Source organism: Electrophorus electricus, chromosome 2 (genome assembly GCF_041902795.1).
Source record: "Electrophorus electricus isolate QZ-2024a chromosome 2, ASM4190279v1, whole genome shotgun sequence".
Taxonomy (NCBI): Eukaryota; Metazoa; Chordata; class Actinopteri; order Gymnotiformes; family Gymnotidae; genus Electrophorus; species Electrophorus electricus.
Window position 1 is genome coordinate 31323716 of NC_137498.1, and position 71804 is coordinate 31395519.

General features: G+C 40.7%; 3 protein-coding genes and 1 long non-coding RNA gene across 8 annotated transcripts in view; 2 read left to right on the plus strand and 2 right to left on the minus strand.

Moving 5' to 3' along the window:
- Positions 1-4858: 4858 nt before the first annotated feature.
- On the plus strand, positions 4859-14845 carry kctd5a (potassium channel tetramerization domain containing 5a). Of its 2 annotated transcripts, XR_003410414.3 has the most exons (7): positions 4859-5232; positions 6737-6845; positions 7008-7099; positions 7457-7552; positions 8478-8603; positions 9028-9143; positions 14723-14845. XR_003410414.3 is itself a non-coding variant. In XM_027006839.3 (6 exons), exons 1-6 carry the CDS (start codon positions 5011-5013, stop codon positions 9055-9057), a joined length of 675 nt encoding a protein of 224 aa, XP_026862640.1. In that variant the 5' UTR covers positions 4859-5010; the 3' UTR covers positions 9058-11168. The 2 variants fall into 2 exon arrangements, 1 of the variants encoding a protein (XP_026862640.1); XM_027006839.3 differs by lacking the exon at positions 14723-14845 and having other exon boundaries at positions 9028-11168.
- Positions 14846-17127: 2282 nt separating this feature from the next.
- On the plus strand, positions 17128-35134 carry usp31 (ubiquitin specific peptidase 31). 4 transcript variants are annotated; one of them, XM_026997844.3, is made up of 16 exons: positions 17130-19042; positions 19413-19544; positions 20494-20588; positions 20713-20805; positions 22604-22739; positions 25036-25183; positions 25349-25523; positions 25739-25847; positions 26026-26120; positions 26319-26396; positions 26606-26735; positions 27333-27452; positions 27729-27954; positions 28281-28439; positions 28758-28910; positions 30078-35134. In XM_026997844.3, exons 1-16 carry the CDS (start codon positions 18512-18514, stop codon positions 31577-31579), a joined length of 3882 nt encoding a protein of 1293 aa, XP_026853645.2. In that variant the 5' UTR covers positions 17130-18511; the 3' UTR covers positions 31580-35134. The 4 variants fall into 4 exon arrangements, with proteins under 4 accessions (XP_081555083.1, XP_026853645.2, XP_026853568.2 ...); XM_026997767.3 differs by having other exon boundaries at positions 17131-19042; positions 30075-35134; XM_081698961.1 differs by having other exon boundaries at positions 18929-19066; positions 30075-35134.
- A 5574-nt stretch (positions 35135-40708) lies between these two features.
- On the minus strand, positions 40709-45450 carry LOC113575606 (uncharacterized). Its single transcript, XR_003410435.3, has 3 exons — positions 45065-45450; positions 43255-43297; positions 40709-43172 (listed from the first exon to the last, which is right to left on the minus strand). It is a non-coding gene; the product is annotated as an uncharacterized LOC113575606 (long non-coding RNA).
- Positions 45451-69321: 23871 nt separating this feature from the next.
- The window catches only part of hs3st2 (heparan sulfate (glucosamine) 3-O-sulfotransferase 2), an 18726-nt gene continuing 16243 nt past the window's right edge, over positions 69322-71804 (minus strand). Inside the window, exon 2 of the mRNA XM_027007114.3 lies at positions 69322-70272. Coding sequence (XP_026862915.2) covers positions 69654-70272 — 619 coding nt within the window. The 3' untranslated portion in view covers positions 69322-69653. The remainder of the gene's footprint in view (positions 70273-71804) is intronic.

Here is a 71804-nt window from a genome sequence, read left to right on the forward strand (position 1 = left end):
TGATACCATGCACCACATCTTTCTGAACTCCTGTCCATGCTATGACAGAAGGCTGCCAAACACACCCAGTGGATAGCGCTAACTGCCCTTCATCAGCAAGCACAAACACACAGATGTCCACGATTGGCTGGTGCTGCAGTGAATGGCAGGGGTCAGAGCAAGGCCAACTGTCCCACCAACACAGCAGTGCCAGGGCACAGGTGGCATTTTGTAGTTCAAAGTTCAAAATTTATTTGTCACATACATCGTCATAAATAGTATAACTGGCAGTGAAATGCTTTTTGTAACAGCTCTGTCCGTGGCCGAGGAGAGATACAGGGAAATGGATGTGGATTAATGAATAAATAAATATGTTACGATGAATAACAATTTACAGTTTTTACAGTTTTTTATGATGTTATTGTGGACATCATACACAGAGTAGTCCCATCAGTTCCATCAGTTGCCCTGATTCAGAGCCCAAATGGTCTGCGGGAAGAAGTTTCTCTTCAGCCTCTCTGTGTTGGTCTTCAGGGAGTAAGAGCGCTTCCCTGACCTCAACAGGGAGAAGAGCCTATTGTTGGGATGGGTGTGGTCCTTCACAATCTTCCTAGCCTTGGTCTGGCACCACTTGAAATATATGGTCTGCAGGTCAGGAAGTTCTGCATGAGTGATGCGCTCTGCTGAATGCACCACCCCCTGGAGTGCTTGTCTGTCCTGCTTGGTGCAGTTCCCAAACCAGACTGTGATGTTCCTCATGAGGATGCTCTTGATAGTGCAGGTGTAGACATTCCGCAGTACCTTGGAGGGCAGTCTGAAGTCTCTTAAGCGTCTGAGGTGGTAAAGATGCTGACGAGCATTCTTTGCCAGGGAGTTGGTGTGGTGGGACTAGGACAGGTCCTGCTAGATGTGAACTCCAAGGTACCTGAAGCTGTCTACTCTCTCCACCATGGTTCCATTCATCCTAACAGGTTGGTAGTGCCGCTACTGCTTCTTGCTGCAGTCCACAATCAGCTCCTTTGTCTTGCTAATGTTTAGCATTATTTTGTAGCATTTAAACAAGTGAATTCCTGATGATGGGAATTCCCATGACTTTTCTGTTGCATACTTGTGAGACTGAATCTAAAGGAAAACTGTAAAAATGAAGAGCAAAGGTTATTCAAAGGAAATAAGAGATTGTTTAAAAAAGCATTTAATCATACAGGTGGACACATCATCACTCACATCCTGTGACTACTGGTCCTGTAGTTTATACTTATTGTTATTTGTTATTTGTGTTCTTTTGTGTTACGACATTATTTAATTTCACTGCATACTTATATGCAACTGGAATAACAATAAAAAACCTCGACTTGGCTGATAGGTTTATTGGAAAATGCAAATGTATTCATTCTGTGATGTTAGTTTCCCATCTGTCATTAATCAGAGGAGGATGGGTTACATTAATATTAAATATGCACAAGTTCAGTCCTGCAGATCTATTATACTGCAGAGTTTAATTCCAACATATCTGGTTTTAATATACAAATGTTCCCAAAGGTTTTAATAAACTAAATTAGGTGTGTTGGGCTACGTTCATACTGTAGGTAAAAGTGGTCTAAATCAGATCTTGCCCTCTATATGTGACACAGATTTGTCATTTGACAGTGTGAAAAACAAAAACCACATGGAATATGACATTTTAAAAATTTTGATTTGAACCATTTTCATTCTTGATAATGAAATCTAATATTTATCCAGTTCATGACATGGAACCACTGTCTTTCCAGTCAGGTCAGATTTTATATCAATCCAGTTGCATAATTTTCCACTGACAGGAAGATCTAATGGATGACAGCAGATGCATCCAGATATTCCTCTCCAGTGAGGTTGCTGCCATGACTCCACAGAGAACCATCATTAAAATCTTCACCTTCTTTTGCCTTCTCACCCTCCTTATAGTTTGTTGCAAATTTGGCAGCCAATCTCATTAATTTGAACATTACATTAGTTGTTTGTATGGTTGGCTGATTCTTTAAGTTACATCAAGATGAATGCATCATGTGAAGCACTATTCTTTTGCATATGTGGGTTCTCCCGAGAACGCAACAACTCTGGATGTTGTCCTCTGCTTTTACATTTCTCCACAGTGGCTTGGCAGGGGTGCTGGTGCAGTGTTGCTGTTGTCTTGAGAGTAGTGTTTTAGCCTATTTCTCTGCTCTTCTCTGCTATTTCTTCTTTTGAGTTTCATGCTGTTACAATGTCATTCCCCGCTAAATGTTACATGATTGTTATCTACTGCACACCAGGTCACCTAGGTAGCTTCGTCATTGAGCTTGACCCTCTCCTGAGTCAATTCCCCATCTACGGAAACCCACTGACTCTCCTCTGTGAGTTCAGCATTTCATCAGACAAACTGCAGTCAACCTGCCTCAGCCTGCAGTTGTTATTTGACATCACCCACAACCAGTCTCATCTTACTCACAGAGTGGGCAACAATCTGGACCTGATATTGAGCCAGCCCACCCTAGCACTGGACATTCCTGTCACCCCCGTCCACCTCTCAGATCACTTACAATCCCTCTCTCTCTGTCTCCCTACTTTCCCCATTCATGCCTCTCTCATTTGTTTTTCCTCTGTCTGCCGCAACCTGTGCCCCATCCTTCCCTCCTCCCTTGCTTCTCCTATCTTATCTACCCTTCCTCACCCTGACCCTTTTTCTTCCTTCTCCCCAGATACAGTTACTAATTCTTCCCTCTCTACATTCTCCTCATCTCCTCAATTAATCTTATGTGCCCTCTTTCCTCCAGACCTGCAAGATCTCCCCTGCCTGCTACATGGCTAGCAGTGGGACTATGTTGCAACAGTATAGAACTAAAAACTGTGGAGTGATGGTAGAGGAAATCTCACCTAGATTCAGATCTCCACTCATACCAAGTTCTCCTTTCCAAGTTCTCACTGGAAAAAAACCATCTGTAAAATCATCCTACTACAGAGGAAAAATAGGATCATCAGCATCGTATCTATGCAAGCTCTGCACAATTTACTCTTCTCTCCTTAACCCTCCCCCTCCCCCTCCTCCCTCCTCTTTTACCTTAGAGGATTTCATCAGCTTCTTTGAGGAGAAGGTCACTATAATCTGCCAGTCCTTTTTCTTTGTTCCCATTCCTCCCATCAGTATTCATACCTCTACGTATAGCTCTCTGGTTTGTTTTCTCCTCACTCCACAGGCAACATTGTTCAACTGTTGACATCCAATGATCCAACTACATGCCCGCTGGCGCCCATTCTTTCCACTCTGTTCCACGCAATTTTGAGAGATCGGTTTCCATTCATCACTACCATCATCAACAACTCCTTATCCTTACTACGTGCTTACTGCATTCAAGACTGTTAGGTTGATACCTATAGTAAAGAAGGCCACACTTAACAGCACTGACATATGCAGTTACAGATTGGTATCACTCCTCTCTTTCCTCTCAAGTTCTTGAACCAGTAGTCTATGATCAACATAATAATCAACTGCCCACTTCAGCTTCATGTAGACCCTACACTTGTGTCCCTCAGTGCTCAGTGCTAGGTCCTCTTCTTTTGTCTCTTTACACTCATGTTATTGGTGTTGTATTATCTTCTAATGGTTTCTCCTACCACTGCTATGCTGATGACACTCAACTTATACTTTCCATCCCACCTTCTGACACTTAGGTTCCCAGTCATATCTCAGCATGCATGGCTGACATTACTTTAGGGATGGCTGCTCACCACTTGAAGCTCAACCCCAAGTAAGACTGAGCTTCTGTCCATCTAAGGAACTCCCAAACCCCACCATGACCTAATTGGTCATGACATCTGAAGCTGCATGCAGCCTTGGTATAACTTTGGATGACCAGTTATCATTCTCAATTCATGTTTCAAACATGACCTGGTCATGCAGGTTTCTACTTTGTAACTTTCTAAGGATTTGACCCCTTCTTTCTCAGGAATCTACCCATGTGCTTGCTTACTTTCTTGTCATCTCTAGGCTTCACTACTGCAAATCGCTACTTGCTGGTCTTCCTATATGGGCCATCAGGCCACTACCATTAATCCAGAATGTAGCAGCATGGCTACATTGCACTACTATAGATTAATTTAACCCTTTTAGCACTTACGCTCATTTGGTAATTCTTTCTAGATATTGGCATTGACTCCTGTATCTACCAGTATTCTAGTTCAACAGTATCTTGGACTCTAACCTATTGTACTGGTTAGGATGCATTCTATGAGTAGATAAAGTACTTTTGTAAGTTGCTCTACATAAGAGTGTCTACTAAATACCTGTATGTGTAAGAAAGAAAGAAAAGTTATGTCTATTGTATCTATTAAATGTTTTGAGAGCAGGGTGACTAATCCTCATTCATAGGGATCAGTTTATATGCAGTTTAGCTCCAATCCAATTCTAGCATAGCATGCTTTCTTGTAATATTCAGATGCTTCTGTATAATTGTTAGTAACCAGATTTGCTGGTGTTAAAGCAGGAGCACTGTTTTAAGAAATGTGCAGCATCTCCAGCTGCAGTTGCACCATGTGCTAGGGCTTGTAGAGGACAAATGTTTGGATGTTTGTTTGTCAGTGATCTGAGGAGCTCGCTGTGAGACAAAGACCTACTAAAGAATTCCCATATATTGTCTACACTTTTTAAATCACTGTTCTATAGGGGTTGTTGACGTTGTATGAAGTTAGCAACATCAAGGAAACGCATATGTGCCTACCAAGTGAACGCAGAGATTTTCAAGAATACCCTTAAAAAGAGCAACACCCCAGTGCCTAGCGGTGCTGTAAAAAGCACAATCCATGCAGTTCGTTTCCGGTGTGGGCACATCCGCATTGTATAACTGATGTTTTCCTGGTGTAACACACCTGATTTACACTCACAAAATAGTTGCTACATTAATTCCACCTGAATCCGACAATAGTTCATATGCGCTGGGTGGGTGTGTCATATAGAATGTGAAACTGAGTATTTCCTGCTATGCGCTCAGTTCCTTTTAGACTAGACAGAGTATAGGAGGGATGGCGGAGAAGGGGCTTGACTCAAATGGCTCAGTTGGTCGGAGGTGTCCCGCCCTGTCTCCTGGAGAGAGAATGCAGTCATCTGGAACCGGGTCGTCAAAATGGGTTCGCCTTAACGTCGGCGGCACATACTTTCTTACGACGAGACAAACGTTGTGCAGAGATCCAAAATCTTTTCTTTACCGACTGTGCCAGGCCGACCCCGACCTCGACTCTGACAAGGTAAAATTAGCTAGCTAGATGGCTTACTAGATAGCTAGTATATCGCTGGCTACAGTAGTCAGTTCGGTTGGCTGGATCGGTTTGCTTGGATAACCTAGCATTAGCCATCCAGTTTGGAATGGAAATGTATAGTGGTAACACTTAGCTTTCTTATTTAAGAGATGGTTCTTCCTTTTGCAGTCTGATGATGAGGTTAGCTGGGTTAGTTAAAATAGCTGGTTATCTTAGTACTTCTGTCATTTATTCTTAACGTAAACAACGGACTTGTTTGAGTACTGATGTCTGCTACGATAGGCTAATGTTCTCGAGAATGACAGAATAGCTCTCTAGCTAGTAAACGCTAGCTGGGTTAACTGCTAGCTATTAACCAGTCAGATAGCTACTATCTAACAATTTAGCTACATATTGATGGCGAATTTATGGCTACTTGTGAGACGTAGTAGCATCTTGTTACTGATGACAACAGTCGAATAATATGTTTTGTGGACGTTTTTATACATAGCTATATAATAGCTAGCTAGTTAGTTAACTCGATAGCACCGGTTAATTCTTTGCGTGAATGAAAACTGGCAGTTAAATGGCTAGCTAGCAAATACGCGCCCAAAAACAATAACAGAAATGACCAGAAGAATGAAAGATTGGCGCTCTTTCATCAAGTGACAGTAGTTATCCTAGCTGACTAAGGTATCTTAGCTAACCTGTTGGCAAAATGCTTGCAAGATAGTTTTTGTTCATACTAATGATTCATTTAGGCATTCAGTAACCTGAGCTGGTTGAGTAACGCTAACCTAGGTAGATTTTCATATCTAGATTAGGTAGGATAGCTTTTTAAGAAAAGTGGTCAACTTTTGCTCATTCCTTAGTCAAGTCATTTTTTTGCTGACATTACACATAGGTAGAAATTACTAAGAAATGGTATTGATTTAAGCGACATGTTTAGTACTTTAAGTACTGTTGACTTAAAATCTATTTACATGAAGATAAACTATTTCTTAACTTATTCAAACCATATCCGTAATATACACGATAAAAGTGGTATTTTTTAGTCCAGGAAAAAAATCACAAATCAATTTAATAAACCCCATATAACGAACTAGACCCTCTGATTTCGCCATTGACTGACCCCACCCAAGATTAAGTATGTAAAAATTGAACTGGTATGTGGTGAATATTTTAAACTTAAATTTTTTCTGTAGTGTTTTAAAGGGACCAACATGGGACAATGTTTAGCGAGTGGTTTTGCATCAGTCCAAAACCCCATTTTCCTTAAGATAAGCATTTATACTCCAATATAAGCTCATTTGCATTTGAATGACTTTGTTAAATTGATTTGCATGTACAGCAAGCAAATCTGTAAAGCAAGTATTTGTGTGTGTTGTTTTTTTTTTCTTAGTCTTTAGGTTGTGTTCTGTGATGTATCACCAGCAAATTCAGTAAAATTATTGAATTCTTTAGGAAACTGCTTGTCCTTATTTTGCTTTGTCCTATCCATCCCAAAACCCAGGATGAAATGGGAGCCTATTTAATAGACCGAGACCCAGCCTACTTTGGTCCAGTACTGAATTACCTGAGGCATGGAAAGCTAGTGCTCAACAGAGGCCTTGCAGAAGAAGGTATGATGAGAACACTATCATGTTGGGGCTTGGCCATATTTGTTTGGTTCTTTCCTGGGATGTGAGTCATGTTATGGTAACCCTCTTGTTACCTCCTGAATATGTGATCTTTATTTGAAGGTTCATTGTTATTTGAAGGTTCACTCTACTATTACCTGTCAGGTATTCTGGAAGAGGCGGAGTTCTACAACATCACTTCGTTGATAAAATTAGTCAAAGACAAAATCAGGGAGAGGGACTGCAAAACGGCTCAGGTAAATACAAAATAGAAAATCTGTTGTTAAACCATATTTCTTGGTTTATCCCTAAAATGACTGTTCTTAATTCCTTAAATTCTTTCTACAAGAAGTGTGCCTTGGCTGGAATACTCATACATTTTGAGGTCACTGATTACAACAGGCTGGCCACCCAATTCAGGATCCAATAGTAGGGAAAGTGTAATATATATGAGATGGAAGGAACTGTTTCACATGAGTTGTTCACATGAACAAAGCAAGAACAATCAAGGATCCTGGAGTACTGATGTCTATCATTTCAGGATGTATGATTTATACTTAGACAGGTCTTTAGAATGGATACAAGGGCATAATGCCCCCTTCACCTGTTCCCAGATCCCTGTGAAACATGTGTACAGAGTCTTGCAGTGCCAAGAGGAGGAACTAACACAGATGGTCTCCACAATGTCTGATGGGTGGAAGTTTGAACAGGTAGGTGACTGATGTTTGAACGGGTGGGGATGACAGTGGCCTGCTTTAGCAGTACTGCCTGCTGGACCAGAGTTTTTGGTTACTAAAATGTGCAAATATGATAAACATAAAAGGTAGAGATTGAAATGATGGCATTTAAAAACTCTTATAAAGAAATATGAAGTATGGAATAACACTACCTGGCATATCAGTTCTTAATACTAGTTGAATCCTGCAAAATCAGACTTTATGAAGCCATGCTACTTTTTAAATTGGAATGTTGTTTTTAGTTTCAAGTAGCAAAATAGTTTCCATATTGCTGTTTTCTTTTTGGTGCGATATTTCTTGTGGAAGTGTGAAATGTCTGAGAGGGAAGTGAACCAGAGACAGGAAATGCCTTTGTGGAGTGTTATGGGCTGAGCTGGGCTGTGTGTTTGTAAGGCCCATCCGGTCAGATAAGAGAAATATACCTGCACTTTTGTCTATCTGTGCTAAGGCCTAAAGTGTCTTCATCTTCAGAAGTTGCTCTTCTAGTCTTGATATTTTTGTTACCTGCACCCTCTCCAATTTATCAGGAGCAACCAAAAAATGTCATATATTGACACTGACTTTTTTTTTTTTCCCTTTTCCAAATATTTCTTGTATCTTGTGAACAACAGCATTTATTTATTCACACTGAAATGTTAATGAAGATCAACTGTGATGCAGGTCATTGAATTGTTTATCTGTCAAGGCTGCTGGACTTGTAGTATAATTGTACTACAAGTCCTATAAACATACCACTAGACCACACAAAATAGATAAATCTTTGTTTTTAAAGTTAAACACAGAATTTTCTTTTCCACCCTTAATATGCCGATATTTTGTTTATAATGTCTTGTAGTTAAATAAAAATGAGTTGTAGAAAATTCAGCTGCCATTCACCTTGTGCTTTTCCCTTCTCCAGCTGGTCAGTATCGGCTCATCATATAACTACGGGAACGAGGACCAGGCAGAGTTCCTCTGTGTTGTCTCCAAGGAGCTGCATAATCAGTCGTATGGAACAAGCAGCGAGCCGAGCGAAAAGGCCAAGGTGAGTCCCTCCCCTTGACCTAGTCTTCTGTCTGCCATTATCTGCTGATGCAAGGCTGAGTTAATGATGAAAATCTCCCTCAATATTTATAGACCCCATGCCCCCCGGCCCTTTTTGCAGTTTTCATGTTGCAAGAAATGTTGCTCTCCTAAAAAGCACTCCTTGTTTCCATCTTGAGTTCACTTCTGCATTCTGGCTCATGTAATCCTTGATTTATGGTTAATATTATGGCAGCCTTGCATGCTGTCCTGCAGCACATGAAATATGCAGTTTTATCTTTTAAGCTCTTTGGAGCTCCATCAGAAGTTCCAATCAGAAAAGCTTATGTTGATAATTGTGGTGAGCTAGTGTTTGGTTTTGTTTTTTACTTTTATGATTTGTCCTGTGAAACTACTTCAAATTTGATATTGTTTTGGTTTTACAGATCCTTCAGGAACAAGGCTCTCGAATGTGAATCAACTGTGATTTTAGGTGGTTCAGAACTACCAGTGCATCACATGCTTGAGATCACAATAGAAAGAAAATTTGCAAAGATTGAAGGTAAATAATTTGTAATGGACATTTTTTTTCCCCCCCTTTCTTTCTTTTTGGGTCACTGACATTTTGTTTGAGCCTGCACAGCAAAACGACTATTTCTATGTTTTTGTTTCATGTTTATGGAAGGGGCACGTGAGTAATTTTGGTCATCTGAATGGTTGTAATATGCATGTCATTACTTATAAGATGCGCTAAAAAGGCCTTCATATCTGGGCCACAATTTTCTCAGGGTCTTTATTGACTTTCTGAAAATATTTTAATAATGAAACTTATGGTCCAGTAAGAAATTGTTTTTGTCCCCCAAAATATCACAATATGTATATTATGTTACAGTGGAACAGGGTGGGTGTGTGTTAAAAATGCTGTCAAGGTGAGATGTATGGTGTTGATCAATGGTGATTACCAGTGAAGGTTTTTTTTTTCATACTTTTAACAGTGAAAGATATTGTATTTTAGCATGCAGAATGTGGAGGTGATCAAAATTTTCTTGGACCAGTCTAGTGTTAGTTTTCATACCAGGCAAAGAAGAAAGCATCTGTATCTACTTGTCTCAAGGTTGCAGTACTGGAGTCTTTTAAATTATTATTTAATTTTTTTTAGATCATTTTGCTGCAGGAAAAGTAAGTTCTGAAAAATGCTGAAAGACTGTGGTGAATCTTTTGTCTTCCATCCTTGGGTTGATTCCTAATAACCTCTACTGGAACTGTTCTTTCTTTGGTAGTTTTGGAGAGGGGAAAACTTCTTAAAGAAATATTCTGGGCTAACTTTAACTTGTATCTTTAGCTACAGCAAACTGTGTTTATTACAAAAAAAAATATCAACATTTCACTTAAATCAAGTTTGGTTATTCTGTTTAAGATGTGTCTATAAATTTTAAAGCAGCACCAGACAGGTCCAGTAGTCAGTATCATAAATGCATTTAAAAGACTGGCAGTTTAGGAAATTTTTTAATAGGCTGTTTGTATGAAATTTTTATATTCCCCCTAGATCTAAATAATAGTTGTGGCTACATTGATTAAAGATCCCACAAATTTCCATCAGGAAATGCAAAATGCTAAAACTACTTGTTAAGAACTAAAATCTAATTTTCAAAAAAAAAAAAAAAATCAGTTAAAAAAAATTAAGAAAAATGTTTCACATCTCTGTTTTTGTTGCTAACTGCTTGCCCTGTAAGTATGTTTTGAATATTGTTTTCTGCTCCATGTGCATGGAAATGTTGTCTGGTAATACAATTTTAACTCCTGTTGTGGTAAATGGATATCAAGTTACAAATAGTCTAGAATATTCCTTAATGGTTTCATTGATGGATCAACACTGAAGACTCCCCAAAATCCCAGCCTTTGTAACTGCAAAAGCCTTGCTTTTAAGGTGACTGAATCAGGTTTTGGCTCTGCTATTAGAAATCTGCTTTTAGTGACATGACAGCGACTGTTATTTGGTAGTGTGTTTTTTTTTTTTTTTTTTCGTTTTTTTTTTTGAGGTTATTTTTATGTTTAGTAAAAGACAGGAAAAACATTAGCTTTTTTTCTGTCTGTGCTAGTTTGGCACAGTTCCACTAGAGTGCATCAGTTTTACTAGCTGGTCAACCTGGCACTAAAATTCTTATCATTCTCGCAGTCTGTTGATGTTTTGAGGATCCATATTTTACAGATGCCAACACAAGCTGTTTGGTAAAATTAAGCTTGAATCAGTGTGTCAGCTGATACTCTTGAGTATTTTGTATTGGTATAGGCTTTTGGTAAGGATGGTATCCATACACCCTTAATTCACAAGCAGACAGAGTTTGTTATAGTTGGAAAATATGTTCTGATCGGTACACCATATGGCTACATACTGTATGGTGACTTCAGATTGTAGCAGTATGCAATCCAATAGAATTGAAGCTCTAAGCTTATGATTTGCAACACCTTTTAAAAATGTACAATCATTTCTTTGGTTCAACTCTTGTGTAGATGAATGTTCTTATGAAATATACACATCATTGTCTCTTTTTATAGAACATTTTTGAAAATGTTGCCTTTAATTAATGACCAACAAAATGTTAGAATCTTATTTTGAAATGTGGTCAGGAACAAAAGCAAGCAACTTTGCCTGGCCTACAAACAGATCTATTTCACAATGTATATAAATACTAAAGAACGTAATATATTCAGATGTTATCAGTGCATGCTATTTTTCCTAAGTCTCCTTCACACACAAAGGGCTTTTAATAGTGGAATACAAGCTATAACTCTTGAAGAGGTCCGGCTGGCCTCTATATTGCCTGATAAAGGCTAAGTTTACATTGCTAGTGTTTTTCTAATCAATAAGCTTTCACATTTACTTTGAGTGTGGCACCACCCTGCAGGTTTTGGCTAGTTTGAATACCTATGTTTACATATCCTCTTAATTACCTAGCTAATTAACTGTCGACCCTGTGTCTTAGCCCAGAGAGCTTTGACTCCTTCTCAGTGGTATAATGAGTGGCTTGCTCTGAGTCGCTGTCTTGGGAAGCATGCCTCCAGCCTGAGAGGTATCCCCACACAGGGCTTCTGGCTGCGACCCCCACGGTCCTGGCTTCACACGTCCAGATCGTCTGAGACATTGGAGCGGTTAGAGACTCGTGGCGCAGTATACTTTTCCATGTCTTTGGTTGTGCCTGAGCTCATGGGGAAGTGTGTGTGTGTGTGTGTGTGTGTGTGTGTGTGTGTGTGCGCGCGTGTGTGTGCGCTCTGATCCTCCTCTGACCTGCTGCAGGACACTTCAGTCCATGGTGACATTTCAGTTGGTGCCCATTTTTCGTTTTGTTTTTAAGGTGAGGGTGTTTAGAAATAACTAACATTTTAATGGGCACAATTGTGTTTTTCTGAGGCTGCTACTGGTTTCCAGTGGACTGTTGTCTCAGTCTAAGGTTTTTTTTTTTTTATTGTCCTTTTTTCATTTAAGTGTGCAATCTGCAAAATGTATTTTAAAAATGGGCAGAAGCAGACCAAAATGCCTTCTGTCACTTTCACTGCTGTTCCTAAACTACAATCCTATAAAATGTTTTTTGTATTTGTATTTTTTTATGCTTAAAATGTGTGTATACACATAGTATATATGTAATTGCAAGTTAACTTGGGCAATGTGTGTGATTGGTAGTGCTAGATCAGGTCAGTCTAAATAAAAACTTAAATTCCAAAACTGTTGTTTTTATTTAAACTGTTTTGTGAACATGACAATTTAATGAAGGGATGAAATGGTCATATACTGCACCCCATACTAATATTCTGATATGAAGCAGTGTTCCAGTTAGAACAGAGGAGGGCGATCTTGGGCTACTTTTTTAAACTGTTTATTGATGTGACATGACTTGTGTTCAAGATCCTAATATTGTAGTAATAGTTTAAATTGCAGTTTCTAAAATGCCTTCTTTTGTTCAAATGAAAGCCATTCGAAACTAACATGCTTGTCATCCCCTTTTGATGGCTTTGCGCACTCTTGACTTTTAAAATGGTGGTTAGTATTTCAGGTTCTAGGCCAGAGGTATTCAAATCCCAATTGCCAAGGTCCATGTCCTGCACATTTTCCACACTACCTTTTATCTAGAAGTCAGCTGTGATGACAAAGTGGCGACCCAGTCACATTTAGTCGTTAAAATTAACTACAAATGATGACAATTCAGGAGTGGATTTGGATTTGAGGTCCAGATTTGAATACTGTTGTTACAATGTATCATGCCTAATCAATCAGAGCATGGTCATGCAGTAGCCATATCTTAGGTGTTACCATCTGGCTAACACCCCTATCTTCTGGAGTGTACATTTAATGCCAAATTAATAACGATGTTCCATCTGTCTCTGTTGTGTGTTTTTAAATAATACTCTGAAACTTCTGTGCTCTCAGGATGGTTTAATGCCTCTTTGTTACAAGCAGGGATGTTCAAAAGTGCACCAATGTACTTGTAAACCCTACAGAAATGAGCAGTGGTTTTCAATTTTTCAACATTAGTATAACTTTGCAATAAAGGTTACATTAATAAACAGTACATAATGCAGTGTGAGGCATTATAGTTAAGGAATGTATCTGCCTGCAGTAAAGTGATATTTTAAGTACTGTTTAATGTTAGAAAACTAAAATCTGTCCATTGGTGTAATTGCAAACATTTTAAGTACTGTTTATTCATATACCATTAATGTAAAGTGTTAACCTCAGAATTTGTAAAATACCTTAGTGTTTTGTTTTTTTTTGTACAGATAGCACTGTATGGACAAAATGAACCTGAGCCTTTATAGATGATGGCATAATTAACACTAATGCATACATATCTTCATGCCATCTGGTTAGATAACAGACATACTCATACATAGCATGGGAACCTTCTGCAGATCCTGGGCTTCTGTCTCTTCCTGTGAGCCTTAAACAAGCTGTGACATGCTTTCTGCCTTTTGTACTTCTCCAAGCAGAGTGCACAAGTACCTTTGCTATATAACAGGGAGTGTTATATAACAGGGAGCCCACGATTGCAATGAATCTCCCTGCCCTTTGGCTCATGGGTCATAGCAACACATCAGCCAATCCCTCTGGGCATGCCATAAAGAGCTCAATATTCTATTGGCCATGAGGAGTTTCTCTCTGGATTCACTAGAACCAAGCTTTTGGCAGAAATACAGCAAGTCAACATTACTGACAGGAAGCACCCCAAACAAGAGACCCCCACAGCATCTTGGTTGCATCAAATGCCAGGTGCCTGACAGACAGAGATTATGTTTTTGTGGCAGTGCTGCACAATCTACAAAGGGGGATGCTAATGTTTTTGGTGATAACACCTGGGAACTGAGTTTCACACTTGTGTCCTTACAGAGGATCATATACATGGGCTTTATGGATAGTTATGCATACTGTTGATTCACATGCATCACATAGGTCTCATTGCAAACACAGTGAACTGGAAGAGTCCTGATACCACTTGTTGTAACAGCATCCGTTCTCTCGCAGACCAACACATGGTGAGCAGAAAGGACTACAGACAGTTGCTTGCAGTGATTCATAGTGTCATGTGTGCTCTTTGTGGTGGAGAGGTTGTGTTTATTTACATAACTGATTGGGAACATTGCATTAATTTATGGATACTTTTGGCTCTTTAGATTTTAGGAATTACCTAAACATCCATTCATAAGATATTTAGCTTTTAGACATTTATTTATATATAAATGTTAATTTATACCACTATGAACACATCTCTCAATTTATCCACACAACTAGCACTGGGTGGTTCTAATTAATGTAGTTTTGTTTATTTAATCCATTTTGTAAAAAAAAAATAAAATAAAAAATATTCATTAGCAGTAAGCCAATGACTTGCATAATCTATGTCCAGGAATGTCATTTATGGCGTTACACTTGATGACTGTGATTCCAGTGCTTACACTCTTGTATATTCCCTATTGCACAGTGCCTCCATCTACACAGATTAATTATGTCAAGCTAGCTGCTGACTGTTTGCATAAAGGCTGCCAGTTTAATTTGCTGGGAAGTTCAGCCACCATTTTCCAGACTAACAAGCATTTTAGGCCAAAGCATTATCTAATGCACATTTATGCTTGATTTTGTGGTGCTGGCAGTCCTTTGACAAGATGATTTTACTCATGGCTGAGTGGAAGAGGAGGGATGAGGGTGCTGTGCTACAGGGGGTCACAGAGGAAGAGAAACCCAGAGGAACAGCAACCACCCTACCCTCTCATATTACACCAGGCAAGTGACCTTGGCTTGCTAATTGATTGTGTTGTCTGTGATGCCAAGCTCAGCTTGATTCTATCTGTTTCCTGTTATGTCTCTGCATTTTTAATGACTATTTTGAATGTAATATTTTGAATATTTTAAATTGATGGATAGTAATGCCTGTAGGTAAGTGGACAGTTATCCAGTTTGTATTACAGCTAACTGGAACTAAAACCAAACAATGAGAAGGAGGTTAAAGTGCAAAATGTCATCATGTTAAATTGAGGGTGTTTACACCTACATCAGGGAAACCACATGAATTACAGCCCTGTTTATATTTGGTCCCCCATAAGCATTTGGACAGTCATAAATAAAGTTATTTTCAGTCCTTGGCAATCAATGACTTCCTGAAGTCTGCAACCAACGGACACCCCCAGATGGTATGCTGTTCCTGAATTTCCTGTAGCTCACCTGGTAGAGCAGGTATAGCAAGGTACTAGTAGCACAGAGGTTGTGGCTTTGATTCCATACTAATAAATGTATATGTTGCTCTGGGTCAGAGTGTCTGCTGTACATGTAAAAGTCTTTTTCAGCTACTGCTTGTATTTTGGTTGGGCTTTATGCCTTCAGTGAAATGCGTGCTCAGTATGATTCAGGTGAGGTGAATAACATGGACAACAAAGAACTTTATGTACTATAGCTTTCAACCATATATTTTAGGTAATTGATCTAGCACAAGGCCCTAGTGAGGCATTTGAATGGATGCTTCAATCCATTTCCCAATTCGTCCCACTGCTGCTGACACCAGTCAAATCATTAATAAAGAGAGGTGAGACAAGCCCAGTGGCAGCTGTGTCTGCCATTGGGACCTTGTTTCACAGATTACACACTTTTTTTTTTTTTTTTTTCTTGGGCCACACCTTCTGTATTCCATTACAGATTACTTTTCATCTCGTCTGTCTTTAACTGTATAACTCCACATACTTTTCCATGTAGGTATGTGAACATACTGTAAACTGGCCTTTCTCTTATTGAGGCTTACATGTTTGCATTTTGTGAAAAGGCCTTAGGTTATTGTAGTGTATATCCATCCATCCGTCCATCCATCCATCTGTCCATCCATCCCATTTTATAGCCAGGGTAGACACAGTTGCTCAACTACCATGGCATTTCAGGACCATCTTCCACACATTTAAAGACACTAATCGAACCCTGTGTTGCACCTCACAGCCTTATAGCCCCTAATACTGCTCTACGTCATCCACCATCCTTCAAGACCAAAGAAGACCTGCATCAAGACTCTTCTCTGTCCTGCCACCCAGGTGGTGAAATGAACATCCATCAGCTGAAAACTCACTGAATCACTAAGCACTTAAACATGCACTTCTATTAAAAAAAAACAAACAAAAAAAACACTTTAAAAACTTTTTGCTATATTCTTTTCCATTGTAGCCAGGGAGTTAGCCTGAGAGTATTCTTAGCACTGACCTATCTATTGTCAGATGAGGATATGTAGTTGAGAAAGACTACAAAGCACTTCTGTAAGTCGCTCTGGACAGGGGCATCTGCCAAATACTGTAAATGTAAAATCTCCCACATATATAGTCTTTGACACATGACTAACAGGATCTGTTTTGCAGACTTTCTTAGCATTGTTAGCACTTTTGTCATCCACTGCTGTGACCTTTCTAAGTCTCTCATATGGTTGCTTATTGCTAAGCTCACCAGTGCATTCTTGCTTTCTTACAGCGTGCCAAAACTGATTTTGGTGCACCTAATGTTCTGGTTATGTCTGATGCATTTATTCTGTGTTTTTTCCTCCACATGCATGATGGGTTGCTTTACTGGCACTGATATTTCTTTGGTCCTCATGTTAAGACACAACATCACAGAGGCTCCAGTTGTAAATGGCACATCTGGAATTGACTACATGAAGCAGTTGTGCAGTGACACACAGCTGACTGAGGTATAAATAAAACTGTCAGTGTCACATTATGCACAAACTGCATTGTAGTGGCCAAAGCATAGTCTAAATAATTCTGCTTCCAGTAGTAAATAAATGCATAGGTAAAAAGAGTGTTTTTCAGACGTTTAAGTAGACTATTGCCAATAGGGGTTCTAATGGGAACATTCTCCATAAACAAAGTGGCAGGTATAGCAAAATCACAATCAACTCGATTTGCCATGTTTCAATTCATTCATACTCTTCTTAGGCATTGAAAAATCAATCCCCATATGACATGTTGCACTCTGATGCAATCCCATTACTTAAGAAAGAGAGAGACCCCAACACAGCCTCCGGAAACGACCTGCTCAAATTTGCTGGGCTGTGACGTCAGCTAACCCAACGCCCTGCAGTGTCAGTGATTTTAGCTGGATAGAGCAGAAACGGCCCTGAAGACTTATGGACTATCTGATTTGATTAAAACGAATCATTTGGAGCAAATCGCATCTGCAAATCGGCACACTACTCAACGCAGCTGCAGCAATGGAAGGACATGGCGGGGTTATATTCGGATATGCCCCTACTTTTGTGGTTATGGGAAATCGCCAAAATAACTATCTAGGTCTCTCTTGGTTGTATGTGGCTGGCTGCTTGTAGCCAATGTTAGCATTTAGCTAGCTCACTGTGAACAATCTGGCGGGACGGCCTGGTTTGTCTCGCACTAAATATTAACGGTCGCACTTCTCGATGGTCATAGCTCCACGGATATTGCTGATAATTTAGCCATCTATCCTATCTAGCGTTATCTGTCTAGCCAACAGTTCACACCAGAGCGCTGTTGCTAGGGCGGAGTTGCAGTTCAGTTCAGTTCAGTTCTGTTCTGCTCTGCTCTTGCTAGCCAGTTAGCTAGATAATTTTAAACGATATACGAACTAACGCAAGTAGCAAGACTAACAGCTAGCTAGGCAAGCAAAGTTGCTGGCTAGCTGGCCAGATTTGTTCGTGTTTCATTCCGAGGGTCCTGCATTAAAATGTAAAGTGACTTAAAGCTAGGCTACCACGGGCAACTATCTTTTCTTGTTGCAGAGGTTGGTTTGCGAAGTTTGTTCATTTCGCATTTGACAAACCGTTTGATTTAAGAAGCTAGTTGAGCAATTCCACAATTTTGACTTGCCAAACCGAGGCAAAGTTAGGCCTAAACATCAGGCTGGCTTGCTAAATTTAAAGCTAACTAGCTAGCCAGATTATTAGCTAGTTCTGCTGTTATTAATAAACTATTTGTAACATGTCGTTTACCTAACGAAACGTTCATTCCTTACGATGTGGCTATGGGAATAGAAGGCTAAAGGTAGATGTAGATCGAACACCTTGAGCAAGTTTTTGTATTTTGAGGGAGGCAAGTTATCTAGTTAGTGCCACAATGCATTTTTTCACATGTAGCCACAAGGATTGTGTCATTGATGTTAACTATTTACACTGGGACAAGAGAAGCACTTCCCGCGCCAATTGCATCAAATAGATAACCGGTGGTTTAGCTTGGCTTGGCTAGGCTAGGCAGCTAACTGGCAATGAAAGATAGCGTTAGTATAGTAATTTGAGGGATCGTCGTATGATAAATGAGTCAGACGCGCAGTAATTTCTTAACGGTTGCAGTTTAACATTAGTTAATAGCAGGTACCTACTTCAGGTGTCACTAATTTCTTTCATAACCCTGAGATATAGTGGAGATGCTCTAAAAGAATCTGTCATGTCGAGCAAAGCCTCGAGTAAAGAGAAGAAATCCAGTCTTGGTAAGAAACTCTTCCGAAGAGGATCTGTTCGGTCGGTGGGGAGTTTTATGAGCAGAGTCTTGAAGACTCTGTCAACGCTCTCCCACTTTGGATCCGAATTACACGCTCCGGAAGGTGACAAAGACGATGGCGGTTTCACATCGTTCAAGCTCGAGGGCAAGGGATCGGTAGCCTCTGAAGAAAGTGACTGCGGTGGTTTTCTCGCAGGAGACAAGGTGCCTGGTGTGTCCGGTCTTAAAAACCATGGCAACACTTGCTTCATGAATGCCATTCTGCAGTGTCTGAGCAATACTGAGCTTTTTGCCGAGTATTTGGCCCTGGAACAGTTTCGAGGAGATGCAACGGAGGAAGAGAAACCCAAGACAAACGGTGTTCACCTGCAGAGGAGAGGTCCTCAGCAGAAAGGAGACGTGACCGAACAGCTGGCTGGATTGGTTAGATCCTTGTGGACATTTGAATATACTCCACAGCATAGCAGAGATTTCAAAGTAAGAGCTGCAAGCTCATAACAAGTATGCATGTTTGCCATTATTGTACAGTATGACCTTTTAAATTCTGCAAAACCAGGAGCAACCTAAATTTCAGTTCTTAAACAGTAACAGATGTCATTAGGAGCACCCATACTGTTCTAGCATATTTTTCCCTCCTGTTATTTTGTAATGAAAGTTTGCATGAAAACAAAATTACATGAAAAACAGTCTGGTTACTTTTGTCTTTACATTTAGACACAATTAAACTAGACTCATCTTTTGCACTGTACGTTGGAACCATTGCACTTTATAGCTGGAGAAACTCTTTGCTGTTGTCAAACTTTTACATGCCGTTTCCTTGGCGTGATGTGTGGCGTGTGTTTTTTAGAATGCTGTGTCGAAGCGTGCTATGCAGTACAGGGGAAATGCTCAGCATGATGCTCAAGAGTTCCTCCTCTGGCTTCTGGACCGTGTGCATGAAGACCTTAACAGCATGGGCCACAACAGGTCCTCTATAAAGGTGGGCTGGGCTTGGAAAAGTGTCCTAGGCCTTCACCAGCACTGACTGCTTGCAGCAATGCTCGCAGTTATGCACAGGCGCTGAAATCTTTCTGCTGTATTCTAATCCTCATTGTACTTTTGTTGTGAGTTGCATTTTTGGTTTCAGAGTGACTTTGACCTAGTCTGAAAGGACATGCTGCAGTCATACATTGTCATTCTGTTGAAAAACCAAAGACTAGGTCAGGTTTCCTCCTTATGCTGTCAGTGAGTTTGCCCCCATGCTTGCTGCATATGTTTTGCAGAGATGGCATGGGTATGGATTTACGTTGATTCCTCATTCAGGACTTTAGATCTCAATCATTTGATTAGCTGGCAAATGCAACAGAGTGCAAGTTAGCCTGATTTAAGGCTGAGTCTGTGCAAGAATAGCACCCTTAAAACCAAGCTCCTCAGCCATCGGTCCGTGCATTGCCAAGTCCACACAGAGCCAGATGCCCTGTACAGTGCCAGGGCCCTGAGGCATGTAGCTCCTTCACGTGGGGTCACTCAGGATGTGCAGGCTGTGCTCCCATGAAAGAGAGAACATTCCCCTGAGTGCCCTAGAGCATCAGGAACTTTACCAAGAAATTTCACTAAGAAAAGTGTCATTTTTCCAAATTTGTCTTGGTTGCATGTCCCTGATAAGCTAAAAGCTGAGGGTGCATTCTGCTGAAAGAACTGTCTCATCAGTGTAAAAGCACATCCTAGTCATCGTTTCTCATGGTACATGACAACTAGGAGCCAGAGCCTTGTGCTACACAGCATATTTGTAAAGTGAGAGGTATGAATTCCAGTGGTGGATATTAATAAATATTCTTGATGTACTCAAATTAGTGTGAATTTGTGGCAGTATCTAGCAGAGGTTTATTCCTCTAATTCAGTCATGGGTTAATGTAAATTTCTGTTTTTTTGCTGTTTGCTGTCCACAGCCCCCCCTAGAGGAAGATGATGGAGCTCTGGAGGGACCCTCACTCCCACTCTCAGCTGGCTCCTTTGTTCAGGAGCTTTTTCAAGCACAGTACAGGTATCGCAGTACTTGTCTGTCCTGCGATGCTTCTTCTAGTCACTTAGCTTTGTTGAAGACCTCCATTTTTTGTCTCTCTCTATCCCTATCTCTTCTTCTGTTTTTCTCTCTCTCCTACACACAGGTCCTCGCTCACTTGCCCGCACTGTCAGAAACAGAGCAACACTTTTGATCCTTTCCTGTGTATCTCCCTCCCCATCCCGTTACCTCATACTCGGTAAGTGAGCACCTTTTGCCTGGATTTCCTGGATGGTTGTGTAGGGCAGCTGGAACTTCTGGACTTCGTCTGCAATATGAGAAGGTCTGCCCTTGAGGAGTTCTTGCTTCTCTACTGTGGACCGTGGTCTGAAGCTAACCTCATTTTCCGCTCATTTGTCCTGCATTGCCATTGCAACTCGGATAACATCTTCAACTGCCTCATAGAGTTAAGGAATAATGCTGGAATTGTTGTCCTTTGTGCTCTGAGAAGAGTTAATGTGTTGGGCTATATTCACTTTACTTTATTCTCTCTGCTGTGAACAAATAGGCTTTTGGCTGAAGAAAGGTTTCTCATTCACCAGTATTGGGCTGCTTGTTTTGTGATGAAAGTTGCTTCTGTAGCCTAAGGACATTTTCTACTGCAGGTGTTGGGTGGTTCTCAGTCACAGTAAATGCCATTTGCAAATTAGCATGGCTTTTGCTAAGATATCTGTTAAGAAACAGAAGGGAAATCCAGTTCATAATGGTTATGCAAGTGTTTTTCCTAGTACGGTGTGGTGTATTACATTTTTTAAAACCTTGCGGGGAACCGAGGTGTCAGTGAGGTGCTGTCACCGTTTCTCACTCCTAAGAGGTGTCGGCAAGTTTTTTTTTTTGTTTTCAATGGGTACTATTTTCAGGTCTCGCTACAGTGCCTGAATAAGATCCTTGTTCGATGCTGATTCTTTTTTAGGGCTCTCAATTTATTATTTCACATTAATGATTAAAGATATCCTACTCTTAGGCGAACGACAGAGGTGATTTAGTGCACATTTGCTCCACCAATACATTAGGGATGATACGTTACTTCGAAACCATCACACAATAAAGGACTGGCCAATAGGATCAGACTTTAATTCCATGTTTAAATTAAACAGGATTCTGATAGGAGTTAGTAGGCTAGGCTTTCGTTCCACAGAGAAGGCTTATATGAACTGAAGGCAGTGCTGACAACCTCACCTCCCAGTAGGATTTCACAGTCTTCCCTGAAATATGCATGTAGGTTGAAAAAGGTACTATTGACTATGTATGACTATGTATGTGACAAATAAACCGAACTTGAACTTATTGGGATTGTTAAATGTAGATGAGGGAGGTACTGCAGGGATTATGTGTAATTTATGAGAGCTAGTACTGGGATTATGCTAAATTTGAATGAGTGAGATAGTACTGGGATTATGCTAAATCAAGAGAGAGAGACTGATTTGAGGGGGAGAGAGAAACTGTGAGTCCAGTGCTGTGACAGGCATGATGGTTACCTAGATCTTTCTGCTGTAGTATGTGTGAGTCGGTTTCTCTGTAGATCTGACATCCATGTCCTGCTGGGCCATTTATGTTGAGCAAGACTTCCTCATTCAAATGTTTGTTTTTATAGAGATGAATGTTTGGAAGACCCCTGTTGTGGTATTTTTGTGTGGCTTGCATACATTTCAAGCAGCAGTTTGGTGTTGGTGGAGAGAAAGCTGCTGTTGTTTAATACAGATTCAACTTTCTGTACTGATTGGCTTTGCAGGGAGGAAATTCATCCATTCATTTGGACACTTCTGGTTACTTCACATCTGAGGATTCACTTATCCCTATATTTAAAAAGCATGTGCTGCCAAACTTATATAATGTAAAATGTACTTATTAGTGTAGTGTAATATACTAATTAGCTAGTGTAATATTTGACTTGTATCCATGTTTTGGCTTGTTTTACCGGATGCCACTGGTGTCGTTGGCTGCCCTGCCTCTGTGGGGGTGCTGAGGTGTGCTCTTGCTGTGTGCCTCTATCCCAGGCCTCTGTACGTGACGGTGGTGTATCAGGGCAAATACTCTCACTGCATGCGGATCGGCGTCGCTGTCCCCCTCAATAGCACCGTCTCCAGGCTGAGAGAGGCTGTGGCGAGAGAGACCAAGATTCCGCCGGACCAGGTGCCCGTTTACAAACCTTCAGGCATAGATTGAATATGGATGCAGGACCGTTACCTTCTGTTATTAATGGAAGTTGTCAGGCAGTGTATCTTGCTGCAAGGCCTCTGTTTCTGTTTTGGAGCTGACTACACTGATGATGCAGGAATTGCTGTTTCATGGCCATAGCTGTGTTAGGCACTTTTGTGGTTTCCAGCCCACCAGCCATGTTGCCGTGTCCTGTGTCTTAAATCAGCTTTGTTTATTTTTAGATTGAGCGCGCTCATGCCTTGGTTAGGTCAAGTTCATTGTAAACATAGTCACTTGGGATACGGCCAATGAATAAAGTAGGCTGTACCATGGAAAAAAAGTTAGCAAGGAAAAACTATTTTCATGTATGCTGTAATGGCAGTTATAGATGATTGAGGCATGTATGGAAAATTATATAATTTGCTGCAATTTGCCCTTTAACATACAAGTATAGTATTTTCTTCAGTGGAATTAGAAAACCAGAAATGGAAGTTCAGAATGTGGGGTAAACGTTGCAGGAATCAGTTTTCCACATTTGTAAGGTATAATAATGGTTTGGTAGAAGGTGTTGCCTGCTATATACAGCGGAATGTCTCCACAGAATGTCCCTTGATTGATTGTAGTAATCCTGGAAAATTAACACATTGTGAAGCCAGTAATACTCACTAGTTTGGTAGCAAGTTCATTAACAATAATAATAATATGCAATGTATATTCTGGCGAGAGTATTCAGAAATCTAGTTTCTGTCGTTTCTGTTGTGGAGCTCTAATGGGCTTTACTTTCTCCCTCTATTGGCCTTTCCACTAATTAAAATTTTTTTTTTTAATATGGTTGTCATTATATTATTCAGTGTTTTATCCATTAATTTAGAATGCATTGCATTCTACTGCTGTTAAATTGAAATGTGGAGAAAAAAAAATTGTTTCCCTGTTGCCATTATAAATGAAGCAGAAAGGCGGTGTGTTTTAACTTGGCTTCTAATTCTGATGTTTGGAAGTGCAATTGAGCCCGAGTGGAGTGGAGTGTAATGCTTATTTACCCTAGAATTTCCTTCTGCAAGACACTCCTCCATTATTTCTGAGCCTGTGCAGGTGTTTGGTGTGTTCCTCATTCAGGGCCTCTAAGTACTTCTTTGTATTTTACAAAAACTCCTCTGTATTTTGCGGAATTTTACAAACTCTTTTCACTGCAGCAGTTCTTGTTCCAGACTGTATTTTTGGTAAAGGGAAGATTATGCAAATTGTTTTCACTGAACTATTAATGTAAATATTAAATGCATAAATATTAAACAGCATTCCCTGTCAAACAACTAACGGTTGTACAGTGGGTGTTCTGTTTATAGCTATCTTACACCACTAGCAAGCTTGCTGATTGATATAAAGAAAGCATGCAATTTTTTAGCTTAATTCTTGAGTAGAACATGATTTCAGCATAGGATGCCACTTCCTTTATGTTCCAGTAGCTTCTACTAAAATAACTTTTTTTTATTGAGTTAAAAGGATTCACTGACATTAATTTAATTGCATACAAAATAGTTGTATATGGTACAAGTCCATGTATTACACTTAATTTAAACTAAAAAGTGTATAAAAGAAGCAAAACCAAACCAAGAAAACCCCCAATAGTTTGTAGTCATTCCAGAGGCACAGTAGGATTATATATTAATTGGTTGTTCAAAGACACACCTGACGTGTCATTAACATGTCATTATTGACATGATGTACTTCAGAGTCCCTCAGAGCTGCTCTCTGGGTCATGTCCATGTCCACGCTGGGTCATGTTCATGTCCACGCTTTGCCTAACATGGCAAAGCGAGTAACAGGAGTGCCAGAGACGGGAGAAAAACTCAGGACCTCTTTTTTTTTTTTTTTTAACCCCACACATGAGCTGCTGTATAAAGAGATATATAGAAATGTGTTCTTTTTTGATTTAGCTGTTGATTTATTATTTTTTAAATTATTATGATGAATGAATCTATTTATTTATTTATAATTTCTTTTCCAAGCAAAAAATTGCTCTTGTAAAATAATTTTCAGTTCCGCATTAAATCATATCTTGTGCTTGCACTGGTGAAAGCAAGCAAATGGGAGTTGAAAATAACCTGACAGACAGGCTTTTGCAGTGGCCCTTTTACATAACATCCTTGCAAAACACTCCCATGTGGATTGGTTGTACTCTAGTTAGGAGTGGCTTATGTCTGTTTCTCTGGAGAACACCTGCTAAAGCAGCTTTACTGTTTAGGGTGTGATGAGTGTCATTGACCCAGTTTTTTGCTTCTTGACTGGGCAGTTTGTCCTGACCGAAATGTACTACGATGGTTTCCACCGCTCCTTCTGTGATGATGACGAAGATCTCGATATCATTCAAGAGAGCGACTCCATCTTTGCATTTGAAACCCCTGAGACATTCCGATTGGAAAACCTTCGCTCCAAAAGAGGTACTTTTTATTTTTTGGGATTGGAAAAAAATAAGACATATTTTAAACGTAACTTTGATTTATTAGCATTGTGCTAATCCAAAATGTCATAGTGATACACTGACATCAACCTGTGAATAAATGCATTTTATTGCATCACCACCAAAACTGGATTAAAATTCATAGGGAGCCTTCTGGCCAACCTCAATCAGAACAATCTGAAGTACAACAGTGAGAACACTCGCACCCCGTCGTTCATGCAAGGGGCAGTGAATCCGGCATCACCCAATAAGAATACGGAATCTGATAAGATGATCCTGCTGGTCTGTAACAGAGCCTGTACTGGTCATCAAGGGAGGAGGTACCAGCCATGCTCACTAGCTCATTCCACATGCCCCTTCCACCACACTCACAGCCCATTGCATCCTTGTTCTGAAATCTCCATGCCAAAGAATTCAGTGATGTGCTAAATGGATATTCTGCATCAAATTTGTAACTTTGATGTTTATTTTTGTTCTTTGGGGAAATTACCTTTGTGTAGCAGTACTCTTAAAATTTCTGTTTGTTCTCTGCAAGGTTTGGCCTTCCCTTTGTTCTGTACATGGACCGCGCTGTGACATGGGATGTGCTTCAGAAGGCGATACTGGAGAAGATGCATCACCTGAGACCAGGGGTTTACATCCAGGTCAGTGCATATGCTGCCTCTGTGCTGCAGTCTGTAACAGTGACAAAGCACTAGATGATTTCACCTGGTATAGATGCATATTGTTGTCTTAAAACGATTAAGTGTGAACATTTAGACTCTTATTCCTTATGTTAGAGTTGTTGTGCTACAAATTTTATATCTGGTTGATGTGTCTTAGGTGGGGCCCTTCAGCCTGCGTGTTGTTGGTGTAGTAGGAATTACGTACCTGTTACCTCAGGAGGAGCATCCGCTCCGTCACCCCACCGTGGAGAGGTTGGTCTGCCTCTGACCTCCCTGTTCTTGGAGAAAATTTCAGACCCCTCTATCTCTGCTGCTTCACCTATGTAATGCTCACAATAAACTGTAGGAGACTCTTCCAACTCTCTCTCTTTTTTTTTTATTTTTTTAAACTATAGATGGATTAAACTTGGCTGGGAGGGAGTCCTGATTGTTGCGTTCATCTTTTTGCAGGGCATACAAGTCGTGTGGCCATGGGGGCCCTCCTCATGTAAAGATCGTGGTTGAGTGGGATAAAGAGACCAAGGATTAGTAAGTAGAAGCTGGAATAAAGATCTCCATTTGTCTAAAGAGAAGGGAAGTTGAGATGCAAGAGTAAGGCGCTGTCTCTAGTCCTTGGGGGAATTCCAGCTACTGCATTGCAAAGTCCTTGCGAGAGCTCAAATAATCAGGTCTTACTAAGGCTGCTGGCTAGCGTATACCATGTTGGCTGATAGCATGTGTGATGGCTTTGCCCACAGCCTGTTTGGCCACACGGAGGAGGAGTACATCCCAGACGCAGAGAGCGTGTACCTGCACCGCGAACAGCACCACCAGCCGCAAGCCTGCACCCTCGCACAGTGCTTCCAGCTCTACACCAAAGAGGAGCAGGTGACACCTCACTTCTGATTTTGCTTCGTACATTTCCTGTTCGGTTAAAGTTTGCAACACCTATGTAAGATTTTTCTCTTGGTCTTGTTTGAATGTTTTGATCACATAACAAATCAACGCAATTTGAGCAAGTTTGCAAGAAATCGTTTGAGCATACATTGCCAGTACACAGGAAGCATAGTGTAAAGTTGCAATGTATTGAAATATCATGATATTTTCCAAATATATAATAATATTGAGTTTTGTCAGTGTTGCCCAGTGCTAGTTTCTGCTCCATTCCTCCACCCCAGTCAAAGTGGAGTGTGATAGAAAGAGCTGACTTGCCTTTCCCTCCATTTCCTGAATGGCTGATCTCCCTGGGCAGATGTTAAATGGTGGGTTCTCCTTATTTCTGCTACTGCGTACTGGTACGCAGTTGAAATCCACCCTGTGGTTAGCCTGAACTGGCACCAGCCACTGTGGATGTGGTTTAAAAACAGCCATGCTGAAAGTGAAATAAGGGCACGCCTGAGTGAGTTGGACATCCACATGGAGCCATGCATGGCCCAGCCCATGCTTGCTTGATCATGGCTGCTCTCCCATGCTGTGTCCTTGCAGCTGGCTCCGGACGACGCGTGGCGCTGTCCCCACTGCAAGCAGCTACAGCAGGGCCGCATCAAACTCAGCCTGTGGACCCTGCCAGACATCCTCATCCTCCATCTGAAGCGGTTCAGGCAGGTATGGCTCACTTCCCTGTGCTCTGTCTCCGCAACAAGGAGTAAATGCACTGCTGGCTATTTAATCTTGCGTCTGCTTGCTGCTCTGGGGATTAAAAGCATGCATCATCTAAAATGCTAACATTGCTAAAGGTGAATGAACTGGTCAGAGGAATTCTGGATATTGTAGGGTGGTTTTGGTTAGTGCTACATCTGTGTGACTTGTCAGCGTTTGTCATGCAAGTACTGTTAGCAGCAGCATGTTGTGTAAAGCCAGCTGCATCTTGGCATGCTGCAGGAGGGCGACAGGAGACTGAAGATGCAGAACATGGTGCAGTTCCCTCTGCTTGGCCTGGACATGGCCCCCCACGTGGTGAAGAGGAGCCAGAGCAGCTGGAGCCTCCCCTCACACTGGTCACCCTGGAGACGACCGTACGGCCTCGGCCGTAACCCAGATGACTATCTTTATGACTTGTATGCTGTATGCAATCACCATGGCAACATGCATGGAGGGCACTACACAGGTAACACCGTGCAGCAGGGCAAAGGTCGCTGTGCTGGCTTTTGGGTTGTAAGTGTAATGTACTCAGTTGGTGTAACCACAATTGCTCCATAATCCTGCCTAATGGGTCTTATAAATGTTCAATCACACAGTATAAATATTGCTAACAGTAAGTGATCTTTATGGGTGTGGTTTGTTTTTGTTTTTTGGTCAGTTAGCATGCCATGCTAATTGCAAACATTCCATTCATTGTAGGCCACTTTAAGTGACTGAACTGTTATAGGCAGAACATGAATGAAAACCCTAGGGGATATACAAAACTGGAACACTGCTGTTTTTCCTACTCAGCGTACTGTAAGAACTCCATTGATGGGCAGTGGTACTGCTTTGATGACAGCGAGGTCCAGCCCATAGCTGATGAGGAAGTATGCCAACAGATGGCCTACATTCTGTTCTATCAAAGGAGGACGACTATTCCTTCTTGGTCTGCCAATAGCTCTGTGGCTGGTAAGTCACCACACTCATTCATCGCGTGCTGCAGGCGTGGTAGATGAGCCGAGTGGTTCTGACTCTCAGCTGACTCATGGTTTTTGAGCCTGGGGATAGCACTTAATCTAAGCGTGACTCTCCCTCTCTCCTGCCTGTGGTGCCAATGGATAAACATTTTTTAGCCAATATGACAGGAGCTGCAGGCTTTTGTGGCTCTTGCTTGCTCTGCAGTTTCTCATTTCTGTTTGTCTGAGGTGGGCTGAAGGGCTCCTCCAAACGTGTCTCTGCCTCTTTGGGAGGATTCTGATTGTGTTATGATGCCTGTGTTGGAGTTAGGCTCCACCAGCTCGTCTCTGTGTGAGCACTGGGTGAACCGCATCCCAGGAAGCAAGCCACCCAGCCTGGCCTCCGGAGCTTCATCACGCCGCACATCCCTGGCCTCTCTTGCCGAGTCTATGGAGTTCCCGGGTGATCGCAGCGAAGACGACGGTGAGGAGCATGTGGGAGGCACTGGGCCTCATACTTATTCTGGTTTTGTGTGTCATGTGGACAGTGACAAGGTTCTTTATATGATGTTAGACTCTTTCACAATGTTTCTATGCCATTTTTATTTCACGGTGAGCAACATAACTTCAACGAAGAAAAAGCACACCTCCTGTAGCCAATTTGTAAAGGGTGTGTAGAAACTGGAGCTGAACAATTTCATAGGATTGTTTAATTTTCTCATATTCACAGGGTAATTAAAATAATGTAATCAATTCATGCCTAAGTGTAACTCCATAACTGTAAATGATACTTGTCTACCCAAATAACTAGCAGCGTTACAATGATATTATTATTATTATTATTATCATCATGATATAACATTTTATTGAATAATAGCTTTTTATTTTAAGTGCCTTTCAGTGTACCCAATGTCACCTATACATACTGTAAAATTTACAATATGGGGTGGGGGAGAGACAATTCACAATACGAATGAAAAAGCAGTAAAATATTTAACATATAAAAATAGAACCTATAAAATTGATAGATAGAGTTGTGGTGCTGAGACAGCAAGCAGAAAGAACCTGTTTACAGCTGCCTTTTGAAAGAAGGCAGAGAAGCACAGGCATGTAGGTGAGCAGGGACAGTGTTACTGAGTGTAGGCCCTGCTTCGCTAAAATCCCCATCTCCCATGGTGCAGAGGCTACAGGAAAGAACTGAGAATATGAGGATAGGCAGACTGAAGTGTACACAAAGGCAAATACAAGTGAAGGAGGCCAGAAAGCTGCAAGACCTTCAAGACCGGAAGAGATACTTTATACTGTAAAGACTAAATATGGGTTGATTGAGCAATATGCTAAACACAAGGTAATGAAGCAGTTCAACTGCAGTGTAGCGAAGCATTTTCAGCCCTGAAACCATAGAAACATTGTGAAACAGTCAGGTTTTATTAAAATTCCCCATTTACTCTTGAGCTGTAACCATAACCATGATCTTGCATTTGGCTGTTCTCTTTTGATGACTGCCTGTACTTTCCCTTTTTCAGCTCTCTAGCACTAACACAGGATCTGTCGCCTTGCTCAGCTAAGCCAAAAATGCATGCCTGCTGTCCTTTCCATTTTCTCTGGTATCAGTGCATTAGTTTCAATCTCTCTCCATTTCGTTAAGGAGGATTTTCCACCCGACCCTTTGTGCGGAGCATCCAGCGTCAGAGCTTGTCTTCCAGATCGCCGTTAGCCAGCCCTCTGGCCTTTAGTGAGAATGGCACCAAGCCCTGCTGGTCTCTGTCTGCCAAGCTCCACATGAGGTCCAGCTCACCCTCGCACTTCTCCTTAGACTCCCGCTCCTCACCACCGCTGGAGAGAATTGGGGAGGCAAGCGATGACAAGGTGTCCACATCATGCTTTGGCAGCTACAGCCGGCACGAGCGCCACGCGAGCAGCAAGGCCCCTCTGGCCACCATGGAGGGCATTGGTAGTGACGAGGGCGATGGGACAAGGATTGTGGATGACGCCTACTGCAGGGTGCTCCCGACTGTTGACAGGAAAAGCTCCAAAGCTGAGCCTCTGGACAACAACAACCAGATCACTGCTTTGGACCAAAATGTGCATGGGACTCCTTCCAAAGAGCAAAAACACAAGAACTTAGCAGGGACAAAGGGGGAGATAAAGGGGCAGACGGCCGGGACGAAAAAGAGCTCGAGCAAGGTGAAGGGAGACCAGGAGAAATCCAAAAAGCGCCAGAGCACGTCTTCTGTGCAGAAATCGACTTCATCCCAAACATCTTCCAACCCTCAAGGGAAGGGTGCCAGAGTGACCAATTTGAAGGAGAAGAGTGAACCTGCCAAGAACACCAAAGGGGTCTCACCAGGAACCCCCTCCAAGAAGAAGGACCACTCCCAGATCCAGGAGGCAGCATCAGTGTCTGCGGCAACGAAAGCGAAGCAGCGCCTGACCTCTCCTGCATTGTCTTCGGCCTCCCCCTCGCCAACCGGGAAAAGAAACTTCGTCAGCACGCAGGAGAAGAGCTCTGCCTCCAGCAGGAAGAAGCTGATGGAGAGGAGCTCCAGCCGGGACTCTGTCCACACCAGTCCCCTGGCGGACAAGCCCAGACCTGGGGCCATGTTGCGCTACTCTCAACCCAGGGGCACCGAGGGAGTTCGGCTGGAGAGGAGGCCCCTACGCAGCTCCAGCAGCAGCTCCTCAGTCACCAGCCTGCGCTCTCCCAGCGTCTCCTCCAGGGACCTGCGCCGCAGTAGCAAGTCCGAGGATAAAGGCCTCTCCTTCTTCAAGAGTGCCCTAAGGCAGAAGGACACCCGCCGCTCTGCCGACCTGGGCAAGAGCGCCATGCTCCCCAAGAAGAGTAGCGACAGGACAGCCAGGTCCAGCAGCCAGACCAAACTGGGTGCGGAAGAGGGCGAGGGGAACGCCTCCCACCAAGTCTCCCCTGCAGCCCTCTCCGGCAGGGCTGCCAGCGAAGACAAGGAGTCGGCTGCTACCTACACCCCTGGCAAACGCTCACTGCTACCTGTGGGCAAATGCAAGTCTTCCAATTCTGAGACAAATCTTCAGTCTCCTGTCAATGGGAAGAGGCCTGGTGAGAAGATGCCCTCTTCCAGAAAGCTTTCTTCCAGCATGCAATCCTCTGCACGCCCAACACTGACGCCTCAATGATGTTTGAATAGTACGTTCGTTATATTCTGTAATGCAGCTATTTTTTTGATGTGCCTAAGATGGATGTATATCAAAATTATATAGGATATACCTTTTACTTTTCTCAAAGAAAATATGTACATGATCAGAAGCGCCTTTTTATCCTGCCATGGAAATGAGTGGCAAGGTGTGGTATACAAATATACTACTGCTCACAACTCTGAATAGGAATGTTTTAACTTAGCACTTTGTATATATTCTTTTCTGTTTCAAATAATGCTCAACCATCAGGAGACTAATGTATGTGTGTATTGGATTTTTATTATTATTATTATTTTTTTTTTTTTTTTACTTTGTTTGTTTTTTGAAGAAGTCAGCTGGGTTCTTATATTTGGAGCACTCCCAACTAGTCGCTCCACTTCCACACTTGGTGCTAATTAAAGGGCAGTGTTCCTCTGGCATTGTAGGAATGGGGCAAATGGAGTGGACCGTTGACCTGGTAACTTGACATGGCCTGTATGTGAACCACACCAAGCGTGCATGCAGAAGTGTCAGCAGTAAACACATGTCACAACCTGCTGTCCTGCCTCATCTGGTTTTCATACTATCGAGTAATGAATTCCAGTAGCATAACTGCCTTGTGAAGTGTACATACTATTGCCAATTGTAGATCAACAGCTGATTTGTGTGAATGAGACATTTTTTAAAATGGTAATTAGACAATCTTAAATTTTTTTTTTGTTTTTGTTTTTTAACACACTCTTGAGGTGTGCTTTTCGTCTTTAGATATGGGTAAAGGCAGTGTAGCTGTTTGTGAGAGGTGATAACCTGGTGAGAGTATGACTGCAGTTATTTCCCTGTGCTTGCCCATTTTGATGCCAACAGCCTTCATTAACTTCAGCTTTGCTTGCTATGAACAGGGGTTGAGCCCCTCCATGTCAGTTTGTATCTCCATATTAATCTGTGGATTAACAGTGCAATAGTTTTCAGAACTTTGTAGATGAAGCAAAATATTACTTCTGTATCCAAAAAATATATATAACATTGAATTTAATGTATACGTTTTGGACATGCTTTAGATTTGACTCCAGTGATTTTAATGATACTGTATGTATGCAATAGAGATGAGAACCATTTAGTCAAAGTATATCATAATCTAAGATTCTGGAATGCTCTTCAACTCTCATTGTGGGATTTAATTTTCTCTTCTTGCAAAATTTTGGTTTCTGTGGCATGATCTAATACTCCAGTTACCCTTCACGTGATTCTCAAGTCCCTTTCACACTTCAAATTTATCTTAACATTCCTTTAAAAGAAATGGTATGCATATTTTGAAATTTACTTGAGAGAAAGCATGGATAAGAACGTCTGTAAAGACGTTCCTAGAGGTAGTGCTGTCAGTATGTTGACCAGTGCTCATGGATTTGCTTCCAGGGGTTAAGGGATTTGGGGTGTTCTCAAGCACCCAGGTCAGATTTTGTCCTTTAAGTCTGAACAACAAAAAGAAACAACTAAAGCTTCACTCTAGATACATTTTTAATTTGAACGTGGGACACGCTCATATGCTAATGTGCGTTTTCCAGAAAAGTGTCCGTTTCCTCCGGAACACAATAGCACTAAAGTGCACTGTAATATGGTACTAAGAATCAGGTGATCACTGTGAGTCTTCTGGGAAGTTGGGGCTTGGTCATGGTTCAAAAAGGGGAGAAAAAAAAATGAAAGCAATGTCATGTAACCACTTCAGACACTAACAAGTCATGTGCTCTTTGCTACAGGTTTTTTCTTGTAAAAATCACCCTTAAATATTATATAATGCATACTGTCAAAAAGGTGCACCTGTAATGACCTTGCAGGTACTTTGTTAGCAGAAAACTTTTTTTTTAAATTTTTTTTATCAGATTTCTCTTAAGTATTCAGTTATTTCTCCTCCAGGGTCCGTTTCCCCCAATGATGGCAGCTTGGCTCTGATGCTTTTAGCTGTACTTTAATTACATAAAGTTCATAAGTTCTTGATTAAGTTGGTCATTAATTCTGATCAGCTAAATGATCTGCTAAATATCTGAGTGTTTCTCTGTAGAATTGGCCTGATATTTTTATGACATACCACTATAATACTACCGCTACACCTCCCTGATGATTTGTTTAGGCTACGATGCAGCACTGTTTTGCAAGGGGACCATTTGCACCATTCAAATAATTATAGAAAACAGTAATGCATGATGACACTGATGCATGCATGTAACTATGCAAGCGAATGTTGCTAAGAAAAATTAAGTGGATGCCAATATTTCTGTATTTCTAAATGGCAGTAGGGGGAATATGGGTTGGTTCTTATTGCTTTTTTTGCACTCATTCCTTTTGTTTTAGATGGCAAAGGAAGAATGTTTTGGTATTAGCCTACATGCTTTATATTCTCCAGTGAAAAGCATCATTAAATCTGTTTTTCAGTACTTTTCCATTCATAAGCTTTTAAAGGAAAGTTTTTCCGTTTATTCGATAAGGATAATTTTCTTTATACAATCTAAAGTCATGTTGACTTCACCTTTTATTGTAGTTGTGTTCTCACGACTTGCTCAACTTGCTCACATGGAAGCCCACCAGCCACAACCACCACCACAGCAAATCTCGCGCACACCCACCCACCCAATCACCATCACAGCAAATCACACACCCACCCACGCAGCCACCACACACACGCACAGCACCAGAGCAAATCATCATGCACAAACAAACCCAACCACCACCACAGCAAATCTCTCTCTCTCTCTCTCACACACACACATACACACACACACCCCAATCACCACCACAGCAAATCATTATGCACACAAGCTCTGCCCCACACATGTCCCATCAGTTATTTATTTTGTCAAGCACACAATTATTCTAATAAGATGCCTTTTATACCATTCTGCAAGTCGACTACATGGCAGTGCATCAGCAGAGTCATGTAGATGGTGTTTTTGCTGCTTCACGAGAAACTGGGCCAGTTGTGCTTCTGGAAGATTGGAACTTTTAGATTATACATGTATGGGACATTTTAAAAAGCTCAAGTGCAAATAACATGATTGTAAGCCTTAGGTTAGAACAGATTAATTTACTGCTGTAACAAATGACAAGTCCTATCAGTACTCCATAGGAAGTTACTCCTCGTTTACACACTGGACTTGAGTTATGTTGGTGGGGAAGCCCCAAGCCCTGTTCCCTTGTGTTTTTTCACTACTTGAGCTGTTGCCTATTTGGCTGTGAGAAACTTGGGCTTTTCTTTTACAGTGTACTATCTGTACAATAGTATTAATATTGACCAAAAGTGGTAAATTATAATTGGAATCATATCATATGTTAAGGTTTTGTTGCATGACACTGCGTCAAATAGCTATGTTAATTTGTTAATTTATTTGTATGTTTTGTTAATTGTGTATGCACTTTTCATAAACCTTTCTTTTATTTTTTTATTTTTGAGAATTCATTTCTTTGAGAATCATTTATATTCATAACATTGGTTCACCAATGTAAGACAAAAGTTCAAATGTAATTAAAAGACAGACCTGCATTAGAGGTCTGAGTTCAAAATGGTCTTTGCTTTATGACTTTGTATCTTCTGCATCTTGATGCTGATTCTGAGAACAAAATGTATGAATACTATCCATTACCAGCCAGTGCTGGTACAACATTGTATTAGGTAAAGTTGTCCGCTAGGTGGAGCCTTTTGCTTAGCTTGTACTGTGAAGTGTCTAAAATGGGTCATTTTCTACAGCGTCAGCATTTACTTTTACAATTTTCCTTTTTTTCTGTGCAGCTGTATCACATCGGTATACTATAATTAACACTGAATAATCTCTTCAATACAAAGGGTTTTTTTTTGTCTGCAATGTGAAAATGCTATTCTACCAAATAAGTTTAGATATGGTTTATCCTGAAATATGATTTGAAGTACAGACAAGAGTTCTGACTGCCAGTAGGAATCATTTTTCCCCCAGACTTATCCTTCGGTAGCATCCCAAGCCTTAAGGGATAACTAAAATATTTACCACCTGCTTTTAGCTTAAGTTTTCTCAGTTTTCAAATTGCTCAGTAGTAGTGCAAGCAGTTTTTGAGCAAGCAGTCTCGCTAAAGAGTGCAGAACTGCCAGAAGATCTGATATTTCTCCATGAAAAGCATTTCAAATTCTCTCTTCCTCTACTTTGTAAAGATACAGCATATCTGCTCCTCTAGAAGCTCTAGTTATCGCTCTTTGAATCTGTGCGGTGACCTCTGTAGCTTCGCCCCTGACCCCATTCACAGAAAGGGCTCCTGCATCTTGCAAGTTCTTTTCAGATCTGCCATGATAACAACCCCCACCCCCAGTTCCAACAGGGCTCAATTTCCCCACAAGTCCTGTATTTGCTGTGTCTCTTATCTTCACCCAAACGTGCTTTCCTCGGGCTAGACTGGGTCACTGTGGCCCCTAGTCATCCTCATTGTGTACAGTCATGGGCTAGTGGTGGGTCCTGGGCTGGAAGCATTTAAAGGATGTTGGAAAATAACCCAGCAGGGGTTTCCCTCTTGCTCTGCTGAACTCTACTGCATCAGTTGCTGTTTTTCTTGCAAGATGGCGTCTCCGCTTTGGGAAACCCTTGGTAAATAAATGACTCGCTTCACATCCTGTTTTGTCATACAAAATCTTACACTGTTCAAGATTCACTTTGTCTCCATGGCTTCGGCGGCTTAGCTGCAAGCTTTCAGAAGGTCAGGACAAGTGTTTTGTAAGCAGTCTTTGTGTCTAGGGAAAGCTGCTCAGAATCAAAAGAAGTCAAACACCTTGTTTCTTTGACTCTAAGTAAATGCACAAAAAATAAACATGGCCATCAAATTATGCTTATTTACCTTTTTGAGGTGCAAATTTGTCAGTTACTGCGGGCCTCTTGTCAAGGGCAAGAGAACGCTGAAACAATGAAAAATGTGTAGCATACTGATGAACTGAGCCCTCCCTGGTGTGTGCACTGCCCTCCACATTGCATTGTGAGAAGACTGCTCTTGTTTAGCGGGAGGGAAACAAGCAGGTAACGTTAATAGCAATGCCAGTAATGGCGCAGAAAATATGGTAGAAACTCCGGCAACATTACAACTTTACTAACTGTTAGGCGTTGTATCCGTTATCGGTGTGATGTGCCTTATAACCAGTCCTTTACCTCCTAGATGTCCCCTCGAAACAAGGTGGTGGAGGCCACGTGCGTCTGCAAACCAACCGTTGCATGACAGAGGAAGACATTTACTCCCATTCACTATGCCTACCGTTCCCTCTTCCCCCTTTTTGCACTCAATTTCAGTCGGCCACAGTAAAGCGAGTTACTTTTGTAATTCACCTGTGGTTTTATCTCCTTTTGTCCCCCATCCCGTGACATAGCCCGTGGAGTGCAGTGGAACGTCGTAAGAAAATCAATAGTAATTGGTTCTTCCAGGGCTGATGTTAGAGAGGCTTCTGTGCAAACTTCTGCTGCGACAAAGCCAGCGAAAGACAGAACTTTGCTCTTAATATGCGTGTTGCAAACCCCGATAAAGGTTCTCATTTTAATGCATTTTTCAGAGATGTGCCAGTCATTCGAGTCCCTGTTTACAACGTCGTGAAGAAGAGCGGGAAAATATATTGTAATTTTTCTAAGAGGTTTAACTATGATGCGCATATTTATGGGTTTTTATTTTTGGTTGCATTTTTAGTTTGTGCTGTTTTTAGAATTCTCTGAGAGGTACTGTCACAGCATCGCCCCTTTACTATTAACCAGGTCAAAATCCAGCAAAATTTAAAGCTTGTCAATTTGGTTTGATGCAGATACATTTTTAAACAGTAAAGACCTACACTGGATTAAGCACTTATCAATGTTCAAGAAATATATGTATTAATGTAAAGCAATTTAATAGTAGCTAAATGATTCGAGCTGTCAGAATATGTTAGTAGAGGTGGTGAGGACCACCGCAGGCACGATGAAGGTTCTTTAGCCATGTTTAAGCCATGGGACTCCATTAGACCAAACATGCTAAACTACCTGGTTTAGCTAAAGTTCGGTCAGTCTTTAAGAGGCTGAATTGTGTGTAGGAAAGGACCCATGTGTTTTCAGATGGGAGAGCGGTTTCACAAGGTCTGTTAGCAAGTATTATTGTAGAGGATGTCCGCGATTTAAAATGTATCTACAAATGGAATATTTTTAAAATTGCAAATGTGTACAAAATATCGTATTGAACATCCATGTGTGCACCTTTAACCTTCGGATTCATTTACACATCCGCTTTTAGACTTATAAAAAGTTGAGCCTGGCTGAACTTTATGTAAATTAATCTGGCCAGCGCGATCTATTCAGTCAGAAGATTGCCGCTGTTCGCATGATTAGTGTCAACAATGCTACATTTGAAACATTTGTTCCGTTTTCAAACGTTTCAGGTGGAACAGAGAGAAAATGTTTTACTGCAGTATCAAGATTCCCCTCCTTGTTGATCCTTGCCAAATTACAGGCAAAAATTCCTGGAGAAAAGTTGCCGAGATTGGTGTTGCCGGTACTCAAGTCAATTTCAACTGGATGACGCGGGAAACGCAGGCCTGCTGAGGAGGGCGTTCATCCGCCATTCACGTTTAGCGTTTCACCGAACTTAGGCCGTGTGACTGGCTGAGCTAATGACGGTAACATTTATTTAATTCTGATTGGTAGTTTGGCAGGCTAACGTCGCATATGCTAATATAAGTCCCGCCCACCTCAAATCCATCCGAAGCAAATAGCAAAAATAGCATTTTAAAAAATCACTCAACTGAAAACACTGGTATCATTCTTTGTCTACGAGTTAATTGTAAATTACTCAAAATGAGTAGGAAGGGACTTTAGAAAAGACTATGAGACAAACTTGTATATTTTATATATTTATATTTTAAATATACATTAAAATGATATTTTTTACTAATTATATTTAATGCTTTTTAAAGTGTGTGTGTGTGTGTGTGTGTGTGTGTGAGAGAGAGAGAGAGAGAGAGAGAGAGAGAGAATTCAACAAAAGAATCACAGTACCAGTACAACTCAGTCATCCATCATAAGTAATAATAATAAAAAAAATCTTGGCAGCATCCTCAAGACAAATCATCATAAAAATCTACAAACAGTCACATTAATAGAAATTTATCACACAATCCTGAGTAGAATCTACAGTGAAATAAGTGCAGTGACTACCACCATCAAATACAATAAATTACTATGAGGGAGAAGAAATGGGGTGGGCTGCTGGCTTTTCCCATGTACTATGCAGTGCCTCTGCTCAGGAGGTCTCATCACTGGTGTGGTGCACCATTCTAGTGCTCATACCCTTTCTGCAAAACCCTTCTTATCAAAGAAACGGCACTTAAAAACACAATAATATGCACAAACGAGAAAGAGTGCCGTTTTTATTTATTTATCTATTTATTTATTTATTTATTCTTTTTTTGTGAACCTTCCCCCAGGAGTTGTAGTGGAAATGCATCGTTACAATTTCCTTTTGTTTTCCCATCGGATCCTATCTCTCTTGACAAACACAGATATTGCCCTGCCCAGGGAGAAAAGCACAGTGGTTGACTGTGATCCCTATCTGAGCAATGTAAACCCTGGCTTGATTTTAATATAGATCTGCAATGTCATGCACACCATGTAGCCATTAAACAGACCTGAGATGGCAAAAGGGTTTTATCACACACCTTTCTGGACAGTTTATTCCAAGATAGTGTTACTCAATCTGTGATTCCCTACATCCAAATACTATTATCCATTTGAAAGAGCTTAATTTCAAGAGGCCTTCAATGGGTGTATATTTCAAATCTACATGCGTAGACAGCAGTGGTCAGGTTTTTTTTTTTTTTTTTTTGCATATCTATATTTACTTCTTTTTGATCAACAATCAAATGAAACTGTGTTTATCAGCCACTCAGCCTTTTCTACACAGTTCTACAATCACTCATTAAAATAGGCTGGAATTGGACATCATCAGCAGCTCAGAGAGAGAAGTGTGTGATGGTCATGTCAAATATACCCCTTCACCCTACTCCCTCCATTTCTGTCCATGATTGTGTGTGTGTGGGGGGGGGGGGGGGGGAGCAAGAGAGAGCGAGAAAGAGAGATGTGTGAAGTGGACCTGTTTTTGATGAGGCTCATGTAATAACCCAGTTTGGCTTGCTTTATGGATGGAGATTTATGCAGAAGGCCAACTCTGTGCGCATTCATTTAGCATGACCGTAGATATCTACCTGCTTGACAGCTAGTTGCTCAAATCACAGGAAGCTCACATACTTGCCAATTATTTTGATGGCATGATTCATATAATGACAAGATAACAGGTGTTCACTCTCAGGGGTAAATATCTTTTGCACACCAATGACCAGGTTTTCCCTTTCTCGTTACTCATTTATATCGTTTAAGCCTTGTGTATAACACTGCATTGCTCAACATGCGATTTAGATCAGCTCACAGCATTGATGTAATACTGCACAGAGAGCAATGTGTTTCACTTTTTTTCTTTTTTACATTATTGACTAATTAATTATACTATCTCCATAGATTCAACATATGAAATAATACATAGCGTCTGTCCAGCATCTCCATTTTCCAAAGCCAAATCCTTACCCTGCTTTTAACAGTGGTGCATGTAGAATCTTTTATTGTGTAGCAGTTGCAACAGAAAAAATGCAGATGCTTTTTATCATGAGGACTCACTCCTGAAGCGCCAATACAAGGCCAAAGAGGCAGATGCCCCCATAAGACGCCACACCATTATTTATGGATGAATATGTTTGGGCTGTGCTAATATATCTCGCAGTTTAGCAACAGGAACTGAGCTAATAACCATTTGGATCCTTTGTTTTATTATTATTATTATTATTATTATTATTATTCAAGTTCAAGTTCAAGTTCGATTTATTTGTCACATACATAGTCATACACAGTATAACTCGCAGTGAAATGGTTGAGAGTGCTCTGTCCAAACTGAGGAAAAAGAAAAACAGGGGTGCATAGAGGGGGGAAAAAAAAAAAAATAAATAAATAAATAAATAAATATATATATATATATATATATATATATATATATATATATATATATATATATATATACACACACACACACACACACACACAAAAAAATATATTAATGTATGTACAATATATGTATATTATGTTTATATACACAATATACAATGTATCTATGGATATGTATATATGTATGTACACAATGTACAGTTCTTGTAATTGACATATTTACAGTTATATGTTACATGGTGGTAATTGAACATATTTACAGTTATGTTACATGGCAGTGGTGGTCCCCACAGTTTATCAGTTTCCCTGATTTAGGGCCCGAATGGCCTGTGGGAAGAAACTCCTCTTCAGTCTCTCTGTCTTGGTCTTCAGGGAGCGAAAGCACTTCCCTGACCTCAACAGAGAGAAGAGCCTATTGTTGGGATGGGTGGGGTCCTTCACAATCCTCCTGGCCTTGGTCCGGTACCGCTTGTAGTAGATGGTCTGCAGGTCAGGAAGTTCCGTATGAGTGATGCACTCTGCTGAACACACCACCCTTTGGAGTGCTTGTCTGTCCTGTTTGGTGCTGTTCCCAAACCAGACTGTGATGATATTATTGCTGTTGTTGCTGTTTCTGTTCTATATAAACTGGTCAGAGGATCAGGGTGATCCTGCATCATGCCTGTCATCCTTTTTTTTTAATAATATTAGTCTACAACAAAGGGGGCTACAACAAAGTTAGCTTTGGCCATTTGCCAGCTGGATGTGTGATTTTTGCATTATGTTTTGGGTTATATGGGGACTTTTATGTATATCCTTATATATTGTATAAAATGTAATAATTCCCATGGTATCATTCTTCATCAGGACTTAAGATGGGTCTGTAGAGAGAGCTATGTATCTTCAACTACAGCATTACTCATAAAATTGGCTAATGTTACAGCCCAGATGTGTCATTACAAAGGATTCTTGCCTCTAGCCAGAGTGAGACACTTAAGGTGAGGGCGCTCACCGTGTCTAAAACTCATCTTTAAACAGAGACACTCAAAATGCAAATGCAGCCCCATTTTCTTTTAATGACTGTGTCGTCAGAACCCCCATCCTCGTGTACTTTTGCATCATAAATATCACCTGCAGCAGTTCTGGAAAGTAAATTGGTACTTTAATAGATATGTCAGCAAGTGGAATTTCTCATTACTTTTATTAAGACGCAGCTGCTGGGATCTTTACTGCAGCACCAAGAAGAGAAGGGGTGAGGAACCTACAGGGCTATGCAATAAATCAGTCCAGTTTGGCCCACTGTCATGCTTAGTGTAGGTCTAGTATTAGAAAACAAAAAAGCAAAACAAACAAACAAACAAAATAACCACTAAAACTTTCTTTCCCCCTTTTTTGCTTTGCTTATGTTCTTTGGTGTTTCTTTATAACTATTGTTTGCAAATGAAATGGAAATGGGCCCAGGTTATGTCAGATATATGCACCACAAAATACCGTAATTTAATTAGACTACAGATTATATAATTTTATCATGATTATATCATGACATTTTTTTTATATAATACATTTTTATACATGTTTACAAATTCCTTTCATACATATTCTCTTTCACCTACTTTGTATTTGTATTTGACACATACAGATCCTTTATTATTGGCTATTAGCATGTATGTTCAATATTTTTAGTATTAAAAAATTGAAACGTTCTAGGACATTCTCCTTGTGCCTGTGACCATCTCCTATGGGAACTTTAGTTCCTCTCACATTCCAAAGGTGTGATGGGTTGAACTGAGTCTCTAAATTGGCCCGGTGTGAGTTAGTGGGTGTGTGTGGACACGTGTACCCTGTTCCCACCTTGTCTGGGGTTGGTTCCCACCATGCCACTGGGATAGGCTCTGGTCTCCCGAAGTGGTATTTAGTATATTTGATACCTTTTTTTTTTTTTTTTTTTTTTTTACATACCATTGACACATATTACATAATAATCCTTTAAAATTTAGACTGTTGTATTTAGTAACAATAACTGAGGCCAAGAACTAAAAATGATCATATCCACTACTACTTGCTGGCTATTTTGAATTGAAAATTAAAGGTCACTTAAAACATTTATTAGTATTTGCTGTCTTTTTCAAGAAAAAAAAGAGGTTATTAAGCACATAGGGCTACTTTATACTGTCAGCCAGCCAGGATTGCCACACATGTGGTAACTAGCAATGAAGCACTGAGAGGTGACATTCTTAACACAAACATTGTTTAAACTAAACAGTTTACAGCTTACAGTGCACTTTTTTCAATTTTGTTATCCTTTTCTAAACAGGCACATGGAAGGTACACTAGACACTTGTGAGCATGCACAAGGTTCTTATCTACAGAGGATGCAGATGTTCCAAATTCACTTCCTTGCACTACGCTTCAAGATCCCTATTCAAGGAGAATGATCTTTATATAAGGAAACTCATTTCCAATATATCATTTGACTAAGGATTTAGTTACTATGGTATGGGTGCTTTTATATCATCAACCTTCTGTCGTTTTGAAGAGATGAGCTTCTGTTGTAAACAGTCAGGTCCCAGCCCAGTTCCTCTGCACTGGGCAGTCCCTCAAGCTAACTGCAACTGAATGAATAATAGATCACATCACACTCCAAGGGAAAAATATGAAGACTTCATTACGTAGAGAAGTTCTGAGGACATTTACCTGTGATCTCTCCAACAATCCCAGAATGCTTTTGTGGTGGTCACTAGGGGATTCAGAAGACATACAGTGAATCTCATTTCATAGGCATGCTCATTCTCCCTTTCCTCTGGGTGCCATTTCTTCAGTGCAAAATGAGTGACAGTCAGGGGGACGCCCATTTTGGACGAGTGACAGGAGTGAGGACTTAAACAACCTCTCAGTCTTTTTTTTTTAAACATTTGCAAAGAATTATGTGAGATGTGTGAAAGAAACTTGGTCATATGCAGGGTAAAACTGAGGGGCACATCAGTGGTCACATATCAATTCAAGTGATTTATTATAAAAATTGCTTTAATACTTAAAAATCTTTGTTGATATAAGATAAGATTGTAATGTATAAAACTAGAATTTTACAGACAATTTCAGTTTCCATCACCTGGAGTGAGAAACACTCACCAACTAACACCACTTGCCCATTTTACTTCGTGTGCCCACTCTATAGCTGTATGTATAGGATTCCAGTCATTTTTTAGTCAGATATCTACTCAGAATTTTGTTCACTGATGATCACTCGTCTTGTATTCTCTGCACAGATTTCCCAGTAGCTTTTTTTTTTTAAAGCAGGTGCATGTCAATATGGCATGTATGTATTACTGTAAAACAATACTGTATGTATTGTGTATTACTCTATCTTGCATTCATGGGCATTTGCATAAACAGTATTTGAAAGTGCATTTACAATACAAATGTATATTAAAAGCTTCCAGCTTATACCTGCCTTTTGGCAAAAACCAGGTCACTCACAAAAGAGACCAATACACACAATGTACACTGGCTACAGGACTCCAGTACTGCCTGCCCGCTGTCTTCCAAATAAAACTGCTGCCGGGAATGGTGGATTACAATTTACAACTGACTGTAAACATCATGGCATCTTACTAGGTCCTGCAATCGATCAGGTATATGCAATAAAAGGATCACTCAGTGTATTTGGGAAATCAGGACTGTTAGTTGTAGGCTTCTCTTTTGTAAATATATTTGAGAGTTAAGCTCTTAACTGTCTGTTTGTCTCCAGAACCTTAGATAGTGTTATAGAATAATCACTTTGGAATTGTTATTTGAATAGCAGGGGAAAAGTTGATTTACCTTGGAAGATTTCAACATTTAGAGGTGTTAAGGAAAATATATACACTAATGAATAAAATCTCACTGTATATTTCTAGTATGTAAACCCCACAGCTACTGGTGATAATTTAAGTTTTCTTTTTCATTTATTTTTTAATTAGTATTAAAAAAAAAATCATATTGAAAATGGACTTATTGACGTGTAATACAGAAACTATTTACATTCCTAGCAATTTAGTGGAGCCTCTTTTATTTCCATACATGCTGTGATACTGTGGCAGTAATGAATCATAGTTAAGGCGATACTGCAGCGTAAGCTCCGCGTTTATTAAACAGGCAGTTGCTCGTTGCTTTTGATCCTCGGGAGTGTCAATGCAACAGATTACGGCCAGACGTGCTGAAGGGCCCCGTTACTAATGTTCTACTGCCACACCTCTTAAACTTCATACTGACTGTGGGCAAAGAGAAGCAATTGAGGTAAACACAAACAAAATCACAGACACAGCCCCGGGCAGAAAGTTATGACCTTGGCACATATTCCCCTTGTGTTTTCAGTTGGTGTGGCCAAAGGGAGACATTTAATCATATCATGGTGTCTTCTCTCAAACGGGTTAAACCGGACTTTTTTTTGGAAGGGCAAACAGTAAGTCTGATTAAATAAATAAATAAATAAATAAATAAAGTGTTAGACGCTTCTCATACCTACTTTGTTTACGATCAACTCCTATTCATCAGATCCACCGGACATACTTGATACTGCTGCTTTAACGCGCCAAATATAGCCTACTTTTAAACGGAAGTGCTAATGAAGAACTTACAAGACGTGCTGCTCCTAACACAGCTGTCATTTCGCATTTACCGTAAATCGACATATCTGTGCTGCGCGGCAAGAATGACAAAAAGGCGATATCTGCCAAGGTCCACGTTGCCAGGTGGGTTGCGCAGACGGGCGCTGTGAACACCCCACGCCGCTAACTTCGAGTGCTCGCGTTACGCAACACGACAGCTGCCGCTCCTCGCCCGTTCTGCCTCATCGTGAGTCGACCCCTCGGTTATGCTGCCGAGTGTTAAATAAAACCGCCCGAACGGCACAGCTTTGTGCTGCTGGCTCTGCTCTAGGCCCAGGTGTCTGTTCGCTGTAACAGTACACAGAGCTTCGTGGGCTGGTTTTAAACTGTGAAACAGCGCATCTGCCGCTCGATCAATCCTGCTCCTATTCCAGAATTTTTGCTACAAGTAGTTTAACTGATTGACTTTGGGTCATTCTGGGAAACAAAAATCCTCTCACGAGCAGTGGTGTTTCTGGGCCCCAAGCAATGTTTTGTCTGGGGGCCCTAATAAAACTCATTTTAATTTTTGACTGCAAGATACAACATTGACCAACCCTTTAGAATCTTTACCTATCTTCTCACTTAAGTCAGAAGTGAACATCCTGTTTATTTCAGCCGACTGCTTGATGCCAGCAGACCCCCCCCTCCCCGACCTCGGGACCAACTCATTAGCGTGGATTGCTTAGTGGTAAAAGCTGCCCCTGTTCATGTGACATTTTGAGATCGGTTTTCATAACGTGAATTGTACGGTTTGGCCGCAGAAAAGACTTCTGAAAAAATGTCTACTGAAATGAAGGTATTTGGTGATTGAACACCCACTATCAATGTGTATTTGGGATGTTTGGATGCTAAGCTATGTATATGAGGGAAGCACGTCAACAGTGTCTTGTAGTTTCTCGATGAACGCGCTGAGGGAGGAGGTTAATGAAGGACAGCTGGAATGGGGGAATGTATCTAATCTAAATGGGATCTTTAATGCGAACGAGGGAAAAGAAAGATGATTCCAGCCCCTTCCTCTCTCTCTCTCTCTCGCTCTCGCTCTCGCTCTCTCTCTCTCTCTCTATATATATCTCCACGTTTCTGTGTGAAGCAGACTTTTGTGAGGTAATTCGAAAAGGTAGCAACTTCTCTTTTTGTTATCTTTGAATTTGTTTAAAATGGTGTACAATTTCCTAGATACATTAGTTTAACTAACTAATCGTACTATCTAAAACATCTATCTATGTAGATCTTTTATACGTTATCTTTTTGTCGGTTAGCTCGCTAACTAGCTAGCTACCAAAGGAGGCTACTTCATCCAGTATACAGTATATACTGAGTGCAGTATGCAATATACAGAGCATATGTCACAGGTATTTATAGTATGAATTGAACTTAAGTTTTATAGGGTTTTTCCTGCATAGATTAGCACGAGTTCATGCTGTCTCCAGCTCTCAAGTTACAAAACTGAACAACTGAATTGGTTAGAAGCAGCCTCTTAGTTATTATTACTGGTACATTTCTTCTAGACTCCTCTAATATGCTAGTTGCTACGATAGCTAACGTTAGCGTACTTCTTTTTGATTATGGTATTCATGCACGAAGGTTTTAAACAGCAGAATTAATGTTAGTGAATCACGGTAAGTTCATCAACTAAAACATAACAAGGGGTAATGTTTAATGGTAGTTTGGTAATACCGTGGTGGTTATCCAGTAGTATGTTAGGTTATCTTACTCTGATATTTCATATTGCAGACTGTTACTTGTTAATGCTACTAATACATAAACATCTTTTCAACGGCCACTGACTGATACCAATCAGTATGTTCCACCCATCAACATTAAATGTTATAGAGACGGCCACGTTGCAATACTTCAAGCAGAATAAATACTGGCTATGTTCAAAATAGCCTACTACATACTGCACACTGCATACTGCATTCAGTATATATACTGAATATTGGTACCTGTAGTAGTATGCAGTATAGTATTCATTATGCAACAAACGCAAACCACACTACAAAGTCTTGCGAACAAATGAAGGTTTTGTCTAGTCATGAAAGACTTTTTGCCACCATTGCATGATAGGATGCAGTACACCAAGAAGATAGCTCTGGTCGCAAACTGGAATGTTTGCCCAGATTACTGCATCACCCGCGTATCTTCATGTACTGAAAAAATTTATTTTGGTCGCATACAGCAAGATGATTTGGGTTCCTATGTAGTAGGCTATTCAAACACAGGCCCTGTAAAATAACTTAAATAGCTACCTGTGATACAGTGTTGCTGCTGATGTATCATGAAGGTAACATGTTTTCCTCTCTGGCCACGCCTCTCCCTTCTTGCCCTGTTGCCAAGTCAAAAAAGTCAAAACAGCAGTGGAAATAAAACATAATTAAAAAAAAAAAACCCATAAGGGGTGAAAAATAGTGTAAAAAAAGTTGCAAAAAAATGTGAAGTTGCATTGCAAAAAAACCCCAAAAAAATGAGAATTCAGTTTTGTTTGCAATTTTTTTTTTCTTTTTGCAACTGACTGTGGCTTCATCTTTGCAATACTTATTTTTCTTGTTTGTATTAAAAATCCCATTTTGGCTCCATAAAGGGGGAGGCATGTATAAATGCAACAGCTTGATTCTGCATTAATGTAACCCGCTGGTGATATTTCATAGGGCTTTGTACCTTTTCAACATCTGCTTGCTAACAGGCATGGAGATCGGCGATATTATTGCTTGAAACGGTGTGATTTACTCTAACAGCATGACACCATATAATTGATAGATGGACATCACTTGGTCTTTGAAAGCGAAGGAGGTTAGGGTCTAATTGAGAATATTGCTGAATAAAGTCAGTCCTCCTCAAAAAAGTGCATGTCAGCACACTCAGTAAAGGCATTCAAGGCAAAATATTTTTGTTTTACATGCTGAGACTGAGTAAGAGTGTGTTTCCTTTTATTAGTGTCTAAGATGGAGAGAAACAGTCAGTATCAAAATAATACTTCAAGGAATGTTGTCATTTTGGTGGAAGTGAAAGCATATGAAATATGTACCTCTCCTACATGAGGATCTTTGTAGTTATGTATCACAGCTTTCTCTTGCTCTCTCACACACGCACACACACACACACACACTTTATTAGCCACTTTATTAGAAACACCACTGTGATGTTACAACTAAAGGAAACTTAGACACACCAGTCTTATAGGTCCATTTAATAAGTGGACAGTTACAGAACATAGCTGGCTGGTTGCCATGCGCAGTTCCTCAGCTACTCTCTACCTAGTTCACTAATTATTCACTGTACCAGCATGGTAGTGGGTGTTGCAGTAGTGTAAGTGTATCAGGCCCAACAGTGTTGAGTTTTTATATGGGTCAGTGTCCCTGCTTGGATGAGACTGCTCTTCCACCATCCAACCAAGAACAGCTCTGTGGTGAGAACCTGATCAGGGATGAAAAGCTGAAAGTGGCTAATGTTTGTTTCCTGGAAACAGATGAGCTATAGTGTATCACTTTACACCTACACAGCATTTCTAATGAAGACACATTTCTAATCAAATGACTGATGAGTGCTAAAGTAGAAAAGGCTGTATCTGAGTAATTTATCAACCTATCATAGCGCCATGTACATTAGGCTTTTTGACAGATGCAAAAGCCTTATTAGTGTATGGTATCCTAATGTAAGTTAAACAGAAGCAGATGCTTCTGTGGTTGCTATATGAATTCCTATTGTCAGTCATTATTGAAGTAAGTATGAATGATTCCAAAGGGGAAAACAGAAAACATTAGCACCATTTCTCAAATGGAATCTTACCTGTCATTTTTTTTCCATTTTTCCAGCTCTGGTACAGATCCAAGTTTTGTTTGTTAGAGGAACAGATGGTTGTGTCATTTAGTATGTATGAGATTTTTGGTTTTTATGGCATATCATAACTCATGCAAATAGTGATCTGATTTTTGAGAATATCCATAAATACAGAAAACGAATTACCAACCAACAATCTCTGGGGAATGAAATATTCACTGATGGAAGGTGATATGACCCACTTGGGTGACAGCGATTAGGCAGGATTAGGCAGGAGCAGGAGAGCTGAAGCATCATTTGTTTGATTTAGGAAACACGCTATGTTCTGTCCACAGTCAGAGTGTACAGGTGAGCTAAAACGCGGCCTAGAGGGAGAGGAATGCATTGACTGGAATCCACACTCAAGTTTAATTGCAACCATTTATTGATTTGAATAAGCCCTGCAGAACCCATGTGAAAATGATTCAGCGACACCGCTATAACACCAGGGTGTGAAGAGAATACGAATGCAATGGTAAACAATATGTGAGCCAATGGCTCATTTCAGCACCCATGCAAAGGGAGATGAAAATGATTGGTATTTCATATCGGCAGAGGCAGCTGATGTCGGCATTGCACGTAGGAGCATATTCACCAGGCTCCTTCAGTGCTGGCACTTATCGAAAATCTGCTGTAGTGTTGTAGTCTATCTGACAGTAATGAGCAGCCAATGAATTTCGCTTGCTGGATTTGATCATGCCTCTGTTATACACAAGCTTTATACACCAGCCAAGGCTCACCACTGTCCAGCCTTGGTAGAAAGTGAGACAACCATTTTTTCCTTTTTTTTTTTTTAAACCACTGATTTATTTCAGTTTTATAATGCTGACAGTGTTATATAATTATGACAGTTTGAGGTGTCTTGCTGGTCTTGATGGTCCCCCCCATGAACTGGCTCGGCCTCCCTTTACCTCCTTCCCCTGGTCTAACTTAACTAACTGCTTTACTTCCTCCCTCCACCGCTTCAGTCTCGTTTCAGCTTTGAAGTGGTTTAGATTCCTGAGTCTGGAGTGTCTGACAAACAGGAGCAAAGGCAACTTCAAAAGCGATCCCCACAGAGAGCCGACTCACATGGCGGACTGGAGCCGCTTGCAGGGGTTTCGCAGAAAGGGCCCTTTCTCCAGGCATTGTGACAGCTTTGGAATAGCTACTCCGCAGAACTTCATCAAATAATGAATACTGTATGCTCTCGCCACAGTCATCCCAATTTGTATTTGAAAGTATCAGCTTTTTTTCTGACAGAACGTAAAGATGTTGTCATATCCCTTTGGTTTATAGACTATTTACAGTTTTCTTTTCTCCTCCAGGATGCTTCGGTGTAATTAGGAGGTAGCTATATTGCCTCTGTAATTTGGCTAGACCTTGTCAGTGTTGTGGACAGATTTCAATGTCTTTTCCACTCATTTGTGTCCCACACATGAGGTGCATGAAGCTTGATTCAGACTATTACTTTTTTATCACACAGCCTCACTCAGTGTACCATAAGGGGAGTTCAAAGTGATATTTTTATTATGGAAATATATTCTAGCAAAACAAGGATTTTTTTTTCTTCGTGCTTCTTAGTATGTTTAGTCTCTGCTACTGCCTGGCTTTGTAGAAAATAACTATATTTATATTTGTTTAAATCATCCAGTTTTGTAGGAATTGTCTCTCTCTCTCTCTCTCTCTCTCTCTCTCTCTCTCTCTCTCCACATCCTTCACATTCTTTTTAAGATGCTGCACCATTCTTTGCATTTTGACAGCAAAAGCATTTGAGTCACAAAGCAATACATTTTCAAAGACCCCCCCCCCCCCCCCCGCCCAAATTCTTTTATGCTATATTAACCTTTGGGTCAATGAACGCCGACACTAGAAATGTGGTACCTGTGTTAGCAGAAAATAAAGGGATGTTCCACCTGTTATGGCAATAAGAGAAATTGATTGCAACAGTGATCTGAGCTTCGCAGAACTGTTCACAGGTTACCATTTTAGGACATGCGACTCACGTTAGGCTTAAATACACTAGATCTGAAAGAACTTTTCCTGAAGTGTTTGTGGAAAAACTGAATAATATTCACCTGCTTACAGGCTACAGTCTCTTTCATGAACTCCTTTGATTTTGGAGCTTGAATGTGATGAGTGTTACCATGGATGGTCTTTATCATGTTTTGAAATGTTGGAGTCCACAATCATCTATAATGAATGAGGGGCGGACCATGGACAGTCCTGGTCTGTGCAAACAATGAGGAAATGACTTATCTAGCTATAGAGGGATGCACTGTGTCTTCAAACTTTCAGAAATCGCATAATATTTAATGTTTGAGGTTTGATTACTGCAAAAATGTCCACACTTATGTATGTATATAAGTAGGACCTAAAAGTGTAACATACAAAATTACAAACAACTAGTTTGTTGCTTGGTAGCCTTTGCTAATATACATTACTAGACCAAAAGCCTACACAAGCCTGCTTTTGTTCTAGTAATGAATAAAGCATCTTGATAGCCTTTTTCAGAACTGCAACAGAAATCATAAGTTTGTTTAAGTTTTGGTGTAGTTGTGAACAGGGCATTGTATGGTTGAGTTAATCTCATCATTACAGGCCACAAAGTAACAGTCCAGTTACTTAACATATATGAATACATTATGATGAGGAGGTTAGGAAAGGTAGTTTAGCTTTAAATGCCTTTGGGTCCTGCTAAAGGGTTTATGCTAAATTTCACTCTGACCTGCTGGACATTATGGATGAAATGATCCTTGTCCAGTTCTAGCCTTGCCTCAGAGAACATGACCCAGCTGCTATTCTTGCCACTGACAGTACTATGCAAACAACATTTCCATCCCATTTGCTGGGATGAGAACACAGAGTGCCAGACATAGTGTACCAGACAAGTATGTTCCACCACTTTTACAAGTGATATAACATACTCATTACAGCCAAGGTTCATCAGTCCAGCCTTGTGCAGTCACCCGGACACCATTGAAATCAATGGCTTGAAAAAAACTTCCCAACACCCTGCTATTTAACATCAGCAATTAAATGAATTTTAGCTATATGCTTGACAGTTGCCTCCATTTTGCATGGTTTCATTATGTGCCGAACGTTGGCAGTTTGCTTTGAGGGATTACCGCCGATGTTTGCATTGATAGTTTCCCCACTTAAAACATCTGTTTATGAAAGTCAGCAGACAAATGACACTGCAGTTTTCCCTTGGTTCATTTTCCACTCATTCCACTGCCTTCCATGAATAAGTCAACAAATAGACTTAGATCATAGGCCTACAGAGAAATAGATGGACAGGAAAGGATGAAACTATCTCTCTGGAGAACACTGACCTGATTATTCGTTTCCTGTGTTTTTTCAAGACTAACAATCGAGATGATAATCATCACACATTTGCCTTTATGCTCAGCTACATGTTCTGAATACAGTTAAAATAGACAGCCACACTTGGTGTAATTTGTGTGTGGAAGTTGAGAGATAGAGATCTGTTTTTGATTATCCCAGTCCCCTCCAATTTGGCCTCATACAAACAAAGCCTGTGTGCATGCATGTTTAATTTTATGTTGGTGAATTAGTCATTGTTAGATCAATACAGGCAGCATGTTTATCTCAGTTGTGCGCTCTCTCTAATCCCGGTGATTCTAAACTGGCCTGTAATGAGGCCGACAACCATCCGTGAGTGGTTTCTATAAGCCTCAGTGTCAGTGGAATGTATTAATAATGCATTGCTTTGAATTGCACTTAGTATGCTATCATGATTCACCAATAAGGCCTTTCTGACATGTAGAACCATGGGAGGGAGTTTTGCATTGCTGAAATGGGCCCACGTGTCAGAGTTTAATTTTCTTCGTTTGTTTCTGTCTCAGCCTCTAATTTGAATAGTTAAGGCATCATTGTTCATGAAGTCACATAGTGCCCCAGGTGAAATGTCTGTAATTGCACTTGACCTTTCATTGGGAATACCACAGCATAGAAACTCAAACTGAGTTTCAGTGCCAGGTTTTGGTGAGAACATTTCTTCCTTAGAACCACCTAAAAATGCTGTGAAGGTATTTCACTGTCCTGAATAAACTTCAAACACACATATATTTGTGTGATATAGATATAAAGTATTGTGTGTTTACAGAAAACAAATGAAGACATGCTTTAATTCATATTATTCATAAATAATCATATATATTCATATATATCCATGCTCATGGATTTCCAGTATTGATTATGAGCACAAACAACATGGTTCACAGCCTCTTCAAAGCTGACGCTTTCTACTGAGAAGGGAATGTAGGGCTTTATGGTCATATGGTCCCTAAGAAAGTCTGTGGAGGCGTTGATAGCTTACTTTGATGGATTCGTCAATAAAACTGGACGAAGGGTGAAAAGTTAACATGATATTTATAGTCCCTTTGCGTTTAAAATGCTGGCACTAATGGTTATAAATGCATTGATGTGAATGGGATTCTGGGTCTATTGAGTTCAGTCAGTCACTCATGACATACATTTAACAGGGAAGTAAGCATTCCCCTCCAGTCTGAAACTGTGAGTGCTATGAAATTGCTCTAATCAATTTTAAGTAGGCTAACTCCACCTTAGGTAATATTTTCACCAAAGCTCTTCTCTTTGATAATGTGAAAAATGAACTGTGCCAATAGCTAATGTGGGTGAATAAAAATGATTGAGCCATTTAACTTCAGAGTTTGGAATATAACTGTGTATCTTCTGAATGCTGAATCTGAATGCTACATTTACTCACAGCCCATCCTCCCCAGGGACTAAGCTTGGGTGGTGGGGTGGAAATACTGTGGCCCAGAGTGTGGAATTAATACCAGGTCCCAGAGTATGGAATTAATACTGAAGTGATGGTTTTAGTACAGCCAAGGTAGAGTCATGCTTCCATACTGTAATTTTCCAATTTCCACAACATCAGTTAGTGCATGCAATATTGAAAAATATATCATGCAAACTGAAATAATATATTTTCTTTTTCTAATTGCCAGTTCATGCTATTCATGCTTTGAATGTGTTAGATGAGGAAAAACAGTCAAATGTGGTGCTCCAAGACTGCATCTGGGAACCATTTGCAGTATTGCCATAGTGGACTGTAAACAAAAATATGTCTGATATAATTTCAAAGACAACTCTGTCTTATGGCAGTGCAGTCAGCTAGGAGCTTAAGCCTGAGCAGTGATGCTGGCGTTGGTGCTGATTTCTAGCCATCTCAAAACTCCTCTAGTTCTGGCTATAAATGCAATACTTTCTGTTACATTGTGTCAGAGAGAGTGCAAGGACAGATGAGTTGTGTGGATTTTTTTCCTGAACAGACAGCTGGTGTGCTGATATGAGCTGGGCTTTGCTCTGAGCACACATCTCTTGAGGTTTTAGACAAGCTGTCGGAGACAAAGTTCCCCTGTAATGATCATTAAACCAATGTCATATTATATTTAATTGAAGCAGACTGGAAATGAGATTGTCTGCACAGATGTGTAATTATGATTTTAATTATAAAGCCCAGAGATAACTGAGTGCTGCTTTATTAAGGAATCCAGCCAGTGAATTAAGGTATTTTCTTTGTTGTATTTGGATCATATAGTGGATTATCATTTGTAAAACACACAGTTTAGTAAAACTAATCCAGACCTTAGTCTCTGAGAAGCAATGTATTGTTTAAATCCAGTAATTATCAAGGAACAGTTTCTTGATGAGTGTCAGTAAACACTAACTAAAGGACTTTTAAGGCAGTGTGAAGTGGTGGTTGTAATTACAGTGAGACATGATGTAGCCTCTTCTTTCATACCTCTTACTTTACTGTTCTTTCTCTTGATACCATTTACTTAGGTATCAATAGTGCTTGCATTTTGTGAAGTCTTCCAAGAGACACCTCAGGTATTTTTTTTTCTCTTTCAGCCCAGCCTAAAGACAGATCATTATAAAAAGCTACACGGTGTGAAACGCCAGCTCTCGCCTTCCAATTCCTCTCCAGGTGTGCACGTCAAGCGAGGTAGCGCTTTATCAGTGGAGTGTGGCAGTGGGTCTGAATAGCTTACATTGTTGGGGAGTTCGAGTGGGAGCTGATTCTCAGTACCCATTATGCAGAATCCCAGATATTGAACTCAAGCGTGAAATCGTTTTGCCCCCCCCGACACCAGCCCTCCCAGCAATGAGCCTTGTCAACTGGTCAAGTGTGTCCTCATTCTTATGGTGGCATGTAAAGCAGGATGGAGTGGTTGTACTAGTTGTCGGTCAGCATCTACTCGCCTCCCCTCTCCATGCTGCATGGCCTGCCACTCAGAGGCGATACGCTGAATGCTGAAGCACACTTGGCTCCCTCGGTGCAGCTTGCTGACCTGTTCCCCAAGACTCCCCTTGGTACCCCTGATTAATAAGACCTTCCTCATCTGCAAGGGAAATGTTCTGGTAATTGGATGAGCCTGTGTGAGGGGAGGGAGAAACAGTGCTTTCACTCTTATAGTAACTAACATTTTTGAATTGGTGACACTGGATGTATTCACCTTGCAGACCACTTGTGCAATCAGGCAGATGGAGGGCAAGCAGAGCTAATAGCAGGACCATGTGTGCTTTTACAGATTTACCCTCTGAAATGCCCTAGCAAGGCTCTCAGTGATTTCTCAAGTGATAAGGCAGGAATGCACGTTCACTGAGATGGTCTGTTCAGGCTTCGATTGAGTCATCCAAGGCTGTTAATTGCAAGCCACTCAAAGTGGATGGACATGTGCTGGAATGCTGGTTCAGGCATCTGTGTGGGTAGAAGGCATTTTTCCTTTGTCTCTTTCTTCTTGAGTAGCCTGCTGGGAACACACAAGGTCTCGGCCAACTCCTATAGCCTGTGAAAGTTGCTCTACTTTAGATGACTTTTTTTTTTTTTTTTAAATCAAGGTTTTTGGCACCAGCTACAGTACAGTTTTTCACTCAGCAGTGCAGGGTTTATGTGGAGGTATCCAGAGAAGCAGAGATTAAAGATCATGTCAAAAAAGTAGACTGAGTACTTCTGAAATGCAATACTTAATCTTCTGTGCAGAAATATGTTCCCCACCAGTGTGTGGGGTTGCTTTGTTGTGCGCTAGCAGGGAGTAGTTATGCTACGATTGAATTGGTTCAGTTACAGAGAGTGCTGTTGACTCAGCTGATATCTGGGCTTTGAATGGAAGACACATTTATGATCCCAATGTATCCAGACACATGGAAAATTAAGTGATGAAAAAACATGATTCATGTGAGCACCTTGATGCCTGTGGGCAATTAACTCATGAAATGTTCTCTGTATGTAAGTCAGATAGTAATGTAATGCCGTTGGAAAAATAATTAAACTTTTATAAGGACATTTGTTTATCTAATCATCAAAGAAATTAACTGCTAATGGCACTGTAATATATTGCTGCAGTCTATGGTAATGGCCTCTGTTGCATTTTGTCTATATATAGATTTATACGTTAAACTTGTAAAATCACTTATCAGTTTTATGAGGGTGTAGATGGGGCAGAACAAATTTTAAGCTCAAATGAATGTGTAAAAATGCTAATAGCGTAACATGGGCTAATTTATATGTATGTGAGGAAGTAAAGACAAAGCACCAACACATATGTCAGTGTCGCATAGCCCCAGCCTTTGCTACAACTATCATCAACCTTTTTACCATTTTAAATAATCCATGCAACTGCTGGCTCAAAGTGTGAGAAGGATAAAAAGAAAACAGAGCATTCCACTTCTCCATAGCATTACATTTGTTTCATAAGTTTTCTGCCTCACAGGAAACAGATGATGGTGTTTATATTGTCTTAACTCATTTGTGCACTTGAAAGATGCTGAGGCTTTCACAGAAATGGTAGCAAGGTCAAAATATTAGTGGTGCAGTTTGGATCACATAATAGCACAGTGAGCAACTGAACTCCTACCACTTACTCAATGATTTGTCCTTTTTTTGGTCCTTTTATGATATGTTGATGATCCTGTATTCAACGTGTGCATCCAAGATATATAACACAAGCTGCATTTGTAACTGAAACATTCATGGCAAATAAAAACAAATCATGAATGGCAGCCATCCAGTTTATCCTGGTCTTATAGACATTAAAAAATCCTAACAAATAGTCATCTATAAAGACTGCAACATTCTTGTTGGAATTTGGTGCAGGCCTGTTTCTGTTGTATTATGCGGCGCAGAGTGACCGAAGGGAAGTAGGCTGATGAAGCCTGCGATCCCCTGTAATGAGACGCAGCCTCGCTGTAGGCAAGCTGTTAATTAGGCCTTTCCTCGGTGACACTGATAACACAGTCACATACTTCGTGACAGGGCACAGTTGAGGGACCATGGAATGAGCCCTGTGCGAGCTGTGCAGAAGCATTGGAGCTAGGACAGGGTGTAAATATTCCTCCCCAGCTATATATTCAGTTGTCTTCCATAATCAACCAAGCCCCCCCTCCCCCCCATGTTGCAAGTCTGATTGGCTTTGAAGGTGACAGCATTTTCTGGTTTCACTGTGATTGGAGCTCTGCTGATTCAGTGATCCACCCTAACCCCCACATCAGCATGTCTAGTACACTTTCTACCAGCCACACAGCCATGAAAATACTTCTATTTTGTAAGCGCAGATTGATTGGTTTCATGTCTGTGTTGTAGCTGCTGCACCTTCTGTCTGTAGCTTTGTATTGTAGCTGCTGTCTCCTACATTATTGGGTATGGGAAGGCCAAGATTTTCTAGGCAGCAATCGGAATGCAGTGGAATTTTTCAAGACTGGCAGCTGGCAGAAGACAAATGCAAATAGAAGCAGGAGAGCGTTCCTACATACATTCCTGATGTGCCCAGTCTATCTGTGCCAACATGGAACAGCATGGAATTTCAGTCTGTCATGTATGCACCATCTGATGGTTCTTGACGATAACCTGCTTTGTATTCCGTGGGCCCGCATTTGGAGAAATGACAGTGTCAGCGTTCCAGCATGAGATACCGCACGCTAAGTAATATCACTCCGGTGTCTTATCAGGCATGCCTTTGGCAGACGGGGATCAGGGCCCCCGAGCAGAGGAAATGAATGGCTTATTCCTGTACAGTGGCTGCCTTTTTCTGCACAGAGAAAGTGAGGTGGCTGAGAAAGGGCGAGTAGTGTGAGAGAAATTGCCCATGATGATTCAACATTATCTGAAGCGCCCCCTGCTGTGAGAACATGGGCATCAGCAGCAGGAAGCGACTGTTTTCTCCCTTGTACATTGCTGGCAGACCCTTGTCTCAGCTTCTTATAGTAACGCTGGTGACCTTTACTTGATGAAGCATGGAGAGCCACAGGCCTGACTCGGCATTCTGTCTTGGATGCATGTGGCAGAGAACTGTTGGAGCTGTCCTCACTGCAAGCATGTGTGACAGGCCCCGGGGCCAGCGCAAAGGCCACTGTTTATCTCTGTTACACCTGCTCTCAGACTTAAGAGGGACTCCAATTCAGGGACAGCAAAATTTCACTAGAAATGCTCTTGTGGTTGTTAATATTCAGCCATCACAGTATCGAGAGTCATGAAAACAAAAATGCATTTGGGCCAAGACCAAGTGAAGTGAAATCTAAAACTTTCATTATGCATAAAGTGTGATATTTATAGTAGCATGGGACCCTCTGTCCCTTCCACTAACTCTGAGCTCAGTTCTGAGAAAGTGTCTGTTGGCAAAGCATTTCAATGCTGTTTTAAACTGTCCTTGAAGGAAGGGAGGAGATAGGGGACAGGAACCAAAACCATTTCATTACATTATATATTTACATTTTACAGCATTTCGCTGACTCGTTTATCCAAAACGACTTGAGGGTTAAGGGCTTTGGTCAGGGGCCCAACAGTGGCAACTACATCTACATGACCCTATGTGAAAAAGTGATCGCCCCCTAAACCTAATAAATGATTGGGTCACCCTTAGCAGCAACAACTACAATCAACATTTGCAATAACTGGCAATGAGTCTTTTACAGTGCTGTGGAAGAATTTTGGCCCACTCATCTTTGCAGAATTGTAATTCATCCACATTGGAGGGTTTTCAAGCATGAACTGCCTTTTTAAGGTCATACCACAGCATCTCAATCGGATTCAGGTCAGGACTTTGACTAAGCCACTCCAAAGTCTTCATTTTATTTTCTTAAGCCATTCAGGGGTAGACTTGCTGGTGTGTTTTGGATCATTGTCCTGCTGCAGAACCAGAGTGTGCTTTAGCTTGAGGTCACGACCAGATGGCCGGACATTCTCCTTGAGGATTTTTTGGTAGACAGCTGAATTCATGGTTCCATTTACCACAGTAAGTCTTCCAGGTCCTGAAGCAGCAAAACAGCTCCAGACCACCACACTACCACCACCATATTTCACTGTTGGTATGATGTTCCTTTTCTGAAATGCTGTGTTACTTTTACTCCAGATGTAATGGGACATACACCTTCTTTTGTCTCATCAGTCCACAGAGTATTTTCCCAAAAGTCTTGGGGATCATCAAGATGTTTTCTGGCAAAACTGAGACAAGTCTTTATGTTCTTTTTGCAGTAGTTTTCATCTTGGAACTCTGCCATGAAGGCCATTTTTGCCCAGTCTCTTTCTTATGGTGGAGTTATGAACACTGACCATAACTGAGGCAAGTGAGGCCTGCAGTTCTTTGGATGTTGTTGTGGGGTCTTTTGTGACCTCTTGGATGAGTCGTCGCTGCATTCTTAGGGTAATTTTGGTCGGCCGGCCACTCCTGGAAAGGTTCACCACTGTTCCATGTTTTTGCCATTTGTGGATAATGGCTCTCACTGTGGTTTTCTGGAGTTCTAAAGCTTTAGAAATGGCTTTATAACCTTTTCCAGACTGATAGATCTCAACTACTTTGTATCTCATTTGTTCCTGAATTTCTTTGGCTTGCAGTATGATGTCTAGCTTTTGAGGATCTTTTGGCCTACTTCACTTTGTCAGGCAGGTCCTATTTAAGTGATTTCTTGATTGAGAACAGGTTTGTCAGTAATCAGGCCTGGGTGTGGCTAGAGAAATTGAACTCAGCTTTCCAAAGATGTGATAAACCACAGTTAATTTATGTTTTAATTGGGGGGGGGGGGGGGGGGATGGTATCACTTTTTCACACAGGGCCATGTAGGTTTGGATTTTTTCCCCTTAATAATAAAAACCTTCATTTAAAAACTGCATTCTGAGTTTACTTGTGTTATCTTTGTCTAATATTTAAATTTGTTTGATGATCTGAAACATTTGTGTGACAAACATGCAAAAAAAAAAAAGATATCAGGAATGGGGAAAACACTTTTTTACACCACTGTATAACACACTGCTAGGCCCAACCCCACCACTGTTTCCACTGCTTCCATGCTTGTTTAGGTAAAGCCAGATTTGCATGCTCTGACTTATTCATGCCGTATCCACATTTCAGGAGCTCATCTGAAAAAGAGAATTCCCACATTTGCTTTTTGAGCCTGCCAAACAGAATGAGCTCTCCTTGGTTTATCTGCATTTTTTGTGCACGCTTGATCACCTTCCTGGTAGTGACCAGGAGGAAGGTGATCAAGCGTGCACAAAAAATGTGGCAGGTCTCTTTGAGCTCTATACCTTTAATACTTACATGTGGATGCCAGGTGCTCCAAAATCCCCTACAGTGCTTTTACTGTGGAACAAGTCTTTAAGGACTACCCTGATTTAAAATTCACCTTTTGAAATAATTCACATTTTGAAATCATCTATTGATTTCCTGCCTTGTCAGCAGAATGTGACATCAGCTTATAATGTTTACACGATCTGACTTTGAAAAATCAAACAGAATCTGTGCTTATGCAAGTCAGGCCAATGTGGTCTGGAGTATTGAGTACATTATTAACAGTGTTCTGCTTTGTGTGGACATGGCAGAGAGAGAGAGAGAGGGCGAGAGAGTTTGAAAGACAATGTGTGTGCTACTGTGAGAGTGAGAGAAAGAGTGTGAGAAGAAAGAGTCGGGGAGAGAGAGTAGTGTAGCTATACAGTCTGGGGTGACCTTGAGTTGAGTTGGCCAGTGCTACTTTCACTCTCCCACATCTGAGGGCTAGGCTCTGTGTTTCTGAATTTATCGATACCTCTTCACACTGTGTGTATGTGTGTGTGTGTGTGTGTGTCTGTGTGTGCGCGTGCGTGTGTGTGTGTGTGTGTGTGTGTGTGTGTGTGTGTGTGTGTGTGCGTGCATGAGTGTGCATGCGCAGGCATGGAGCACCTGAAACACAGCTAGGAATTCCATCTTCCTGTAGGAGTTGTTTTTCCAAGGCTTCAGAACAGTGATATGTTCTTCCTGTCCCAGGCTTTCACCAGCATGGCATCTTCTATGTCACCCTCTGTATCAAAGCAATTAGTTGAAATGATCCTCTTTCGTGTTATTTAAAGCATTTTGGGTGTGCTTGTCTCACATGTCTCCCATAAAAATGGGGAAGAATTAGATTGCAGGGTGCTGGTTTCCAAAGGCAACAGAGCTACCTGGGAAGTGTTTCAGTATACCACAGTAATAAATCAGTAATGATATGGTAATACTACCATAACAAGTTATCTCTAATTCAATGTACATTTTCCAGTCTGGGTAAAGTCAGTAATAACAATAATAAAAATATTATAGCCCTAACCCTAACTCCATAGAATATAATATACTGAGCATGTAACAAAATATAACAATATATTAATTAAATTCTGATGCTGATTGGTCAGTAATGGTTGTGGTAATACATGAGTCATACAAAATAATTAGTTCATTTAATTTTTTCATACTTTTTCTGGGTAGACTGTTCATATCATACCGCAGTATATCAGCTTAATCAACATTCTTTCAAATAGCAACAGGTTTTTGTGATATGAGGCAAATTAATAATTTTTACTGAAATTAGTGTTATCAGGGTTGCAAAACACTAATTTACCATCCTTTGGTCTAGTAAAAAATGATCTACACACAGTAATTACTATCTACAAAACACATAGTATTGGACTAACTGCAAACTACATGTAGAACTGTGAAATTCAAGCTACTTTTTATAGTATATAAAATTGAAAGGAATAATTAATAAAAAATAAAATTGCATTACAGTCAGTAATATATTATCCACTTATTCATGCAACAGTATTCATATTCATACTAATTAGTCACAAGTTTTTAATGCTAATTACAACTTATTCATTATAATGCTATAGTTTATTACTTTTAATGTTATAGTTACTAACTTATTATTAACATCTAAATTAACATTTAATTTATGAATAATTACAATGTATTAATATGTTACCATTTTATTATTAATTTTCTCACTACAATTAATAAATTATTAAGATTTAATGTACTGTTAATTCATATAATTTATATTGTGGTGCAACTTTTGCCAATTTATCAAATTTTCCCCATTACTGATTTGTAAAGTGATGCCAAAAAATACATTACCTTTTAAAAGAACTTAAGGCACTTTTCATGCAGTTGTAAAAGAGTTCCTGGGAGTCTGTTGCTGTTTACTGGATAGAAATAATCAAATTACAGAAGTTGGACACTTACTGAGCTCCCTGTAGATGTTCTCAAATCGGACTCCCTGGTGGGGAATATAGGTCATCCTTCTCTGACAGTAAACAGATACTCTATGAAATCAATCCTCTTTCTTTTTGAGCTGAGGAAATTAAGTATCACAAAACGAAAGTCTTGCTAGGAGACTGTGCTGTCCAGGCAGTCCTGCTTGCAGAATGGCGTGCGGTGCTCTGGCATAATTCCAATGCTGGCAGCGTCCGGTCTATCAGGATGCCTTTTGTGTTCACCTTGATTGCAACATTGTTCCCTGCTCTATAAAGAAACCCGTTAGACCATTTGCTACCGACAGCGTGGCTCAGCAATATGGATGCTTTTGCACTGTTGGGTACACACATTAACGTTCAGTGAGCTAGCCATAATGACCCTGTAGACCATTTCCAGCATGTATCAACTCCCTCTATGAAAATCATGGCAGCTTTATGACTTCCCATTAGTGGCAGGTATTTATACATTTAGGCATCACAAAGACTATCCAAAAGACAACTCTGTGGCTCTTTCTTTGAAGCTGAAAGAGGAAGCTGAGAGCACAGGCCAGTGGCTTCACCTGAAACACGTACCGCCGAAGCTGCGCTCCTGCTACATCGTTCTGGTGCCCCACAAAGCCAGAAAAGACACCTAAATGTGGCTCATGATAATTTCATGCTGTGACTAAGCGTTATTGGAAGCTCATTTGGCAAGTGCTTGGGCCACATACAGGAAGGGCAGTGCTCTGTGACCACAGCCGGTCAGCTTGCGAATGTGCTGGAGTGAAAGCGCAGAGGACAGAGGCAGGCGTGATGCACACCTCTCAGCTGCTCGCCTTAATTTACATGTGTGAATGTCTTTTGCAGAGACTCGTGCTAGACTAGTGAATGTGGGATGCAGCTCATACGCTTGCATTGCCTCTGAAGTTGTGTAACGATGCATCATTCCAAGAAGAACTGGCTGTGAATTTAGCTACAGTAATGGTTCTGTGCAAATGTATGTAGCGCTGAAAAGAGAGTCCTGTTTGTGCAGGATGTGACTCGCTCTAAGAGTGATTAAAATCAAGTTAAGAAAGTGTAAATATGCATCAAATGTGCATAATTTCTGTTAAATGTATGACTACTGTTTTAACTTGAAATTGCCTTAATAGTTAGATTAAATTACAAAGTTGTCAGAACCAGATCAGTATTGATATTTAAAGGCAATTTAAGTGTTTCAAATCACAATATTGTTGTGGTAAGACTTAACATGAATGTTTGATCAAACATACTTAAAGATCCACTTGCTTATGATTTTCTCACGATGTGTGAAGTGTGATGAAGTGCAGAGGTGCTTGGAAAACTGTCCCACAGCAGGAAGTGGTGAACACCCGTCAGTACTAATAACACCCATGCTGTATTTCGGTGGCACTGTCCTGAATATGGAGTCAGTGACACAAAACATTCGCTCCCTCATTTGTGAACTATCTCTTGCTCCAAGAATCTGCATTTCCTCTCTTCTGTCATAGAAATTTTCCCAACTTACCGCTAAGAATCCTGGGGGATTTAATAGCACGTTGACTGTAAGAGAATGCAAATTGCACACACATACACACACAGGCAAACACATGCACATAGACACACACACATGGACACAAAATCTAGGACAAGATGGCCATGACCTGCAGAGGTCTTCTCTCGGAGCTGGGTATCTGGGGATTCTGTATTCTCTCCAGCCGGATCTTAATTAGCCTGTCTGTGTGCTGGTAGAAGTGTTCTGCGGTTGACCTTTCCTAAAGGTATGCGACCGGTGCGTGTTCAACAGGCCACAGGAAAATGAGCGGCATGAGGGAGGAAGTGTTGGAGCCAACCCCGACAGGGAGGAGGGAGTCACGGCTCTGGAGTCACGGTGCAGACACAGCCTGACAGGAATGGACAATGCCTTCCAACAGCACATCTACCTGCATTTGAAAAAACCTCCAGCCCAAAGAGTGAGAGGAATGGGAGCATTTCTCTTGTTCATTGCTCGCATATATCAGCAACGGGTGTGCCTTGTGTGTTTTTACTTGTGTTTCTTTCTCGTGGTGCTGTTCTGTAGAGACCTGATCTTCATCCAGGCTGGACAAGCCCATCGTGCTGAAGCTGTAATGGCTCACACTTCATTAGTGCTGTCTGAGGCTCTTCAGGTTGAGTTGGCTTGCCTGCATCAAGCAGAAAAAAGACACCCAAACACAAGCAGCAAATCCAGTCCTCTCCGTTATGTATTCTTATTGGCCCTTAGTGCTTCTGCTGTCTCCCTTAAACCACATTTGTTTTGTGCTTGTCTTTGTGGTTCGGATTTTCTCATTTTAGGTAATGGGTGTGACTGTGGTGCTCATGGGAATGTTGGAAGTTCAGATACTTCTGCCCTGTTGTGGCAGCTGGAAGCTTTGCTCACATGGTCTTCTTGTGTGTAATGAGAGTGCCTTTGAGGTATGGACGTGCCTGTCATCGTATAAATCATCCATATACTAGCGTACCTCTCGCTCGGTACACCGTGCATGCGGACGCTATCCTCATTATCCTCTGTGGGTTTGGCTCACTGAGAGGAACAGTAAGGTGAAAAAACATACCATGCATGAGTTTATGGCTGTGCTACTAACTACTGGCTGTGCATTATGTAACGGAGACAAGAACAACCATTTCAGACACTTAATTAAAGATTACAAGAAGGACAACATTGTTTTGCAATATCGGAGCCATTTCATATTTTGTTTACTTGGTGGATGGTTAATGTACGCAGTTTTCTGCTCTCTGTTTTCAGTGTCTGGCATGCTGTAAATTTGTGATTGCATTAGAGAAGTAGATGTAATAACAAAAATGCTGATGGAATTATTGTGAATCTGGTTGCATTGTTAATGCTTTTGTGTTTCATTTGCATTTTTAAAGAATCAGAGTCAGTGTTGTGGCATCTCGAGTCAGTGTTGTGGCAGGAATTGAACAGAAAGTGGTACCAGAGATGACTGGTTTTGAACAAGGATGGACTAATATCAGATGAAAACAGACACTCTCTTCATTAAGCAGGTAGCGTGTTGACACTGCCAGTCCACTGCTGGCCCTGCCTTTCACTCTGCGCCAGGCTGTGCTCACTACGCTACAACTGCTGCAGGACAGCAATTAGGCTCTGACGTGTAAAATGTGACAGAGAGGTGGCATTATGAAGCTGGAATGAAGCTGGAATGCTAATTGAAAGCGAATGTTTCAGGCTAAAACTTGCATTTCTTTTCCCTAGATGGAAATAAATAAATAAAAGTAAAAATTTGTTGTGTGAGTTCGTGTGAGGCTCAGAGAGTCATTTCGGAAAAATACTGTGAAACTCTTTACTTTTTGTACCACTGGGAATTTGGGTATTTGAAATAACCAGCAAGTATTTTGTCTGCTTCTGGGATAAAATAGGATAAAACTGTCCTGTTTGTGCATTACCATACTAGGCTACAGATAACCACTTTTGTGTTTGATGCATTCTTGCATTATAACTGAGGTGCACAAAGGTTAGTGTATTCATGTGAGGTTTTGCAGAGAGGAGGATGATCCATAAATACACAGAGCAGAAGCTATAACAGGCTGATCCCTTATGGCCTGAATCATACTGCTCTTTGCAGCTGGCTGTATTCTTCTTTTACTCTTCCTCATTAACACGTCTTCGAGAGCTAGGGAACTTAAGGTGTGAAAGGGGCGGGTGATCCGTGACTGGTTTGCCCCTAACAGCGTTCGAGCTGGCATCTGCTGATTTCACATATAGCTACTACTGAGAGACGGAAAGAGAGAGAGAGAGATTGAGTAAGTGATAGCATGTGAACCTGTGTGTATGTGCATGTGTTTGTGTGTGTGTGTGTGTTTTAGATTAACTTAGCAGAACTAGTTAGTATATGTCAATATTTAAACCCATTTCAGTTTGTAAGTGTGGCCAGTACCTCTGCAGTTTGTCACATCTATCACACTTTAATGTGTAATATTTTGCATGGGCAAAAGAGACCAACAGCCAGAGCAGTAGCTATCTGTTAGCCATGTCGACCATGTCAGCTATGAATTATCTTGTATCTCAGGACTGCAATGAAGAGGGGAGAGGTGAGCATCCTTTATTTCATGTTACTTGGAAGGTTAAAGGATCATAAACAGATCTTTTAAAGGAAAGGCTGCTGTTAACATGGAAATTGCCTTCCACATAAAGCATATGCACGTGAATGCATCTGACAGACAGAAGGGAGGCTGTGCAGTCTACCATTACTGAGGCTAGAGTATGACAGCATGTCAGGGGTCATGCCAACCTTATTATGGTTTGTGACAAATGAGCTCCACTTTGCAAGCACCATATTCCGTTTGTCAGGCCGACCTGTGAGGGGAGCAGCCTTGGAGAGCACTCCGCTGCTGCAATTTGACACAGGCCTTTTGTAATGAGGACAGAGGCAAAAAGAGCAAAGAGAAAGACCACTACTGCCAGTATGGAAACTGAGCTGACAGACAATTTGTACACTGGCAGACATAAAAACAACTACTTGACTCCAGATTCATTTTTCCAGAGTGTTAGGCTCATCTAGTCCAGCGGAAAGTGTTTTGTGCCATGATGCCGCACGGCTTGTTTGAGCAGTTTGTAGTTCTGTAGTTTGTAGTTTTGACTGTGTCCTAAGGGGAACCAGGATGCTGCATGTGCCACAGGCCTGTCTGCAGGTTGGGATATCCACAGTAGAGAAAGCTTGTATGCTAGTCTGTACTGCAGGAGTGGAAACATACGGGAGCATGGAAACCCAAGTCGTCACAGGTGATTATGGGATATGATCAATTTGGCATTTAGCAACCAAGAAACAGTCCCTTATAAATGATCAGATGCACAAGTAGTAATTTACTTTTATGTTTAATTTTAAACAAAACTTGATACTCTCCTACCTAGATTAAATACCATTTAACTAATGCCTTAGGAAAAAAGTCAGACTTTTTTGACATTTATACTCAAATCACTTGTGCAGTTCAGCATATTATGAGAAGCCCATTTAATGATATTAGGTTCTCAAATAATTGTGATGAATTGTAAAATATGACATGAGATTGTGTTCCAACTCAGGTGAACTAAACCACTCAAATGAAGCAGTACCTTCAAGATCAAATAGAGTTCTCAGAACTGAGAGTCAAATTAATTTAAATGGGACAAAAAATCTAAGCAAAGCCATTTCTTTGAGCTGTTTGTGCCCAGAGGAAAGCAAGTTTGTATTATACACTATATGCTGCATTCTGAATAAATCAAGTTCATCTTCAATAAATAACAATAGAGTGAAACATGTCAAGCGTCTACATATCAAGTTAGCTAACTCATAATTATTCAAGCCCTCTAATGATAACATATTCTGTTATGCAGTAAATAGAACCCTTAATAAACTTAATTAAAAGACATTTTAATAATGCAAGTCTTTGTCTTACTGATAAGACTTTGGCAAATCAATGAAAAAGGCCAGCTAATGTGTCATATAAATGCCTTCCATGGAATTGCACCATACAAACTGAAGACTTCCCTGGTTTGATATGTACAACTCATGTGAATTACAAAGTTTGATCCTTCTCTAAGATATGACTTTGATTATGATATATTTGATTTATCTAAAATAGATTTATGGATAAAATAGATTTATTTTTGAAGAAATTTAAGAACATCATCTGTTTCTATACTAATGTTGTGTTTTATGTTAGCATCATGGCATTTTTTGAATTTCCCTCTAGTTCTGGGAAAATTACATTATACATATATCGACTAAAACTCAAATGCTGCATGCAGTTTCAGCACTCTGATATTTCTCACATTCTCCAATGTGCTTGTGAATAGACACAACTGTGAAAATGTCACATCATATGTCGCTTTGTTTGACATAGCTTAATAAGTCTGAGGTACAAGTAGCTCCCAAGAACTTCAAAGTTCATGACATTTATAACATGGCCTGTTTGTTTCTCGGCATTTACTCTGAAGGTTAAACTGGCGTCCAGTAGTAATTACAATGTTGTTTTCCCCATGAACATATAAAATCAATGGGAGACCTTTAAGGAAGACTCTGAGGTATTTTACAGATGGACCTGCTGGTTTGGAATTCTGCTAATTAGGACCAGGCTCTAATTCAGACATTCAGGCTCCACCCTAATCACTTATTTTGCTCGTGTTTTACTAGCACAGTGAAAGCTTGCAAACTGTTTTGCAGAACTGACCCCAATAAATGCTGGGGTCCTTTAGTTACTGTATTCAATTTAAACTGAACTTTAAAAATAAATAACCATTAGATGAATAAGAATGACTTTCAGTCTTTTTTAGATATACTATACTATATAGTATAGTATACTACTATAGCTCATAGTCAGTGGGGATTCTGTCAGCTGTGTGTGGAAAATCAGCCGTTAGTGTTTTGCCATGGTGCCATTCTCTAATATTCCATGAGGGTGTGACTGGGTTTTCAATCTGGTCTGTGGATCACATCTGGTATCAAATAGTGAGACATCTGCTGATGGCAGGCAGTTTTCGAGATATCTGCAGAAACACAAGATTACATACACCCCGAATCAACTATGATCCCACACAAATAAGTCAACCCGATATCCACGATCGGTGTGATAACGCATTGCAGATGTACAGCAGTCAATGCTAAAGTTTTTGAGGATGTTATTTTCGTTTCCTGTTTCACATTTAATGAAATGCGATGACACACCTTAGCAGTTGCTGTATGCTGTAGGGGTATCAATTCGAAATAAAGATGATTGACACATTTTTTGTGTGTTTTAAATAATAACAGGATGACAGTGAACAGATACGGTGCAGTGAAAGACAAATACTCTGAACAACAGTTTCTCAGATATTCTCTTGATTTAATGAGCCAGTGTCAATTCTAAATGAATTAAACAATTTCAAGTGAAAGGCTCTCAAGCTACAGTAAGATCACCTTTGGAATATGCCTGCATTTAATTTTTTTCTGTAAGCTTATAAGCTATTTTAATATCTTAAGAGCATTTGGTCTTAATTAGTTTAAGGTGTCCTTTTGAGGTTTTCTGTTTTCATTCCCCCCTCTACCGGCCATGAACCGATAGAAAGCAGTCTGATTGACAGATATGACTCCTTTGTCATTTAACAGAGTGATGTGATCTCCACCCAGTTGTACCCTCACCACCCCCCACCCACATCAGTCCCACCTGAAGTCGTGTCCTACCATTTCATAAAACTTGACGTTGAAAGGCCTATAGAAGTCCCGCAGCTGTTCGATGACGTCCTGGTCGATCTGCACGTGCGTCCTGCCCTTGGACTTGCCGAGGCAGCGAGGCAGGCTGCTGCTTTCAGGCTTTTTCAGGCATGGGAAGCCTTTCGTCCGGTTGAAGTAGAAGTGCTTGTCTGTGATGATGCGCTTGAGGCCCAGGAAGTCCTGTACGCGGCCCAGCTCGCCGGCTGGATCTGTTATGAGCCGCTCACCGCTCACAAAGTGGATCTGCGAAAGGCGGAAATACTGCAGCCAGTTCTCCAGGTGGACAATATACATACCAATGCGGATGGCATTCCAGGAGGTGTCCACCATGCCTTGGCTGCGGTTCTTGAAAGCCAGCTCCTCGAAGCTGGGGATGTCAGGCTTCTTGGACAGCGTCTGCGTATAATCGGATATGGCACGTGTCACTGGGTTCCGCACCACCACAATGAGCTTGGTCTCCCGGGACATGCTGGCGATGCGATGTGGCGCCTCCTGTGTCACAAAGTAGCTTGGCGTTTTCTCCATGGTGATCTGGCTGTCCAATGTTCGTGGCATCAGACCTCTGGAGAGGGGTGGAGGACAGGGTGAAAGACACAGCCATGCTTCTAGTTTAAGCTGTTGTCTGATGTAACAAGCACAGAAGCTCACTGAATGAGAAAGAACACCTTTTATCACATTATTCACATCAGATGCTTCTTCATATTTCACGTCACATGTTAGATTAAGCTGTGAAACACACACAGGAACTTAGAACAGAGGAACTTAAAACAGATTGGATCTAACACATTGGATCTAACAATTGAGACAAATCCAGAGAAACATCTAATTTCATGGTTCCTCGTAAACTATAGTCATTTATTGAATTTACTTATCTCGAGAGTAATTTTCATCAAACATATAACAATGTCTACAGTAACTCTAAAACAAAACAATTATTCTGCCCCATTATTAAGTTCCCATTAAAGTGGTAAAAGCAATGACATTTTCCTCTTAGGGTTTTACTCAGTAGAATGAAAAAGGTAAAAAGGAATGGCCAGAGTGTGAGTCTTAATGTGACAACTCATGATTCTGTTACAGTCACAAAATCAGTCCACACACACACACACACACACACACACACACACACACACACACACACACACACACACACACACACACACACGGGCACAAACATGTGCCAGAGAAGCTTTTAATACTTTCAGCCAATATTTCCCATCCCTTATCTCCCGAGTGAGTTTGATGCTGAAGGGTATGGGGGAAATTATCAAATCTCTGCCACATCCTGGCCTCCTGGTCATAAATCACCATCACCTGCATTACAAATGCACAATGGTGGAAAAGGCTCTGGGAAATCTAGGACACATGAATTAGGTCATTATTTTCACAAGTTTTCCTGGAGAAAAACCATCATATCCTCCAACTTCAGAGTTGTTCTGACTTGAACCAGTGAACTAAATAGGGAGAAATCCAGTCCGCCACAGCCAGTCCCTTGTTGTAAGAACTCATCTGCTTTTCTTTTTCGGGGTGTAGTAGTTATGTGGCTGTGTAGCAGAACTACAGTGGCTTTCAGCATTTCAGATCACACACACTGGCAGTCACACATACAGTCCTTTACAAGGCACTGATGCCTTTGTTTATTCGAATACGACACATTCTTGTAGGCTGTCAGTGTCTCATTTGAACTAATAGAACAACACAGCGAGCTCAGAGGAAACTGACCGTGAGACCAGACAGAGCGTTTATTAACTAATGTTTCAGAGAGAGAGAAGGATAAATAGACAAACTTTGTTGTTGTGATCTTGACCAAGATTAGGACATTATATTCACATACCTGAAGGCACGAATAGCACTAGGAACAATGCAGGTTCTGACCTTAGCTGTATAAAATGAAACATTATCGTGAATAACACTGGCCCTCTGACAAACAGAAGTCCTCATTACACATTTAAGTAGATATGTGATGATCCAAGAAAAAATAACAGCTGAAATAGTAATAGCAATTCAGCAGGATTTAAGATCATTTTGCACAGGGCAGGGATGCTCCACTCTAATCCTGCATATCCTCATAACCGCTTAATTTAATTGTTATATCCA

Excerpts from the sequence above, each read along its gene's own strand:
- kctd5a (XM_027006839.3), top strand. The coding sequence starts at position 5,011 with ATGGCGGAGAAGGGGCTTGACTCAAATGGCTCAGTTGGTCGGAGGTGT. Across the intron at positions 7,553-8,477 it reads ATGGGTGGAAGTTTGAACAG|CTGGTCAGTATCGGCTCATC; the intron begins GTAGGTGACTGA and ends TCCCTTCTCCAG. Across the intron at positions 8,604-9,027 it reads AGCCGAGCGAAAAGGCCAAG|ATCCTTCAGGAACAAGGCTC; the intron begins GTGAGTCCCTCC and ends TTGGTTTTACAG.
- usp31 (XM_026997767.3), top strand. The coding sequence starts at position 18,512 with ATGTCGAGCAAAGCCTCGAGTAAAGAGAAGAAATCCAGTCTTGGTAAG. Across the intron at positions 19,043-19,412 it reads AGCATAGCAGAGATTTCAAA|AATGCTGTGTCGAAGCGTGC; the intron begins GTAAGAGCTGCA and ends TGTGTTTTTTAG. Across the intron at positions 25,848-26,025 it reads GACCAGGGGTTTACATCCAG|GTGGGGCCCTTCAGCCTGCG; the intron begins GTCAGTGCATAT and ends GATGTGTCTTAG.